The following is a 72,089-nucleotide window of genomic DNA, read 5'->3' on the forward strand; positions in this document are numbered from 1 at the left end:
CCTTGGGGTGTGCATGTGGTGCAGGTGCACAAGGCCTCTGATTTTCGAAGGCCTCCAAATTTCGTAATGCCTTTATGTACATATATATAAATTAAAAGTGTGAAAGTATATGATGAACCATTATAGTTATTTGATTTGACCTGATATGTCTTGGGTTTGAGTCCCTTGAGCCTTTCTATTTTTATGTTTTTTCTTTGGTCTTCTTCTCTGTTCTTTTGTTTGTCTTTCTTCGTTCCATGTTTCTTCTAGTAAGGCCTCTCTATTTTTATTTATCTTTCCTTTTCTGTTATCTTCATCTCGTTCTTTTATTTGTTTTCCTTTTTCATTTTCCTTCTTTGTTTTGTTATGTTTTTATCCCTCCACTCTTTTCTTGTTTTATTTATACTAAATATTCTTTTTAGTTCTTCAACTGAGATCATAATTAATAAAGTTTCACTTAAATTTTCGCACTAGGCCTCTTAATTTTCAGGACCGGCCCTGCTTTAGCACAACTCAAAGGTTTGCCTTTTGATGACGTCCTTCTTCTGTCAACTTTCCCACCTCAACCCAAAGATAAGAGCTGGACTATATATCAAAATTTCCAAATGCACGCAGCGTCTTGAACTGGTCCTGAATCCAAAGAGAGAGTAGAGAGACTCTCTTGTGTTGTACTCTTCAACCCATGATTGATGGAAGCTCACAGGTACTGTGTTGAGTGACAAACAGAGATGAATAGAATGATGAAATTCGAGATGATTTGCGGTGGTTAGGACTTAGGAAACAGGTGGAAGAGACTGCATGTGAATCTCGCATAGCTTCGCGAAACAGGTACATGCAGGTTCCGGTGACAGCTGGGTTATATTTATATCGGATTATGTCAAATGTCGGTTTTACCCGAAACTGAATTGATAATATCAGCTTCTACCCAACCGAATTGGGCTGACCCAAATTCACAAAGCCCAATGTGTTCTTTTGGCCAAAATTTCAAAATCTTAGTAGAATTGAGTAGGCACTAACAGAGTAGCTATATTTAACTATTTTTGAAGCAAAATTCGACTGCAACAAACTAGTTATAGCTAAGATAAATTTAACTTTAGCTAAAATTGACAGCTATATTTAGCTAGAGAATCATGCATAGTTAAAGCAAAAGTTATATTTTTCTCTCCTTTTTTATCCACATGTCAGTTTACAATTCGATGAAACATAATATATCATTTACAAATAGCTACTATTGTTGGAGTAATATTGTTAAATCAATAGCTATATTTCACAATCTTAGCTAAATTTAACTAAAAAATAAATGATACTGTTGGAGCTTATTTTATCTAACTAAATACCAATAACCAAAAACTAATAAGTTACCAAAAATAAGCTGCCATGACTCCCTTCCAAAACGGTAACCCTGACTTGTTGTTATCCGTCATGCATGGTGTGGATATGATGTGTGATGCATCGGTTCTCAACCCCAGGAACTGAGCCCACATAGCACCATCCATCGCCTACTCCCTTGCTACCAACGTCATGCCATAAGACATTGAGACTGTACATTGGTCTAGAAAAGCCTTGCCACATTCATTCATGATGCACCCTTCCTAATCCATCCCAACCCACATCAAACCACCAACTGCAACCACAAAACTTGGTCAAGAACAATCCATCCTCTGAGCATCAACATATACACATCAAACCAAGCCTAGTGTCACGAGCCGCACTTAAGAGTACTGCTATCATGATACTTTGCAAAGGAAATGCCAAGAGGGGCGAGTCTTGGAGCCCAAGGGCGAGCTTGAAGCTAAATGGAGGGCGAGTGACATTGTTGTAATTAAGTGGAAGTTTGGGTTCGAGGTACTTCGGCTTGGAATTTGGAAAAACTCAAAACACGAGAAATGTCCGGGACGTCGAGACGAGTTCAAGGCACTTGACTGCATGTCATTTGGATTTTCTATGAATTAGTTATGGCATATTATTTTCCTTGGCTATTTTGATATTTCCTCCCACCTTGGTCGTTTAAGCAAAATATGCTTTATAGGGGGAGACTTGGTGTCAAGCTCTCCACCACCCTCGGTGTTGGCCTTCATGGGGCACTAGGTGAGTTTCTCCTGGGCACCCATGGGGGCAGGGCACGTGTCGTCAGAAAAGGGCGGCATATGTTTCCACCAGTCAGGATGTCTCGTGGACGATATTGGCCGAAAGGCCGATATTGCGGGTCGGCGTCTAGGACGAGGTTAGTATGAGGGCGATCCTTATGCCATCAGTGTTAGAAAAACATGTGGGCTTAAGGAAGATATGTCGGGACCTCGTGGTGCTCATTGGTTATAGAGCAAGCGACGTGGGCATGTGTTAGGGTTCGACCTTGCCCAAAGCAAAGTGATGCCAGTTAGCTTGGGAGGGACGACTCCGTGCTAGATTGAAGGAAGCTTAAGACGGGCATCGATAATGAGTTGCTCACATGAGCGGCGTGCCAACAAGTAAGACGACATACCCGCTTGAGGATTGGCATACGAGGTAGAATATGCCTTGGAGCCATGACAGTCATCAAGAAGAGAACATGATAGCCTCGTTAGATGGGGAAGGCCACAAGGCCTAGATGGCTTATCAAGGTGACACTCAAGGCTTAAGTATGTGAGTATGTGTTTCCCATGAGCCGAATGGGTTGTAGAAGTGATGCCCACGAGGCGAAGTATGCGGGCATGTCTTGCCCTTGAGCTGAGTGGGTGGTGTAAGGGATGCCCAGGAAGCGACTGAGATGTGCATAACATTAAGGAACAACCCAAGGAGGGAATGTGAATGCTAACTTGGTCTCGGTACATGGTCATGCTACTTGCTATTGACGTGCGGGATGCACCGCTGGTCAGTAAAGGGCTAGGACAAGCCTGGATAACTCGGAAGCCTATCGATTGGGTGAATATCTTGGAAGACAACCATAATACAAGGAAGCGATCGGTTAGTCATAAGATGTAAGACTCATGTGTGAGTAGCTTTCGTTGGTAAACCCCAACAAGTAAGGGAACGATGTCGAAAAGGGTCAAGTTGACAAGAGAAGCACACAAAGAAAAAGAAAAATAGAGTATCAAGGAAGAAAGGAAGTCAGGCTTGCCTCAGTTAAGTGGAACCATGGCGCCCCACGGGCTAATTCCATTGTGTATAAAGTTGGCCTGTGACACCTAGCTTGCTGCCCTACCACTTCAAAGTGTCACGGACCAACTTTATACGCAGCGAAATTAGCCCATGAAGCGCCAAGGTTTCTCTGAATCGAGGCCAGCCTAAGTTCCTTTCTTCCTTGATACTCCATTTTTGTTTTTCTCTATGTGCTTCTCTTGTCAACTTGACCCTTCCCGACATCGCCTCCTTACTTGTTAGGGTTTACCAACGAAAGCTACTCACACTTGAATCTCACATCTTATGACTAAATGATCGCTTCCTTGTGTCATGGTTGTCTTCCAAGATACTCGCCCAACCGATAGGCTTCTATATCATCCTGGCTGACTCGCGTACATCCTACACGTCGATAGCAAGTAGCATGACCGTGTACCCAGACCAAATTGGCATTCACATTCTCTCCTTAGGTCATTCCTTAGTAGCATGCACACCTCAATCGCCTCGTAAGCATCCCTTGAACCACCCACTCAACTCAAGGACAACACATGCCAACATACTCCCCCTCATAGGCATCACTCATATAACCCACTATGCTCATGGACAACACATGCCCGCATACTTCGCCTCGTGAGCATCACTTGCACAACTTACTTAGCTTATAGGCAACACATGCCCACATCCTGCGCCTTGTTAGTGTTCCTTGTACAACCCACTCGACTCATGGGTAACACCTGCCCGCATACTTAAGCCTTGAGTGCCATCCTGACAAGCCATCTTGGCCTTGTGGCCTTTCCCATCTAACGAAGGTACCATGTTCTCTTCTTGATAACTGTCATGGCTCCAAGGCATAATCTAGCCCGTATACAAATCCTCAAGTGAGCATGTCGTCCTATTTATTGGCACACTGCGCAAGTGAGCAACTCATCCACGATGCCCTTCTTAAGCTTCCTTCAGTTTAGCACGGGTCGCCCCTCTCGTGCTTGATGGCATCACTTTGCTTTGGGCAAGGTCAAACCCTAACACATGCCCACGTTGCTTGCTCCGTGGCCAATGAGCATCACGGGGTCCCGACATATCTTCTGTAAGCCCACATGTTTGTCTAACGCTGATGGCATAAAGACCGCCCTAATACAAACCTCGCCCTCAACGCCGACCAGTAATATCGACCTTTCAGCCAATACTGCTCACGAGACATCCTGACTCATGGAAACATATTCTGCCCCTTTCTGACGACACATGCCCAGCCCCCTAGGCCCCCACGAGTGCCCAGGATAAGCTCACTTAGTGCCCCTTGAAGGCCAGCACCAGGGGTGGTGGAGAACTTGACACCAGGTCTCCCCCTATAGAGCATATTTTGCTTGATGACCAAGGTGGGAGGAAACATCAAAATAGCTGAGGAAACTAATATGTCATAACTAATTCATAGAAAATCCAAATGACATGCCATTGACATCAAGTATGTTGAACACGTTTCGACGTCTAGGACATTTCTCGTGTTTTGAGTTTTCCCAAATTCCAAGCCGAAGTACCTCGAACCAGAACTTCTACTTAATTACGACAATGCCACTCGACCTCCCCTCTTGGCATCTCCATCACAAAATGTCACGATATCACTACTCTTAGGTGCGGCTTGTGACATCCTACCCCACTTATAATGTCAATGCCCTCATTGACGTGCACTCCTTCTTTTCTTCAAGATGCTCTATAGGCTTGCAAACGGTTGCTTCATTCACTGACTACTGTCCCTCCATTCTTGGAATCACTTCTCGTGACGACCTTCTCTCACCCACACATGAACTTGGCAGATGGATTCTGTCACAACCTTCTCATGCCCACTCATGAACTTGTCAAATGACACTCTCGTCACAACCTTCTCGCGCCCACTTGTGAACTTGACAAATGATAGTCTTTCCACAACCTTCTCGCGCCTATTTATGAACTTGGATAGAGACAACAAACGCACTGCTTGCGTGCTAGACACCACTTCTACATCAGCCATCTAGAGTATACCATTCCACTACCGTATGTGATCTTACCTTCTTCCCTAATCATGCTGGCTCCCCTCTAGGACTTCTGACTTCCCTTTCTATTACTTACTAAACTCATCTTTGGCGAGACACCCTGCACTCTCGTAGTTGCACCTTTGGGGTTGTCTGCCGGCTTGAACCATCTTTGTTTTCAGACCTCCTCGTACACACTCAGTTGCTCAGAGTTTTCTTCTCTTCCTGTTGCTGTCAAACTTATCTTTGGCGAGACACCCTGCACTCTCACAGTTGCTCATTCTTGGGTCTTCTGCCGTCTTTGAACCATCTTTGTTCTCGGGCCTCCTTGTACACATGCAGTTACTCAGAATCTGCTTCTTCACCTTTGGCCCTTGTGGCCTTGGTGGGCTCCCCCACTTTTCTTCGACATTCTCATTTGAAACTTTGTTTGAACAATGCCCATCAAGCTTGCAACTTGTACAATTTTTCCTTCCAATGTCCATGTGGTATCCTCACAAATTTTGACGGGAGTGTGTCCCTCTTGGACGAGGCTCTTTGGCTTTCTCCACTTCTCCAGCACCTTGCTTACACATTTCTGAGGGGGTGTGCCCTCTCGGACAAAAGCCATCAACCAACTATGCACATGACGCTCCGCTTACACCCTCTTCAATGGAAGTGCACTCCTTTGGGTGAGGTTTTCCCTTTCACTTATCACATACATAGCACACTGCACTACTAGCAAAAGTAACAATGCACACTGATTTTAGACTTACTGACTTTCACACTGATAAGAAATCTGTGGGATTTGCTTTCTAGCAACAGATTTCAGTGTGAATGATCAGCTTGACCCTACATGAGCACATGTTGACAATAATTCTCACTGAAATCTGTGTGATAAAAATTGTTTTACAGATATCTGTGTGCCCCAAATATTTAATAGATACTGACGTCTGTGGGAAACGTTCTACATAGAGATATCCGTGTGTGATAGCAAAATATAAATTATTAGATAATTTTATGCTCACAGACATATGTGACAAATGTTTTTCACATAGATATTTGTGTGTGATAACAAAAATATAAATTATTAGATAACTTTATGACGACAAACATCTGTGACAAATGTTTTACACACAGATATCTGTGTGTGATAGCAAAAAATATAAATTATTAGATAATTTTATGCCCACAGATAACTGTGAAAAATGTTTTACACACAAATATCTGTGTGTGATAGCAAAAATATAAATTATTAGATAATTTTATGCTCACAGATATCTGTGACAAATGTTATACACACAGACATCTGTGTGTGATAGCTAAAAAAAGGTTAACTAAAAATCTCTTTCTTGCCTTCAAAAATTGAAAAACTTTATCTTCTCTCTCTCTCTCAATTTATTCCCATCTGCTGCGCATTTATCTCTAGCTTTCTTACCTTTCAAAACTGACCGTCCCTCCATCTCTCTCTCTCTCTCTCCATCTCTCTCTCTCTCCATCTGCTACGAGACTATGAAAGTCAAAACGAAAAAACTGCATTTATCTCATCTCTTTTCCCACAGCCTATTTCAAATACTCAACTATCCCATTCTCAGTCTCATCTAACTTCTAATTGAAAAACCATTCAGAGTTTATGTCCACACCTGCACGGATAGATCGGGAAGAAGCAGCCCCAGAAATTGAAGGCGGATCGTGTTGCTGGATCAGTTTTGGTGGATCGGAAAGGAGATGACGTCGGTGCTCTGATCGGCGTGATTGATGACATCGTCGGAGTATGCACTTCTTTCTGGTTGGTTCACCTTTCCAATCGTTGTTCTGTTTGAGATCCCGCCTGTGTTAGGCTGGATCTGGTCCGATCTGTTGGATGACTGAAACTGTGATGCTTGGATTGGTATCTATCACCTAGTTTGTTGTTGAGCATAGTGGATCGGCTTTCTTCCTCTCTCTCTATTATCTTCGAACCCAAATCCGATCTCCAATCTAAGAAAAAGATAGTTTGATATCAGGTCTTTACTTGATCCCTTATCTCGATATTATGCTCAAATCGTTTAATTAGGATCTTGAATTGTTTTTAATCTTCTTGGTTCCTGTTGTTTGTTGTGGAATAGATGTGTAGGTTTATGAAAATATCTGCGAAATGAGTTTTTTATGTTCTATGCTATTGTGATAGATGCTTGATTAGTTACTCTCCGTTTGAAGTTTTGCTTCTTATTTCATCTCAGCTTAGAAGGAGCAAGCCAAGAGGACAAGTATTGATGTGTGGACTTGCTTTGATTATCAGCCTCAGTAAAATAGCGTTGAATGTTGGTTTTCCAGGGAGTACAACTTCGAAAAGAAGGAGCAAAACAAAATAGTAGCAGCTACATTTTTCTTTTCTTATTGTGTTGTTGTATTATGTTTTTCGTTGTTCCCTTGTAAATATTTACTGGGATATTGGCGTTCATCCTCCGCTCCCTCCCTGTATCATTTCTCAAATAAATTGGATATTTTGATGATTTCTGGGTATCTTGAATTACTATTATTGTTTTGATTATTAGATAAATGTTTTTAAAAAAAATATTGCAACAAAAGAAAAGAAAAGAAGAAGAAATGTTTATAATTTTGGCCTCAACTCACACTGATATTTTCAGTTGATTTGATTGATATGAAGCAGATGATAGGTGGGTCGGTCCCACTCAAAACTTCACACAGACCTTTTTATCCGTACCGAGAGACTAACACCCACCCACCCAAATGCCACAGACAACGAATCTGTGAATGTAGGGTAGCTAATGGCCTACGCATACAGATTTCAGTATGTATAGAACGTTATACACACTGATCGCAATCAGTGTGTAATGGGTTATTTGCTAGTAGTGCTGCTTACACATCCTTGTGACCGTCCCGCATGTTTCTTCGAGTAAAGACATACGACCACCATGGTCCACAATCTCCAATCTCACTGTGGGATTGGCACCGTCCACATCAACTAGGCTCTCTTTAGCCTTTAGAACATGCGCTTCTCGCATACTTGGCCATCATGGTCTCTGATCTTCACTTGTTCGACCCTCCTTGGTCATTGCATAAGCTTACTTGAAACCAGAAGGACGGTTACTCAATTCACTTTCTCTTAACATGATAGTTGACAACTCATGTCAAATGTTGTGGCTTACATGAACTTGACCATCTCCAGAGCAACAATGAATTGCTTTAACTTCCTTGGCGAAATGCACTTATCTCGCGGCTTACAATCTCAAGGATCCTTCCAGAAACACACTCTTTTGGCGGCTTATAGTCTCCAGGAGAATGACGACTTATAACTTCCTTTGAGAAATGTGCTCCTCTCGCGGCTTATAATCTCAAAGAGAATGCGTCTCTATCAACTGATTTGCTCATTTGACTCTTCATTGGACACTGCAGTAGTCCACCACAACTGTCAACGACTTGATATAAATCTCATTTCCTTCTTCTGACTCCCAGCTTGCTTGTTTTCTCAACATTTGGGCGCTTCTCGGCCCATACTTCAACTTTACACTGATGGAGCAAGGCTGCAACTCATGCCTAGTTGCTCAATGCATCCGCTTCAACTAGCTTGTTTAGCTTACTTCACCGTTGTCTAATTGGTATCCACTTGGTAGCACTCAGGAAAAGATCCTTGTCCACACTCCTGTCAGGGAAGGCCATTCCCCACGAATGAACCAACCCCGCTCTGATACCAATTGTCAAGGGCAACCTTTATATGCAGCGGAATTAGCTCGTGAGGCGCCAAGGTTTCAGGTTTCTCTGAACTGAGGCTAGCCTAACTTCCTTTCTTCCTTGATACTCTATTTTTCTTTTTCTCTATATGCTTCTTTTGTTAACTTGACCCTTCCCGACATCGTCCTCTTACTTGTTAGGGTTTACCAATGAAAGCTACTCACACATGAGTCTCACATCTTGTGACTAACCGATCGCTTCCTTGTGTCATGGTTATCTTCCAAGACACTCGCCCAACCGATAGGCTTCCGTGTCATCCCAGCTTGTGTCAGCCATGGCTGACTCACGTGCATCCCGCACGTTGATAGCAAGTAGCATGACCGTGTACCCAGACCAAGTTGTCATTCACATTCTCTCCTTGGGTCATTCCTTAGTAGCATGCGCACCTTAGTTGCCTCGTGGACATCCCTTACACCACCCACTCAGCTCAAGGGCAACACATGCCCGCATACTCACCTTCGTGGGCATCACTCATATAACCCACTATGCTCATGGGCAACACATGCCCACATACTTCGCCTCATGCATCACTTGCACAACTTACTTAGCTCATAGACAACGCATGCCCGCATCCTGCGCCATGTGAGTGTCCCTTGTACAACTCACTCAGCTCATGGGCAACACCTGCCCGTATACTCAAGCGTTGAGTACCATCCTGACAAGCCATCTTGGCCTTGTGGCCTTTCCCATTTAACGAGGGTACCATGCTCTCTTCTTGATAATTGTCATGGCTCCCAGGCATAATCTAGCCCGTAGGCCAATCCTCAAGCGGGCATGCCGCTCAAGTGAGCAACTCATCCACGATGCCCCTCTTAAGCATCCTTCAGTTTAGCACGGGGTCGCCCCTCCCTTGCTTGCTGGCATCACTTTGCTTTGGGTAAGGTCAAACCCTAACACTTGCCCACGTCGCTTGCTCTGTGGCCAATGAGCACCATGGGGTCCCAACACATCTTCCATAAGCCCACATGTTTATTTAACTCCGATGGCATAAGGACCGCCCTGTTACAAACCTCTCCCTCAATGCCGAACCGCAATATCACCCTTTCGGCCAATACTTTCTACGAGACATCCTGACTCATGAAAACATATGCCGCCCCTTTCTGACGACACATGCTCAGCCCCCTAGGCCCCACGGGTGCTCAGGAGAAGCTCACTTAGTGCCCCATGAAGGCCAGCACTGGGGGTGGTGGAGAGCTTGACACTAGGTTTCCTCCTGTAGAGCATATTTTGCTTAAATGACCAAGGTGAAGGAAACATCAAAATAGCTGAGGAAACTAATATGTCATTACTAATTCCTAGAAAATTCAAATGACATGACGTCAAGTGCGTTGAACTCTTTTCGACGTCCCAGACATTTCTCGTGTTTTGAGTTTTTCCAAATTCCAAGCCGAAGTACCTCGAAGCAGAACTTCTACTTAAATATGACAATGCCACTGGCCCTCCATTAGCTTGAAGCTCGCCCTTGAGCTCTAAGGCTCGCCCCTCTCGGCATCTCCATCACAAAGTGTCACGATAGCACTACTCTTAGGTGCGGGTCGTGATACAGAGCAATTCACCACATGCTAGTTACACAAGCAACATGATCTGTGGTCTGCCACCCCAGTACGTCTAGTAACCAGCCACTTGTGGACAGATCACCTGAATTGAAGCACCATAATAGTTATTGCTACTATTTGAAGAAAAAAAAAATGATTTCGCACGCCATCCCCACCGCTTGAAGACCCAACCCAAAGAAAGAGAACAACGCATGTTTGAGTGCACCAATCATACACCGACATGGTAAGGCGTCGTCACCAACGTTGACACGTTCTACGAAATCCAACCCTAAATGTGAGTGGGTCACATTCTGAAAAATATATTTTTCTCAATTTTCAATGAATTACTTGGCGATGTTTTTAAGATGTCTTTAGCTTTTATTTACGACTTGTAAGCAATCATGTTTCTATATTATTAATAAAAATTAGATCATATTTTAATAGACTATAAAAAAAAATATATATATATATATATCTACTTTTCTTATAAGGTTATAACACACTTCTTGCTCATTCATACATAGTTCTAAGACCCCATTTGATTTCAGCTCAATTAGAGTCTCACTATAGTCCTTCACCGTTTGGAGCAAATGTACCAAATATGTGTCACAAAAATTGATTTGTAACCTTTGTTGGAGATGCATATGGGAGTTATCAAAATGTAGACAGAGAATATAATCATTCTCTTAACAACTTAAGAGGCCCGTGTGAAGGACATTTAGATGCATCCATTATGGGCATTATTGGTATACAAGTCAACTCTAATAGAATGAAAGAAAGCCTAAGCTCATTTGTCCACCTTATAAAGACTCAGAGGGACGGCCGTAGATCCCTTCAAAAATCTCCCTGGAATAGAAGCCTCTATACCACGTGAAATACCTCGAGAAAATCCATTAGGTATTATTTAGGTGTTGCTCCACTTCTATGCATAAAAGCACCCTAGGTAAGACCACAAATCTTCAAGTTGACCTAGAGGCAATATGTGATATGTATGTACGCGTGTACGTATTGCTTGTAAAATTAAAAAGTTCCAGGACCTGCACATGACTCTACAGATCCTCAAAAGACTTTGATTATTGATGAATCATGAATCCAGAATTTTCTTTGTTAGGTCGATTGCATATAACTACAGCAAGATGAGTATTTTCGTTCATTCTTCTGCCTATGTGGCTTCCACTAGCTGGGCTCATGTTCAAGATTCCCATACTCGTCGAAGTCGATCGACCGTCAAGGTTGACTTTTTCTGTAAAGCTAGGGTTTAGCTGTTTAGGGTTTTGACCTTGGAATTGGATTAATATTAATGCTAAAATGGCATGTGTCAGTAACTGGAATGGTGCGATATAGTATAAAGCTTCTCGATCTCTTTAGGTTAAGATAGATCTGATCTATAGAGTCCCATGCACTTGTGTCAGATCCTTATTTCTGTACAAGAAATAATTACGTACTGAAACTACAGGAAATAACTATATTTATGTAATTAGTTATGGGAGTGAATATATATATATATATATATATATATATATATATATATCGATCAAATCATGTTATAAACTTGTAAATATGTGGTTTCGATCTATCAGCACATGACCCTTACCGGCCACCATTCATGTGGGACTCGAGCTATGAGGCATTTTGAAAGCATTATTGTTATCATTTTTGTTTTTTTCTGGTCGTGCATTTTGAAAGCATTATGAGAGGGAGAAAAATTAGTTATTAAACTTGCGCAAATTTTAATAATGTTGGCTTAGATTAACTTATTGTATGTATATATATATATATATATATGTATATATATATATATATATGCAAGTGGAGAATGATACGTAGACTATTATATAGATTAACTAGATGTGTTTTTATAATAAAGTACATGTTGTACAACAAGAGAATGAAGGATGAGTTCAGATTCATCAGGCCGCGCTGATATTTTACAATGTTTTAAATGAAAACAATGAAATTTCATAGACAATCACTTATAAAATAAGAAAAGTTCAAAAAATGTTCGGTTAAAGTAAAGGCCAAAAAGAAGAACATGATAGAAGTCCATTTCTGTTTTCATATATATCTGAATTGAAGATGAGGATAGGGAATTAAGAAAATAAAAGAGATTCTAAAAAATGATGTAACCTCAATAATTTCTTTTTCTTCTTCTTCTTCTTCTTCTTTTTATTTTTAATATTAGGCAACGACCTTTTAATGGAAGTTGCAAATACTTGGGTATACAAGCTTTTTTTTTTTTTTTTTAATTTCTATTATTTGGCATATAACTGTTGTCCATGATTCATTCATATTGTTGAAGCAACTTTGACTCTTTGAGTCTAAGAAGTGCTACAGAATTGCTCCATGATGATGCGCGATCCATCTGTAGAAAGGACCCACGGAATTCTAATGGTAGTGCATACACTTTTGTGGACTTCTTGGTTGGTCAGTTTAGGATTTATACCAAGCTATGACATCATTTCATAATCAACATCTGTGATTATTCCATATGGATGAAATCATGAGATTTTTTCTTTTTCTTTAATTACAGGAAGAACAACAGTGTTTTATTATTTACTTATATCTTGAAAGTATTGCTCAAATATTAAAAAAAAGGAAGTGACATCAACGAAGTTATAGTTAAAAACTTAAAACATACAAAATGATTCACCCAAGTTACAAACAATTTCCCTACATAATGAAGTATCAATTATTGCGATTACACAAACAAATACTATCAGGTTAGACAAGCATTTCTTCTACCAAAAGAGGTACTCATTACTAATGTTTATGAACGAGCACAATAGACTCGAGATGTACGTAGCATACATCCGAGGCACCAAGGTGAGTTTTTGGTTCAAGTTTCAAAATTGATTCAACTGGATATTTAAAGTTTGAAACTCTTAAATAAAATTCACCAAGATTTCAGACCAAACCTAAGTAATTGTAATCCCAACTAGCGGCAGAGGGACTACGGAACTAGCTGAGTCTCATGCTCCACCAAGTTTCCAAAAAATATATATATACTATTAAATAAATATATCACACTTTCTTCTTCTTTGTTGTGCCGCACGAACAAAAGAAAAAACCTTCTTTGGATTCCTCGATCTTCCAAGAAGAAGATTTGAGGCCTGAGATTATTGTGAGATTTGAGTTAGGCAGCAAAAGGGATCTGCACACACTTGATTCAAGAAAGGGTTCCGATTTGAGGCCTGAGATTGCACTAATTATGGAATTGGTAGGGAAGATGGTATGAAGAGGGTTTTAAGTTGTTCAATGTTGAGAAATTAAATATAGGGTCCTTGACCAAAAGCACCAAAATGAGCTAAAATTGTCTCACTTACCCCAGCAACATATTTTTATTCCCACTTACCCGATTTGGAGCAAAATGACATTTTTGCCCTTGAATTAGTTATTTAATTACATTTTAGGTCACTCCTCATTTCTCTCTCTCTCTCTCTCTCTCTCTCTCTCTCTCTCTCTCTCTCTTCGAGCGTACAGAGCGTGGGCCTGAGAAAGTTTCACGGCGACCATGGCCGGCTAATTTTCTAGCTGCGTCGAGTCTGAGGAAGCACTAAGGTTCGGATCGCTGCCGGAATTCTCTTTCAGATTCCCAGCACCGCTGCCAAGCGAAGGAGAAGCAAGAAGAAGAGGATCGCCGTAATTGCAGTATCCGTCGGCGATGTCGAGGTCATCGTCTCAGTCAACTCCGTCTGTGATGCCCGGCCTTTGGAAGGACCTTCCGGTCAAGCTCCACCACAAGGTCTACAGATTCTCAATGTCGCCGGCGTGTACCTCAATCTCGCTTCGAACACTTTCTCCTGTGAGATTCCGAGAAGCAGCGCCAGCCTTGGTGACAGATTTCAATCTAGAAAGGATTGGCGAAGGTGAGGACCATGGAGTTGGAGCCGACATCGTTGTTAGTGGCGCCGGAGACGAGTTTGCTGGTAGAAATGCGCCGACGTCGTTGTTGGATGGCTGCTTGGGTGCCCAAATCAGATTATTATTATTATTATTATTTTTTAAGAAATGGGGCAAAAGGAAATGGGGGAAAAAATGTTTTGAATGTCTGTTGGGGTTCAATAGACGTTTTGAATTGATGTAATCTCCTTTCTTTTCTTTTTTTTTCTGTAATTAAAGTTTTATTTGTCTAAATTTAGGGAGATTAGTTCCCATTTTGGCGACTGAAAGTCCTATTGGGCGGCAATAGATGTCTATTAGTGGGCAATACATGGCTGATAGTCGTCTATTGAGGGGCAATAGACGTCTATTAGGGGGTAATAGACTATTGGGGCAATAGACGTCTATTGGGAGGCAATAGACCTCTATTGGGAGGCAATAGACCTCTATTGCCCCTCTATTAGGGGGCAATAGATGTCTATTGGGGGCAAAAACATAATTCCGGTGAGATTTTCAACAAATTCCTGTGGGTGGCAGCTGATGGCCTGATTCCGGCAGTCGGTGATCGGAATCCGGCTAAAGTTGGCTAGATTCTGGCGGCCGGTGATCTGAATCCAGCAAAAGTTGGCCGGATTCCTGCGGCCAGTGACCGAACTCCGGCGGCGGGTGATCGAGCTCCGGCGAAGTCTCCTATGGTCTCTCTCTCTCTCTCTCTCTCTAAGTAACAAAGGGGTGAGGGTAAAATTGTATTAAAAAAATTTAAAAACAAAAAAAAATCTTAATGAGGTATTAGGGAAGACCTCCTTAGAGTGTTTTGGGTAAGAGAGAATTAAAAAAACTTAATAGGGTAAGTGGGAAAAAAATCTCTAAAAATGGTGTAAATGAACAAAAACCCTTATATATATATATATATATATATATATATATATATATATATATATATATATATATATATATATATACAGATCCTATCCAGAGCGGAGTTCCACTCTAAAATTAAGGTGTGAACTTCGAGTTTTTGGTCGCTTTTCTGTCGCATATCCACATCTCGACCGTTCAGTTTTAGGTACTAGTGTATAGATCATCTCTGCAAATTTTCAGCAAAATTGATGATCGTTAAGGTATCTAACTCGCTTAAACGAATCGACGGACTGAATTTGTCAACTTGAACCGTACTAGCTTTAAGGAAGTAATCAATGTCTTAACGATCATCAATTTGGCTGAAAATTTGTAGAGATGATCTATACACTAATACCTAAAAACTGAACGGTCGAGATGTGGATCTGCGACCGAAAAGCCACCCAAAACTCAAAATTCACACTTTAATTTCAAAGCGGACCTCCTCTCTGAATAAAATCTGTATATATATATAATCTTGCTCTACTAAGGAGGTCCTTAACTTAGCTTAAGGAATGGATTTCCATATTTTGACCACTTTTCAATCACATATTTACATGTTAACCGTTCAGTTTTTGGGTATATATGAATAAATCATCTTTGCAAATTTTTAGTATGATCATTAAGGCATCTAAAAATGCAATTTACATGAATAAACCGAATCTATCCAACCTGAACCATTCGTGTAAATTACAGTTTTGGATGCCTTAACGATCATCAATTTAGCTGAAAAATTGCATAAGTGATCTACTCATATATACCTAAAAACTGAATGGCTAAGATGTGAATATGCGATCAAAAAGTGGTCAAAATATGGAAATCTGTTCCTTAAACTAAGTTAAGGATCTCCTTAGCATAGAAGGCTTGTATATAAATATATATATATATATATATATATATATATCTATCTATCCATCTATCTATCTATGAGAAAATTTTATAAATAATACCCCAAATAAAGTTCTTTCATTATTGTGATACATCACATTTCAAAACTATCATATTGATACCTCAACATTTAAACCCAACACAATTTTAATACATTCTGTTTATAACGGTGTCAATTCTATGGGTATTTTCGTCTTTTCATTTACTCTTTTTTTTTTTCAATTCTTACCCTCGTAATCATTAAACTCTCTCTCCACCATATGCTACTCTCATTACTCATTAGTCTCTTCAAATGGTACGCATCACTCACTCACTCTCTCTCATTCATTCAGGTTTTGATTGTTATGGGTTTGTTTATTTTTGGATGATTACTGCTCATATATGCATCCCTATCTCTGCTCCTAATTCACAAAAGTTTCAAAGATCAAAACCCATAAACCATTACTGGGTTTTGTCTCCTATGTGTTCATCTCTGTGGTCATTTTTGTTTATCTTGCTCAAAGCCAGAGTTCGAATCGTTTTGACTAACAAAGAAACAACATTGACCACCTTTAATTTCAGAACTTGGGGCTATTTGGCTATTTTCCAACCATAGCAAACTGATCTTGTCACCTTGTAGAAGGGTTTGCGAAATAGATCCATGCCAGCTCTGTCATTCTTGTAGAGATGCTGGCTCTTTCATTGGCCTTGGAAAAAAGATGGGACAAGATTGAAATTGAATGATAATCAAGTGATGCTATTGATGCAATTAGGGGAAAGAAACATTCAAAATGGGAAGTTTACCCAATTCTCAGTCAAATCAAACGAAAACAAGACAATTTTTTTCAAATTCGATAGAGTTGGTTAACCGAGAGGCAGCTAATTGCTTGGCCTCACTTGCCAGCGCAGGTTGTGCGCTGATGAGGCATGGGTCATCAGACCCCCAACCTCCCTCATCCCCATTCTTTCGCGGCGACAAGGACTATATTGTCGCCGACAGAGGTTGAAGATAGAGGCAATGACTTTGGATTCAAATAGCTATAAACATGGGGAGACCAGTTCGGGTTCAGATTCTACTTTGGAATTTATGGGGGGGGGGGGGGGGAGAGAGAGAGAGAGAGTATTCTATGATTAGAAGGGGGGGAAAAACACAGAAAATGAAAAGACAAAATTGCCAATGAAATAGCTTACATGGCAATGAATTTAATGTCGTTATAGGCAAAGGGTATGAAAATTGTGTTGACTTTAAATGTTGAGGTACCAATGTGATAGTTTTTAAATGTGATGTACCAAAGTGATGAATGAGCTTTATTTGGGGTACTGTTTGTAAAATTTTCTCTATATCTATACTACTATTAAGAGAAGAGGGTTTGTTAGCCAGAATTTATAATTTTGACAGAAATGAGCCCATAAAATTAATAAACTTTGAGAATTAATTAAATCATAAGGTCAATTATGACATTTACAAAATATATTTTTATTAAAAGAATAAACAAAAAAAGAACCCACAACCCACTCTTCTCTCCCATTATCTCTTCTCTGCAATAACCGTTTTCTTTTTTTATTGCACATGCAGAGCATGTGTGGAGAAAAGCTAGTATATATAAATTAAAGTGGACATATGTTGCATTTATGGGATGACTTTATGAGACTTATTATCATTTTTTAGGTTACTGTAGCAATGCTAGCTATTCTTTAGTCAAGTTTTAGCCAAAGTAGCTAAAAAATTATTTTGGCTAGCCAATTTTAAAATATGTTTGCATTAATTCTCTCTATGTTAGCTAGTTTTGAATTTCTATTATTTATTGAATAAAGAAAAAATAGTTTAAATGTATTTAGAAATTACATAAAACAACTTAAAAATTAAAATAAATGTCTTAAATTAACAAAAATAATAGAAAGCCTCATCTCACTCTCTATATTTAGAAATGAGATACCTAAAAGTAAAATAGAGAGCCACTTAAAATTGAAAAAAAGGTAGACACGCTCTCTAGAATAGCTAAGGAGCCAAGAAAGAGAATCTACTAAAGATATTTTACTAGTATAGATGGTGAGGCTGTTGTGAAACAATTTTAAAATATGAATTCTCGTCGAGGACAATTACCATTATAATAGATAGAAATTTCATTTAGAGATTTTTTATGGTTTGATATTTTTTTTGTGTCCCAATAAGCTTAAGATTTTGGCTCCGCCACTGGTCCCAATAGTCCTACTTGACAAGAAACTATCCAATCACCACTACGAAGACAGTAACATTTCTAGACGTACCTTAACATACCGGCCTCTATAATTAGGGATGGCAAAAATCCCCACGGGGTAGGGTACCCATCGAGTATTCGTCCAAATTTTACTTTGTCAATGCAGTCAAAGTTAACGTTCAAATTGGACGGAACAGTAAAATTTGGGCACGGCTGATTGAAATTGAAAGCACAGGGGTGTTGCTGATCAAATTGAAAGAGCAGGGACTGGCATGATATTACCCCCAAACCACAGGGTACTAAACTGAAATTTATCCTATATATATATATATATATATATTTTTGACATTATTCTGTCAATAAATATGTTCAAAAAAATGAAAGATTCTTTTAATAAAAAATCTTTATCAACATGTCAATTTTCCTTGATTGAAATAAGAAATTTATTTTATTTTGATGTTTGATTTTAACTTCATATTTTACAATCCATAATTATTTGTATAAATTTTTATATAATAAATTAGTAATATTGTTAACGGGGATTGGTGGGGGGGGGGGGGGGGGGGGGTACGGGGACCTAATCCCCAATAGGGACGGAGACGGGGAATCCCTATAATATTGATGATTTTAACTTCATAGTTTACAATCCATAATTATTTGTATAGTAATATTGTTAACGGGGATTGGGGCGGGTAAGGGGATGGAGAATGAAGTCGGGTATGTGAATGATAATTTAATCCCCTTACCCTAACCTCCCCATTGCCATCCCTACTACAATCAGGGTAATTGTTTAATCACCAAATAATAGTTATTATTATTATTTTTTCAATTTCATGCAAGCTTCATGTCCATACTCCATACTAATTTTCTTAATAGAACTAAATGATAAAGTAATGTGAGGTTCGCATCCAAAACCAATTGCCAATGAATTGAATGTCCCAAATCCTTATAAACTCTTAGGCAATGTCCCATATTTTTCCCATGTGAGATGTTTATATTCTCAACACACCCCTGCATGTGTGGTGGATTTTCAAGTCATACACGTGAACAAATTTTGGGTGACGTGGAGCCCGTGTGGCCGTTAGGCATGCACACGTGGAATAACCCGCTCTGATACCGTGATAAAGTAATCTATGATTCACATCCAAAACCAATTGGCAATGGATAGAGTGACCCAAATCCTTATAAACTCATAGGCAATATCCCATATTTTTCTCATGTGAGATGTTTATATTCTCAACACTAAACGCATCTTAAAACCCACTCATACATTTTACTTAAACCGAAATATCTCTAATTAATTAGAAGCAATGACTCTGTTTGTTCCACAGAGGTGTTCACACTAAAACAACCTGGTCCGACTGAATGTGATCGTAATGGGATCATTTGTTCAAAAATGATAACAAACCTAATGTTCCGTTCTTCTTTTCTTAGCTTCTGTAACTCTAATGGCAACTCACCTACAAAAATACGACTTGACCAATTTAGGTTAATAACAGCGAGTGTTCCATATATACTTCCATTCATACTTTGCTTCCTTTAATTTTTCTAGCTGTTTTCCCATGGATAAAATAATTCCAAACCTATTTTTGGTACTGCTAGCTACAAGCAAATCTATTCAGCCTACAGGTTTCTTGCAACGATGAACTCGTCAAAGTTTGGCAAAAACCCATAAACTTATAAGCTTGCTGCAACGTTCAATTAGGCATCTTTATGCAAAAGGTCAAACTATATATTCAATATATAGTTTCACATTATTCTCTACTAATTATCTCTTCCCTAGCTACTCAATCTTTATGCCCTAATGTATATGCTTCCATTCCCTGTAACCTCGACGTGGCCTCTTCATTGACATAAGTTGTGGTGGTGGTGGTGGTGTGAAATTCAGGTTTAGCTTTAAGCTTGCTTAGTTGAAGCAGGAAGAAGCTGGAGATCCCTTGGTTCATTTGATTCATTTTTACTTGATCCTCCCGTGGTTCTTTCTTTGATTCATTTTTACTTGATCCTCAAGGTAGTGTGTGTAACATATCTGTCTTTCCCTTGAGTCCATATATGGTCTTTTCATGGTACATGTACTGAACTTATTAGGCAAAATTAATACTATTTTTCTTGGAAATTGGGTTTTGTCAATTTTGATCCCATTAGCTAAACTGTTTAATTTTCGTTAAACAATGATTATAAACCTTCCTAAGGTTCAGAAACTTAGACCTTGATTGGTCAATTTATGAATCCAGTACGTAATTAGTAAATTTGAGTCAGAGAGTTGTGTTAAACACACCAGTGCCGAAAACGCAGGGGAAGCCCTTTTCTAAGGCGTCAAAGCCGGCTTTAAAGTGGTGACTTAAGGGTGGAAATGTGAGAGTTGTAGTGAAGGGAACGCGTTAATTATCAAACCATTCTCACATTTTGTTTCTCATTTTGTTTTAATATAGGCGTTAACCCCATGTGAGCTTTGATGCATTTTCCATGGGCTGCTTCCCCTGCACTTCTTGTGACCCTTTCTTTTATGTATATAAAAACCACTCGATCCGTTAGCTCGTCAACAAAATCAGGACCTGCTTAGTTTTAAAGCCCTTCTTGGCTTTTGCTATCTCTCCTCCTCCTTTTCATCGTGAACTTGACCCTCCAAAGGCTTTTCCTAAACGTGGTTCTACATTCTTGTGCTGCGTAGTTGGTGGTGAACTCCAATTGTTCTACGAAATTCCTCCGAGACAGTTCTATACATATCATCTTCTACTTTGTTTCAAAGAGATATCACTACTCCTAAAAGTTTATAGCATTTTCCAATTTGGTTTGTGTCTTGCATCTTTTGGTAAGCATCAAGCTTGGCTATGCATGTATACAATTTTGAGGTTTAGTGGGAGTTCTAAACTGATGGATTGTAAATGTTTCTTGCAGGTGTAACACGATTCTGTATACTTAAACATCATATGATGGGACTTGATCGAAATACGAATACGAGAAGTAGGGATTACTTGGAAGGAATGCTGAGTGATTATGTTGGAGGAAAAGCCAAGGGGAAACCTCAGAAGAGCACTTCTGCTAGGCTTGTCACAGCTCTCACTTGTCTCCAGTTTGCCTTTGCAGTTTATGCAACATTCCTTCTCTACTACATGAGCCCTTCCATCGATTTACGAACCAAACCAGACTTCACATGGGCTACCAAGATTGCACAGCAATGGAAACAGTACATAATCCCACCCCACATCATTGGTCACTATCAAGATTCTGTTTCTCTTGTGAGATTGGCCGACATCCAACCCATCACTCCCTCTGAAATTTGCGAGCACGAAAAGATTGATTTCGAGCAGAAGAAGTCCAATGATGCTCAGATGATCAAGCTGAAGACAGAGCTTTACAATGAGGTGTTGGACTTCCAAAGCAAGAACATTGGTACACAAACTCTTGCTCAGCTGATGGCAATGAAGTCCAAGTGGGATTTGAAAGGTCCCAACAGACCAAAAGTCACAGTGATCTTGAACCACTTCAAGAGGAAAACACTTTGTGCTCAGCTTGATACCTTGCTCCAACAAACCCTTCCTTTCCACCATGTTTGGGTTCTTTCATTTGGGAGTCCAAATGAGCTCTCTTTGAAGAGAATCGTCGACAGCTACAACGATTCAAGAATAAGCTTCATAAGTTCAAGCTATGACTTCAAGTACTATGGAAGGTTCCAAATGGCTTTGCAAACCGAAGCCGATCTTGTGTACATTGTTGATGATGACATGATTCCTGGGAAGAAAATGCTGCAGATTTTGTCTCATGTAGCAGGGACAGAGAAGTACAAGAACTCGGTTTTGGGCAGCATAGGAAGGATTTTGCCATTTAGGCAAAAGGACTTCACTTTTCCAAGCTATAGAAAGTTCAGGTCTAAGGAGGCAGGACTCTATTTACCTGACCCTGCATATGATATCACTCTTGATAAAATTGTGCAGGTGGACTTCCTTTCCAGCTCTTGGTTCTTATCTGCAGAGCTGATTAAGACACTTTTCATTGAGACACCCTTCACATTTTCGACCGGCGAAGATCTGCACCTTAGGTATGTGTTAATTATGATTACAACCCTTTAACTTCTGCGTTTTTGGTTATTTTTATCTGCGTTGAAGTTTTTACCTTGAGCACAAACCTACATAGTAAATTGGAGTTACCTTGAGTCAACAATATCAAGTATATATATCAGAGGGTTATTGATTCTCAATATCTATTGGGTACACTAAAACCATGATTTGAATGCCTTGGTTGGATTAATTTAACTGATGCCTTGGTTGGATTAATTCAACTGTCTAGGGATTAAACTTGATCCTATTTACTGGGAAACTCTTTAGACTTAATTTGAAGTTCTAATTCTGTACTTAATCAGGTTTCTTTTCTTAATTGATAAATTGGGTTGAAGGAATCTTAAACTTACACTAATAATGGAGTCAACTTGTCTTTTATACAGCTGAATAGAATACCTTCTATTTAAAATAGGTATTCTATGCCCTGTTTCCACTATTTTGATTTTCTGCCTCCACTTGTTTGTCTTATGTATATAATTTACTCCACATTATACATGTTCATCTTGCTCGATTAAGCAACAACCTTCTTGGAAAGATGGTTCTCCTTTTGAGATTCCCTAATAAAGCATTAGGGGCTTGTTATTGCACTCCATTGGCCAAAAGAACATTTTGGCCAACACCATTAGGGATATACACTAAAAGGACTTCACCAACCACTGAAAAAGGATTTATTTATTTATTTTAGATTATTAAATAGCAGTTCCAAAAACAAAATTTCAAGTATATCTTGCAAACATTGGAAAATAGATCACATAAAGAGGGAACTAAAGTTTAATGATGTCAAAAATATATTGAGAAGACTTCTTGTCAATAAGGTACTATATCATTTATATGCTTCTAGGTCTCTAATGATGTTCCTTTCTTGATAAAAATGCAGTTATCAGCTTCAAAAGTACAGAAATGCTGGCTCATTTGTTCTTCCAGTTGACCCAAAGGATAAGGAAACTTGGGGCGACAGTGAACATAGACTTGCTTATGTATCCGAAACCACTGTAATTTTCAAAGACATTGTTCAAGTCCGAGACGATCAATGGTGGAAAGCACTATCTACTGGTTATATCACGCAGTGGGCTGCAATGCATCCTCAAAAAATTGATGCCCTTTTCTATGCTCATTCTATTGATGAAGTTAAAGCACTTGCACCTCTTATTGAGAAATTCAGGTCCACTGTTGGAAAGAAAGCTTACATCGCCGTCTCTGGAGGCAATTTCTGCCCTTGTGAAGATGCAGCTACTGCACTCAAGTGGCCTAAGTTGGTATGCAAAGAGCGGAGGTTTAAGATCTTCGATTTGGCAGTGGGGGCTCTTTCAGGGATATCAAACTCGGAGGTGGTAGTGCTGCAAGGAGTATATGCTAGCATGAAGGGGTTGATCAAGATTCATAACCCGAGTGTGGTGATTGCAGTGGCTGACATTGATCCTAATGTGAAAAAAATTTTGAAAATGGCAACAGAGACTAATAGGAATGGTACAACATTGGTCCTTTTACCACGGCCTTCAATATCAAAAGTTCTTTGGATGGCTGATCTTCGAACAACAGCATTGCCAAGTAAGAATCCCAACTTTTCTCTTATTCAAATTCCCTGTAACTTAAGCTAACTCAATTATATGTTCTACAAAATATTTAATAAGCATTAATTTGTTAACCAACAAAATTTATGCTTTGCAGATTGGAACAGAATGCGGATTTCTATCAACATTATCACCCAAAACCGGGTGCATTCCCTTACAAGGCTTCTTAAATCTCTCAGTGATGCATACTATCTTGGGGATGAGGTACCTATCAGCTTCAACATGGACAGCAAAGTTGATGAAGCAACTATTAGATTAGTAAGCTCATTTGACTGGCCTCATGGCCCTAAAACTCTCAAGAGGAGGATCATACAAGGAGGGCTTATTCGAGCTGTCAGTGAGAGTTGGTACCCTTCATCTGATGATGATTTTGGTCTGCTACTCGAAGATGATATCGAAGTCTCACCTTACTACTACCTATGGATCAAATACGCCCTCTTAGCCTACCACTATGATCCTCAAGTGTCTCTCCCCGAGTTGTCCTCAATCTCTCTCTACACCCCTAGGATAGTTGAGGTGGTGAAAGAAAGGCCTAAATGGAACCCAACACAGTTTTTTAAGAACATTCATCCAAACACACCTTATTTCCACCAGTTACCTTGCAGTTGGGGAGCAGTCTTCTTCCCCAAGCAATGGAGAGAGTTCTATGTCTATATGAACATGAGGTTCACCGAAGATGCCAAGAAAAACCCGGTTCAAATTCCAAAGTCCAGGACTAATGGTTGGCAAGCGTCATGGAAAAAGTTTCTTATAGACATGATGTACCTCAGAGGATATGTGAGTCTTTATCCAAACTTTCCAAACCAGGCAAGCTTTTCCACTAACCATATGGAACCCGGGGCTCATATCAGCGCCAAGGACAATGTTGTGAAGCATGACAAGTCAGATTTTGAAGTGCCATTGTTGAAGGAAGATTTCCGAAATTTCTTGCCAGGTGGCAAATTGCCTCCGGCCTCAAGATTGCCATCTTTGAACCTCTTCAACATGCCGGTTTCTCTTAAAGGCTTAAAGGCAGCTGGAGCCAAGTTGGGGCAGGATGTGATTGGATGCAACAATGCCACTGAGATAGTCATGGTTGATCATCAAACCGGTCTACCAGCACGCTGTGCCAGGTTCTGATAAATCGAATTGTTATTGATCATTCTTTAATTTTATAAACAAATATAGTTCTGTTTCTTCATTTTTTATGTGGGAGGACAAAAAACAGAGTTGGATAGGATGGGATGGATAGGATTTTAGCAAAGAAATTTGGGATCATGTTGCTCACTAATGTTGTAGTGCAGCCTAAAGGGGTTTGCAGAACTACATAAGCAACCAAAATGGTTCATGTAACTTTGTAAGCAAAAGGAAAGGATTGTTCAATGAATGAAAATCTCTCTGAAATGGTTCAATCTGGCAAATTTTCTTTTTAATTATCATATACTACACTTCTTCACTTTGTATTCAATATCTCAATTTCTCTGAATGTTATTAAACTTGTTTCTTCAATAGAAAAGCAAGAGCAGCACAGCATTTCTACAGCACTATTAACAGAGCAATATGTAATAACTCCGGTCCAATACGAGACAATGGATCCCAAATGTGTTGGGAAACGTAAACATGATCTATAAGGCGCCCAACACATAATTGGGCTTGTGATTCCCCATCGGGCTGGCCGAATGTGAGAAAACTTGTAGAAATACTCTTTCTCAATATTCTAACCATAAGCGATTTACTTGACCTCCAGGAATCCTAGGTCAATCTGGCATAAGAATTTCTACCTTGTAAGGACCTTAACCAACCCTATGTAAACCACATTTCACACGGTAAGGAGGTAAAGTCATTCATACAAATTTAAGCAATTCACTTTAATCAAATGCACCCCTAACTTGATCGTCGGAGAGTTCTTGACCGACATCACCCCAACGTTATAACCATCCGAAGAATTTCTCTCTCTTGTTACAGGTCATCTTCGTTCGAGTTACTATGGTAGAGAAAACGAGCAACACAATATCCTAATTGAGCAACATGGTAATTGAAGAAGAAAAAATCACCTTCCTCCCAACGGAAGAAAAGAGTGAGATTTTGAGCAGATGCCAAGAGGCAACTTCCACCGCCAATACATGCAATTATGATACGACTGAAAATTCTTTGGTTAAATGATTAAAACAAAAATTTTGTATATGCACGCTCAGAAAAACCCGAGCATTAGAAAAACAATAAGAGGAGGCAGATCACCCTCCTCATAAACCCCAAGTTGTCCCGTCAGTGTCCTTATGACCAAGACCATATAAGGGGTCGGGCCCATAAGCTTCCAAATCCCCCACCACCGGCACCTCCACAAGAAGATTTGGGGAGAATTGATGTGTTCATATTCTCCTATATTCTATGCCTCTTTATCTTGATATTTATGTTTAGTTCTCCTTAATTATGATTCATTTGCATCTTTTAGTGTTTTTGTAGGTTTGTTCCATAGAAAGAAGAAAAGAAGCCAAATGAGCTAAATAGGATTGAAGGCAATCTGCAATCCCAAGTCTCAGAATCTGCCAGTGCAGAACATCCAAATTCTCCGAATTACTGGGAAAGTAGCAGATCGAATTATACAATGTATATCATTGGAAAGCTACGAATGTCTACTTTCTGTAGAATTTTACGAATCTCGATTTCAATACTTCTGGAGAAAGTTATGATTGTTTGATTGAAGATAGGTCAGAGCAGAAAATCTGCTTGGGAATTTACAAACGTTTGTGGAGGACTCAAGTTTTGTGGCACAAGATCATCAATCCTAATGTTTCAAAGAAGTTAATTCAGATGAGAATTCAATGATGAACTTATTTATACTTTTATTGAAGATATTTCAAGGTTTTCCCATTCCAAATGAAGAAAAGAATATGATCCCAAGTCTAACAAGGAAACTTGAAGCCAAAGATGAGTGGGAATCTTCCCTATAAATAAGAGAACGAGGTTCACATAGAAGGAAGTCTCGAAAGCACAATGTAGACGCCTACGGAGCAGAGACGACTCATCCATCTTCTTCTTCTTTTCCTTTCTTCTTTTTATGTTGTTCCTATGTTTTATTTAGTTATCTTTTGCTAAACCTTTTTCTAGGGTTAGGATCATGCCCTAGCATGATTATTTATGTATGTTAATGTTTTATTGATGGATTTATAGTTTCGTTATGATGAATGCTTAATCACTATTTGAATTTATGCTTTATGTTTAAATTCTTTGATTGATCACCTTAGGACTTTGCATTTAGTAATTGGAAGACAAATTTGAAGCAAAGATGCAATATAATTTGATTAGCTTCTTGTGATAAAGTGTGGTAAATTACATTATTACTTGAGAGAGATAATGGTTTGCTTGATTCTCTTGTTTTCTAAAACGTAATGAATCCTTTGCATGTTAAATTTATACCTGAGAAAGATAGACTACATAGCTAGGGTATACGATCTTTACTCGAGAGGGAGAGCATCATACACTTAAGGAAAACTATGGTCTAAGTGCCGTACTTGAACTTAGATACGGGAATTGTCATCTAAAGAAACAAAAGAATCTGTTAATTGCATTGAAACATAAATAAGATTGTTGGTGGTTGATTCTAAAACCCTAGGTTCTATCATCTTTGCTATTTAACTTTTTTATTTTTTTTTTATTGGGGGAGGTTAGCGTTAGATAGTTAGCAACACATACACCCTTCAGAGGGTATCCCAGCAGAGCCGGACTAATCCCTTTCAAACGTCACGAGGCATTAAGCACCCATTAGCTAGTCACCAAGGCCTCATAGGGATTCGAAAGTCAGACTTGGGGGTTCCAGACTAGGACCTTCTCCTGTTTGTTTGTTTCTTTCTTTAATTTTCACATTTTCTTTATTAAAAAATCTAAAAACAATATCTTTTATCTCTGGATTGTTCATTGTCTTTTTGTGATTTTGTGTTTGGATTAATTGAGTTAGAATTTAAATTGATTATCAATTCTCAGTTGGAACGACCTCGTACTTGCACACTATACTAACGATGATTCGTGCGAGTTTTAATTAAAATTTCACAACAAGAATCATATCAAAGGAGAAAGCTCCTCAACCAAGCCGCGCTCCAGATACACACTACCGGCTATGGTCCTACATTTGGAGTCTTCTTGAACCACCACCATAATTAAAGAAAACGATTGAACGGTTGAACCAGAATTGGCTAATTCAAGCCAATTGCCATATGTAGTCAAAATTACATTGAGAGAAGCAATCGTTAATGGAGACTTGTTCCTCTCCAACAGAAGCCACCAAAAGGTAGTTGAATCTGTAGCAAAAGGGTCTAAGACATCGCTCCCAATACGTGAGGAAACCCACAAACCATCATAGAGGAAAACTTGGATTCGCCATTGATTCCTTCGCATAACAATCATCCTTGGAGCGAGATGCCATCAGAGGTCGATTGAAGTCGACATTGAGAGAAAAATGCCTCTGAAAGACAACACTGAAAACCTAGACTAGGTCGATAAAAAGAGAGTTGCGCTCTCATTTTTTTTCAACCTAGCTATCATAGGACCTTTAATGAGTTACTTGGCAAATCTAAAGTCAGAATATAATAAGTTCAAATTCGAAGTTATATCTAGTCAAGCTAATAATGAAAACTTTTTCATTGCAGAGTGTGTCCAATACTTTTATACACCTTTGGAAATGCAAACTTTCTCTTAACATATGTTACATAGCCCTCAATATTTTTGACACACGATCTAACATGTGCATGAATGCCACATGAAATAACCACAATGACAACCAACATTTTACAAAAACGTTTTTTTGTTCTATACACCTCCCTCGCATTCTGATAGTAAGAACCAAACCCCCTCCCCCAAAAAAAGAAAAAAAAATCTTCTTTTAACTTGTAAGGTTTATCTTTCTAGATGGTACATTCTAGTTTGCAACCGTTTCTTCAAAATTGACCAGATTTTAAAACAGCAATACAAGAAAATTTTCAGTTTTGTTGGGTGAAGGAATTGAAGTACCATTCCGTTGTTTGTTTTATGGAATTTCACTCCAGTCAAATCATTTATTTCAGTTTTCTTTTCAACCTTACGTAGCCTAAATAATGTAATCTCTCTCTCTCTCTCTCTCTCTCTCTCTCTCTCTCTCTCCTGCTCCTCGTCCTCCTACTCCTACCCCCTGCAAAAAGATCCCCAAATTTTCCCCCCTCCTCAATCCTTCTCTCCCATGATGTTCATTTCAAGAACTGATAGAGATATATATAGTGTCTAGTTATCTAGAAAGTGTTATGCTGATGCAGAACGGATGGCAGCCCAATTCGAATAGCAGTTTGATCGTGCAAAAGGAGGAAAATGAAAGTTACTAGTAGCTACGACATAGCTTGGTTTCCGATTGAAGCGCGTCATAGCTTTCCGGAAAGGGAATCGCTCCAGGAACAAAACTCGTTGCTATGCCACGATGTGTGGGTTTTGTCAGGCTTTCGGGGTCGTTTAGGGCCTCAAAACTGCAATTTACTGTTTTTTCGAATATTTGGTTTCCTAGTTTTTTTGGGGTTTGTTTTATTTTTACCCATGGGCTTTAAGGTTTCATTGTTAGTCGCCCTAGGGTTTCTTTTCTCATATATAAGCAACCTTAAACGACTGCAGAACTATTTTTTTATCATATTATCAATCAAATTGAGATTTATCTCTTTTATCTCTGGTGGACTCCAGAACCTTTGTTTTAGGTTTATTACTTGTAAACCTAGGTGATATTTTTCGACTGCGTCATATGCCTTGATAGGGCAGTGTTTGTTTCTTCACAGTACAATACTATTGAAGGTTTTTGTGTTCAACTCGTTTGTTTCATTGATTAATTGATGTACTATTCTTTTGTGTTGTAAGTGTTTTGTTTTGTTGGTGGTTGTGGTGAGAGTCAAAAGGGAAGGATAACGTCTAGTGGTGTTCTGTCTCGTTTGCTTAATAATTATTTCTAGATTTCATGTTTTGTTCTATCAGTTTTTCCTATTTTCTCTATTGCTTTTGCAGATTAGATTCATTGTTCTCCTATCCACACGTTGTGAAGAACTTGAGGAATAAGAACTTGTGTACCATCGCTTCTCTTTGTCATTGGAACAAGTAGATACATGATCTTCTCATTGTTGGGTTGATATCTGAACAAGTTTCTAAATAGGCCTTGATGCCTAGAGAAAGAAGCACCTTTAACGAAGCTGTACCAAATTCCGGTGAACAACCAGCTATTGTTGAAACGGTTGTCTTTGCAACTGCTACGGTTGGTTCATCTGAGCAATTACATGCGGATGGTTGTGGCCCAACGGTTGTTTGTGCTTTAAAATTTGGAACATCAGTTACATGACTATTATGGGCCACATGTCCACTACACTCACGTGACTATTTTGAGCCTCACATGCCTACTACAAGACAGACGATGGATGATTCTACATGTCATCATTTGGCCCGCAGGCCCAACAGCTCATGGGCGCTCGCCTGGCTCGGCCCACAGTAAAGCCCATCTTAGCCTTGCTCATTGGGTACGAGGCAGGGCTAGGGCGGAGGGTTAAAAGCCTAGGCCTGGCCCATTAAAGCCCGCCCAGCTCAGCTTTATAATCCTAGCCCGAAAGCCCATTTAATTCTAGTATTAGTATTTTTTTATGTAGTTATATTGAACTAATTATTGCATTGGGCTATATTTTCCTTTAATTTTGTATTTTATTTTGTTCAATCATTAACATATCATAATTTTTTCATAGCTTTTTGTATTTTTTTTATTAACAAAAGAACATGACAAATAAATATAATGGGCTCGGCCCTCCTCACTCAAAAAGCTCGTAAGGCCCTGGGCCCATGGGCAGCCCTGGACCTTGATTTTTAAGAAAAGCCTAGCCTTGCCTGGCTCGAAAAATAAAATAAAAATGTTGTGGCCCGGCCTAAGCCCATTAATTTTGGGTAGGGCCGACCCTGTCATGCCCATTGACAACACCTAGATGATTCACCATCCAAAGGGAGAGGATCCTCTCCTGAGCAAAGTTTTCACCTGAGCTTCCTGACCTTTTAATCAGATGAAGACACGTGTTATTGTTTAATCCAATGGTCTACAATTACTCTGCCACTCCTACCACTCCTCACGTGTCCTTTTCCTCCTCAACTTTCTTTTCCTTCCCTTCCTCTCTCCAGTTCTTCTTTTCCTTATGTTCTTTGCTCTTACAAACCAAAATTGCATTCGATCCCACTATTTGTAACATCGAATTGCAAAAGGTTTTTTATGACTTGACTTGACAAATAAAGGGGATAGGAAGAAAATTTGAGATCATTCAATTCTCTTTGTTTTGAGGAAAATAATCTGGGATTCCTTTTTCAGTAAAGCTTTAATTATCTGTGGTTTAGATGTTTTCAGCTCCTAATTTGAGATTTCAACTTCACCCAAAAAAAAAAAAAATTCAAAGAGTTCATTGGGAAAAAGAATTTTAGCAATTGCTCTACACGTTCTTCATCCCTCGAATTTGGGGTCAGTATTTTGGATTGATTCAGTCCTTATCTGGGTCAATCGCTGATGGCTTTCAATGAAGAGGAATTGGAAGAGGGTGCCATCCAAGGGAGTGCATCCCTTACCCGTGTAGATGGTGGTGAGAGCAAAGAACAGAAGGAAAAGAAGAACAAGAGAGAGGAAGGGAAGGAAAAGAAAGTTGAGGAGGAAAAGGACACGTGAGGAGTGGTAGGAGTGGCAGAGTAATTGTAGACCATTGGATTAAACAATAACACGTGTCTTCATCTGATTAAAAGGTCAGGAAGCTCAGGTGAAAACTTTGCTCAGGAGAGGATCCTCTCCCCCATCCAAATTGCTTCTTCATGTGATGCAACTGGAAGCTTACTAGTGGCTATTTCAAAAAGAGTGAAGGGCTCTTTTTTGGCAAAGCAAAAGAGTTGTACATGATAAGGGATTGCAAGTGGCAAGACAACGTGGTTTTACGCATGTCATTTTGGAATCTGTTGCAAAAGAAATTGTCTCAGATTTCCAATGTAGGAAAAATTTTTTTGTTTCTTTTGTTCAGTTCTTATAATTTTGTCCCGCGTGATTGTAATCAGGCAGCGCACCTTCTAGGAAGGAATGTACACTCATGTATGTTAACTATTTGTTTCAATGATAATTCCACGTTCTAAAAAAAAAAAAATAATAATAATAGTAACTGCTCAGGGGAAATGAATCTCAATAAAGATCGAGCGTTTTAATGTCCTCCTTTTTTTTTTCCTTATCGAATTTTTTTTTTCCTATTCATACCCCTTACCAATCCCTTCTAAATCAAACAACATTTATTATTCTCGGATCTCTAATACGTGAACCACAGGAAACCCTCTAAGTCTTTAAAATTTTCAATTTATTCTTCACCAGTTGATTTAGATTCGAACGGAATCACTGAACACTACACTTTTCAAATTTATCAATAAATAGCATTAAGTAATAGCATAAAACTGCAATTTTCCTAAGTTTACAATGTTCATCTTTTGCAATTTTCCGTAAAAATCCTCTTGTGGGTGATCAGTACGTGGCGCGCATTGAAGAAAAAGACAAAGGAGAAACCGATACGTTTCAAAGTGCAGCGGGGCAATTTCGTCACACAAAAAAATTGGAGCCAAAAGCCCAGAAAATCCAGAGACCAGAAAAAAAAATGTTTAGAATTCCATTCTAAAGTAAACTCTTATAGCCGTGTGTAGGGTGTGTAGCAGCACATTGTCTCCCTCCTCCTCCCCCACCACGATACGATCGTCCACGCGCGCGTAAGTTTCAAACCCTCGAAACCTCTCTGTTCTGCAATGCCATTCAATTTCGTGGGTTTTCTTGCTTTCTTTGATTTCCATTGCGGTTCGTTTTCAATCATATGTTGTGATTGAATGTGATATGGGAATTGGGATGAAATCGTTGATGTTGATTCTGGGTTGTGATTTTCATGTCGAAATAGGAGTGAAAGTTGACGGCTTTGATTGGGAGGAGATTGAAGAATGCAATATTGGGTTAAGCAGTTGCTGAATGAGCTTTTGAGTTAAGAGTGTCAGGGACAACAAGAATAATGGGCACTGTAAACCGCAGGTCTCAATTTGATAGACAAAGACGATTGACATATTACTCTCTGTTCTGTTCTGTTCTGTTCTGTTTCTTTGGTGTTTTTGTTAATTGTTAATTTTGATTTTACAGTGGGGTTAGAAAAACAAATGACAGTGCCAGGGTCATTTTCTATACAAGTGTTGGACTTCTCTTTGGATTTTTCATTGGTGTATCATTGCAGGCAGCTTTTCTAACAAAGGTATTATATATTGGGCCAACCCTCTACCAGAATTGGTTTTGTTGAATTAGGATGCATATATGTATTTGATGTGTTCGGAATTTTGCAGGTTAGGTTTTCACTTCCATCTTTTGATGTATACTTTCCCGGAACAACTAACACAAACAAAAGTCTTGAGGATGAAGGATCAGAGGGTGTTCCTAAGGTACTTATTATGGTTACTGCCTGAATATTTTGTTCATTGTTGACTTTTCATTTTGTTCAACTTTGAAGAGCAATGACTCATTGTATAGTTGTAAAAGGATGTAATTATAAAGATTCAATGTTCTTGTAATTTTAACAAAAAAATATATGATGTAATCATTTGGGAGAACATTAAAATTCCTGCAAAAAGTTCCTGTTTTTAGTAGGTGGTATGGGCTGATATTCCCTTTATATATTATGCCCAATTTTTCATGGCTCTGTGTTTAGGAAATTTTCTAATCTTTCTCTATCTTGAACGTATCCTCACGTTTGTCTGTCAATGCATGGTTCATATATACAGCTGTCTGATCAAATATGCTTCCTTCTCATTTTCTTCTTAGCACTTATCATTAAGTTGAGTGGTGACATAGAATTTTTTTCAAGTGTTAGTGCCAGCCATAATTTATGTTCATTGTATGATTATTGTTGTTTTGTTCATTTGATTACAGATATATGTTCCAACAAATCCTTCTGGTGCTGAAACGCTACCACCAGGAATTGTTGTTTCACAAACTGATTTGTATATGCGCAGATTATGGGGTGAACCCAGTGAGGTATGATATATGTTATTGATAGTGAAAATAGCAGCTTTCCTTATATTTCAAAAGGTATTATCTGGAATGTCAGAATAAATTAGGTTTCATTTGTTTTAAACTTTTGAAGTGGATAAGGGTCATTGGAAGGAAATATCAGTTTGAAAATATGGTTGTAGGTGATGGTGGTAATTTTAGCCAAACGGTGTCTCTGTGCACATATATTGCATGTGTGACCTGCTGACAATGACCGAATAACAGTTACTCTCTAGCTTTTGAGGGTTTTAGTTATTGTCCATGCTCCTTTATTATTTAGGTTTCTGAAAATGTCTTACTACAATACCTTTGAATCTGCAGGATCTAAAAACAAAGCCAAAGTACTTGGTAACATTTACCGTTGGTATTAATCAGAAGAAAAATATTGATGCAGCAGTTAAAAAGGTTTTATGATGTGCCATTCTTTGTGTTTGTTTTATTTATTTTTTATTTCCTATTCTACAATGCTGAGGTTAAATCTTACATATTGGTAGTTCTCTGAGGATTTCACTATCTTGCTTTTTCACTATGATGGCCGGACTAGTGAATGGGATGAATTTGAGTGGTCAAAGAGAGCAATTCATGTTAGTGCAAAGAGACAAGCAAAGTGGTAAGTATCGGTGCCTTTGATAGTGTAAAAGCTATCATATGAGTAGCTTTAACTGATGAGCGACATAGTTGAAGTCTTTATTCTTTTCTTGCATTCTAATGTAGAGTGGAACTTTCTGCAGCCTGTTTCATTAGATATTTTTCAATGTATCACAGGTGGTATGCAAAAAGATTTCTGCATCCTGATGTTGTGTCAGCTTATGATTATATATTCATTTGGGATGAAGATTTGGGGGTAGAACACTTCAATGCAGAGAAGTAAGTTTCTTTTTCATTGATCATATTTTCTGGTCTTTTCTTTGGTTTTTATTATTCAAGTTTTAGTAATCATGTCTCTTGTACCTTATTCTCCCATTGATCCATGTGATTTTGCAGGTATATTCAGTTGGTTAAGAAATATGGTTTGGAAATCTCTCAACCTGGTCTTGAGCCCAATAATGGTTTGACATGGGAGATGACAAAGAGGAGAGGTGACAGAGAAGTCCACAAGTACTCTCTCTACTTCCACGCTCAACCCGTTCCTCTAATACACAGACACTTGTCTCATTATATAGCTAGAAATGTGCCATGTTGTGAAAATTGATTGTCACCTTTTCTTATGTCTGGATTGATAAACAGGGATACAGAAGAAAAACCGGGCTGGTGTAGTGACCCACATCTTCCCCCTTGTGCAGCGTATGCTCTCTCTCTCTCTCTCTCTCACTCTCACTTAGAGCATTTTTTGTGTGTACTTCTGCGTGCACATTACTGTTGATACTCATGCTTTTATGATGATTGAAGTTTCCTGCTTAAACAATGTGGGTATAACTCACCTGACACAATGTGTCCATTTATTAGCTTCAGTTGAAGTTTTTAAATTGAGCTTTATTCAGTTACCAAGGTGTTTGGACTTTGGAGAGTAGGGATTGTTAATGTGGGTATACTTATAAATATTGCAAGAGTAAATTAAAATTGAGCTTGAAGGAAGATTTATTATATGACCAGGCAGAAATTTCGTTCTTCTGCTTAATTCTGAATTTCTGATGTCAAACTATGGTTGAAATTAGTCTAACAAATAACACTTCCATCTGAGCATCTTTCAGGTTTGTGGAAATAATGGCCCCTGTCTTTTCTCGGGAAGCTTGGCGTTGTGTATGGCATATGATTCAGGTATACTGTGTTGTGAGGATTTTCTGGCTAGGCTATTCATACTTGAGGACTTTAAATTAACTGATATTTTATTTTGAATGATTTTTGCTACTTCTTTCGTAACATTTGAACACTTGGTAATGAAATTCTTTTATGATACTTGTAGAATGATTTGGTGCATGGATGGGGATTGGATTTTGCTCTCCGAAGATGTGTAGAGGTTAGCAGTTTTTTTTCGAGTCATTGTTGATATCTGTCTTCAGTAGGATTTTTGCTTCTGTTATGCCCTATATTGTTGGTTATCTTTCAATTGCATACTTTCAAGCCTCCACTGGAAGATTCATGCTGGCACAGTAGTAAAGGCTTGGCAAAATGCAATGTTTCATTCAATTGTCCCATTTATTGGTTACTGGCATCACCTGTTATTGGCCCCTCCAGTTGCTGCGTAATTATTTAAAACAAGGAAATATTAAAGCAAAAAATGAAGGTTTACCCTTTGAAGAGATAACCTTGCATGAAATTTACTTTATTTAATATTTGCAGAGTAGTTTTCTAAAACCCATGAAACAATGTGTTGACAGTAGGGCAGCAATAACTAACTGCACCTGTCAATACCAAGGAACTTGAAAGCAAGCGACCCAGTTCTAGTTTAAATGATAAAAACTTAATATCTTTGAATTCAGTTTTAATGCAATTCTTGATTAGTTTTCCATACTTGAATTCGAAGAGATATCCCATGTTTAGCTAGTTCAGGTAAGAGTGCAGTAATGTTTTTGGTTCATAAGAATACCTATCACCTATGGACGTTTTGGCATTAATTTATTTACGAAATGCACTAGTTCTGAGTGTGGATAAATGTTACAATGTTTAACTATCAGCATTAATTTGTCTGTGTTGCTCCATACTGTTCATTTGTTGCAATGCAACTACTAAATGAGGTAGGCCTTTGAGAAAGCCCTAATACTGTTGTTTTCCATTCCTATTGTCTCACTAGCCTGCACATGAAAAGATTGGCGTGGTTGATTCACAGTGGATTGTTCATCAAGTGATTCCTTCCCTTGGGAGCCAGGTCAGTCATCATTTCTGTGTTCTCTAGTTTTGCATTGTTTCCAAGTTTTAATCTCCTGTTGGGTATATTGTAAGAGGGTGGAAAAGTAGGTTACGAAAAGAAAAGGTCCAGGTTTTGATCCCTTCTGATGTAGCCGAAAAATGTATTGGTTTCTCTCTCGTGTAGTAATACACCTCATCATTATATGCTTATGGTACATAGAGAAGTTTGTCTAATGCATCTTCCCTTGGTTAGCATTAGAATATCCCAAGAACATAAAAGGGTCAATGTATGTGATATAGGTGTGATTTGGGTTGGCTAAGTCCTCTTCTTCTAATTTTGCATTTAGGCCATAAAAACGGATGCCTCTGTCTAGGTGAACATATCATGTGATGAAAGTTAGTTAATACCACATCTTATAGCAACTTTGTTGTTATCTTGATTAATGGAAATGCATATTATTTGATTTAATAAGGTAAACACCTTGTCTTTCTATAATAAGCCTGCGAATTTTAACAATTTTCAAACCATCATCAATTTTCAGGGAGAGTCTGAAGATGGAAAATCGCCCTGGGAATCGGTACGTGACACGGTATCAAGATCTTATTTCTCCTCCACTTTTTTTGAATTTGATATATTGTCATACATGGTTGGATTGAATATTTTCTGTTCTTGCACGGTTCCCCTCATGCAGGTGAGATCAAGGTGCAAAAACGAATGGGCTGAATTCCAGTCTCGCATACTCGGTGCAGACAAGGCATACCTTGCTAAGAGGGGAAGGGGATAGAGTATGAATTACTTCCTTTTAAACAAATAGCATCCACCCCCCATCCCATCCCTTTTCCAGCATCTTGTACATGTTTTCCATCGACCATGAAGGGGGTGTCAAAAGAATCCAATTCCTACTGTATTATTTTTCACTTTTCTGAGCCAGATTTATGTATCTACACACTGATAGTTTTATAAGAGAAGAGAATTTTACACCCACCAATGATCCTGTTTTGAGTATCTTGCTTGTGCATGCGGTTTCTCCAAGGGTACCAGAAATTATCTTACCAGCAAAGTCAGAAGGAAGTTGGATTCAAATTTTGCCTGGATTTTTGAACAAATTCACATTTGTATCATGTTCAGAACACGTTACTCAAATTCTTTATTTTACAAAGTACGGAAAGATTGCAATGAAGTTGAATTTGTTCATGTTGTTGAGTTTGGTGGATTGTTTTTTTTTTTTTGTTGCAGCATGTTTCTAAATTTACATATTGTATACTGAGTTGTGACAAGTTTTTTTTTCTTTTTTATTAGAACTGTTTAAGGAAAACTGAATTGGGAGAGAATTGAGTCGTACTTTCATTGATAATAGGGGCCTCTTTAAATAGAGGATTACAAGCATAGAGATAGAGTTGTACATGGAAACATAATCGTACATTGATTGGATATCTCCTAAGATTCTCCGAGAATATCTCTAATATAAACCCTATTTCAACTAGAGCAAGTAACCTCGAGTTTGGGCCAGACATATATTCTGGATTTACTTGAACACTCCCCCTTGTGTCGCCCAAACGTGGTGCTCCTCTCGTTGCCTCATTAAAAACCTTGCCGAATAACAAAAACTCAATGGGGCAAAAATAACTTCAGTCGAAGGGGAAAAAGAGCACAACACACCCTTCACGTTTTGAGACCATACATGTAGACACCTCCCCCTGATGTCTGCATCTCCCCCAGACGACTACGGTCATTGGAATTCGGATAACTTCCGCAAACGATGCTACCAACATGTTTCTCGAAAGTGGAATTTAGGCAATGACTTAGTGAGCAAGCTTGCCGCACTGTCCTCAGATTGAACCTAGTTCACTTTGATCTTGAGGAGAGTTTGTTGTTGCTGATTATACTTGGTGTGGTCGCTTTTGATGTAGCCTTGCTTCAAAACAAGTAGCATTATCCTATATGCCCGTAGGCTCATCTATGGTAAACTTCAAACCACAATTGTTCGAACATGCGTAATTATGGATCCAATCCATATACATTCACAAACCACTTCGTGAAGAGCAAGAATCTTTGCATTATTCGAAGATATAGCGACTAAAGTCTATTCTGTAGACCTCCAAGATATCACGGTCTTTACCCATGGTGAACACTTAACCAGTTTGGGAATGACCTTTGTATGGGTCAGAGAGATACCCAACATCAGCAAAATCTTCCAAAACACATGTCGTTTTGGGATGGGGATAGTGGACGCAGGCCAGTGTTGGCAGCGTTCCTGGTGTGTGATAGGTCCGAATCCATCATCTCTTTGTAAGGATAGAACAAGCTCATATCAATCATACATCTCAAGTATCGAAAGATATCTTTTACACCAATCCAATGGCGTCGCGTTGACGCAGAGCTATATCTAGCTAACAAATTCATGGCAAATAAGATGTCTGGTCTTGTGCATTGAGCTAAGTATAATAATGCGCCTATTGTACTCAAGTAAGGCACTTCTGCCTCTAGCACATCTTCATTATCTTCCTTTCAATGAAGAGGATCCTTTTCAAGATCAAGACTACAGACGATCATGGGAGTGCTTGAAGGCTTAACCTTGTCAAATTGCCTAAGCATCTATCGACACTATGCTCAAGTTCCAAACCGAGACATAATCGTGTTCTCCCATAATCCTTCATCTCAAAATCGGATTTCAAGTGTTTAGCGGTTTCCTTTAACTCTTTAAGGGCTTCTAATGAAGTTCATGTCCAACATGAACCGCGATAGAATCTGAAACTTGTTATGGAAACGCGTGGGCATATCCCTTCCCAATCAAGTAGTCACTTTATTGAGTGTTCCAACCTTATTGTAAACGCGCTCCGTGGTCTAGAGCCACTTGACTTGGGTAAATGAAGTTCACCATGAACCTTCATGTATATTCCATATCTAGATCCCCATATAGATACGTAGTGACCACATTTGTAAGCTGCATGTTCAGTTCTTTGGAAACTACCAAACTGACAGGGTAGTGGAGTGCAATGACATCCATTACTAAAGAATATGTCTCATCGTAGTCATTTCCAGGGCGTTTTATGAGAAGCCTTACGCCATAAGGCTAGATTGCCATCTCTTTTTCTCATCACGCTTTCTAACAAAGACCCATTAGTCAACAGATTTTATGTTAGGAGGTGTTGGCATCACTAGCTCGAAAACCTTTCTCTTCGTTAGAGAATCCATCTTAACCTAGATCGCATCTTTTGATATCATCGGACTCAACAGACTCTTGCGCAACGAAATGAGCAACTACAACAACAATTATGATGGAGTTCTCATGTACACTAGTGTAATTTTCATAGAGCTCTATATTCTCAGGAATAGGTTCTGACGTTAAGGCATTCCCCAACGATAACCATAATCCGGAAGATTCTCATGAGAAGGATTTTGAGCCTTAATGATCAAAGGATTGGAATGTGCCAAAGTATCCTTCAAACTCATAGGCCTCCCACGCATCCTAGTTGGGGCCATAGCCTGTAACGCTAAAGTGCCACTCTCTATGGCGTTGGGCCATGCCTACCTCTGTGTAGGGGTGGTGCTACGTCCTCTCGTAGGGACGTCCATTCTTGCAGGCATGTTTACAACATATTTGTGTGATCTTGTCACTTTAACAGGGATCGAGATGAGACATAGTGGGAACAGACTATGACAATTCTTGTCGTTCCTGTTGAACATTCGTGTTCTTATCTCCCTCTAACGACGGGAAGACTGTCTCATCAAAGTGACATCTGCAAATCTAGTGGTAAGGAGATCGCCTAGCAAGGGCATTAAGTGGCGGATGATTGTTGGAATCTCAAATCCAACTTAGTTGGCCATTCGTTTGTAAGGACCCATCATAGAGTGATGTGGCGGCGCAATTGGCACATAAGTGGCACACTCAAAGATGCGCAAGTACGATACTTGTACCCAGTCACTAGCTGTAACGCAGAGGTAGATTGAGTGTGGGTCGTTGACGAATTAACATAGTTGCATGCGATATTGCATTACCCCAAGCGGATATAAGGATATTAGTGCGCATTACCAATGTCCTGACTACCATCGTAGTCGTTTTCGTGAGACCATTTGGGTGTGTCCATGAGAATATAATGTCCAACATTAATCCCATTGCAATATCCATCGAAAATCTTCGATGTAAACTCTCTAGCATCGTCAAGTCCAATTGACGGAATAGGATGATCCGAGGAGTCAGCCCATTGTCATATGATATTTGCTAGGAGTGTAGCATAAGCAACATTACAAGTGGACAATGGCAAAACACATGACCAGCGTGTTTGCGTATCAACCAATATCATGAGATATTAAACGTCCGGAAGTTGGTTGAATCAGTCCATAGAATCCCCATGGATTCTATGTAAGAACATAATGAGTATTTTCATATCCTTTGCATAGGACGGTCTCAGTCCTAATTTCCCTAAGGAACGGGCTTTGTAAAACGAGCAAGAGGCTTTAGAAGCAACCAATGAGAATTTTGGTTGGGCCTGAGCATCTGAAACGCTATTTTAAGCAAGTTGGTGATTGCAACATCACCTGGGGCGCCATCACCATGATGGACGCTATCCATGGTGTCATAGATAGGGACTGTGCTAGCCCTAGGCTGGTGGTGGACGGAAGCGGTGCCCTAGGCAGCTGCGTCGGTCACACTTAGTCCATAAATCAACTTTTGATTCATGCTTCATTTCGCTCAAAAGAAATGATGTCCATGTGAAGTCTTTAGCAGACGGATCATCATATCATGACTAGGATGATCCATCCTGTCGTGACAAAGCCAATATGTGTCTAAATCCAAGTGATCTTCTCTCATAACTTTATTGGATTAATAGCTCGAATAGTGACATAGAATCCACTAGAGAGACACATAAACTTCTCTAAGATGCGTCTTCATTCGCAATCATTAGAGGTATTGCAAAGGAACTCATTTTTGTTCTCTACATGCGATTTCGCATGGAATCCGTTGGCTATTCATAGGGGCGCTAGGAGCGTAGAGAGTTTCTGTGACAGTAATTGAGGTGCCATTTGGCAAGTGGAACTTGGGCTATTCCATGTCCTTGAATTAATACTGATGGACCAGCCATTGTAGTCACAAAAGTCATATGCTCAGAATCAAAATGGAGTCATAAAGAACTCGAAATTTTATTCATAAGCCAACGGAGTTACATCATTGTCTCTTTGACTAAACAAAATCTAATCCAAAATGAAAGCTAATGCAAAACAATGGTAGTCGTCTAACTTCTTTCGGTAATTCCAAAATAAATGTGACTAGGTGAGTAGAGAGATGTCGGTGGAGCAAGGCTCACTTAAGTACCACTAATCTCAGAACCTTCCTAGACATCACACTTACTTTGAATAAGCCTACTTTGAAGAAAAACTAAACCATTATCATTTACTACAAAAATATATGGCAATTGCCTATTACAACTCTTGAAAAAATAAAGACTTAAACAGAATTGGCGATCTATTGATCCCAGCCAGATTTGTAGTCTTCAACCCTTCACTCTAGATCATCTTCTTGATCTTCTTGTTCCATATAGTGAGCTTCTCTTTCTACACAATATGCTTTGTAAGCGGTGACAATTTCTTCACAAGCTCTACAAATGTGTGCCCAATGATCAGACACTCCACATCGAGAACATACATCTCTTTGCTAAAACTCCATTGATTGAGGTGCTTTGAAAGCGTCATTTAGATGGCTCTTAGTGTTGGTGGCGCCACCAACATGGCCAGAGGCGTTGCCTCCCTCTCTCTTTCCACGTTGACCTCTTCGGTTCCGTGTTCGCCTATTTTAGCGATTACCTTCCCAAGTAGAGCGATTATATGGACCAGAACGTCCAAATGTATTCCTAAGATTAGGGTTTCGCTCTTGGCGCCCTCTCTTTGGGGCGTGACTATAATTGGATTCCAGAATATGCTCTGTTTCCACGGATCTCAAATTATAGTTCTTCACAAGGATGTTCTCAATCAACATTGCATTTGTGATCTCTTTACCACAGAATTCCATTAAGGATTTAATGCGAAGTACTTCTGAGTTGTAGTCAAGAACTAACTTGAAATCACAGAAGCGGAGGCTATGCCATCTCACTTCTAGGTCAGGAAGCAGGGAGTCACGGACGTTGCCAAATCTTTCATCGAGTGAAACCCACAGCCTTCTAGGGTCTTCTTCATTCATACACTCGTACTGGAGCGGATCATCCATATGACGAGTCATTAGGATAATGGCTTTCGTCTTATTTGTCTCTAAGGCTGCTATATTGGCTTCCAAAGCTTGAGCTTGCTCAACAATTAGCACATCCTGGCTAGGCTCGAGGATCGTATCTAGGATTCTACCGGCCTGGAGATGCTGACGAACATCACGAACCTACCTGTGATATCCAGAGCCAGTTGTTCCCAATGGAGCAAAGTCCAATTTATTCAGGTTACTCATCCTGAAAGAGGACAAGAAATTAGGGTTAATTTCGGAGCGTAAAAGGCTACCACGAAAATAAATAAAATTTCTGAGCGTAGTCGCTTCTAAGAAATTCGATTCCAAGAGGGGTTGGATTAGATTGAAACAATGATTTAAGTGGTCGATCATAAATTCTCTACAAACTCTAAGTTTGGAGATCTCAACAAGCTCCAAGCTTGGAGTGAGCACGAACCCCCACAGTTCGGCTTAATTAGGTCTCCCCTATGATGAAGAAAGGGGGGTAGATGAAGGGAGGTTGCAAGTCCCAAAAAAAGAAGAGAAATTGAATTTAAAAACTCTAAAAAAAAAAGGAACGTTTAGTAAAAAATACCTCGAAGAAAAAGTGGCCGGAAAAAGTCGCCTGAAAATTAGTCGGAAAGTGGCCGGAAAAATCGCCGGAAAATTCGTTGACCGGGAGTTGACCGGAAGGCTGACGTGGCAGTGATGATGTGCCAGTGTTGACTTGGCAATAGGTCCCTGTGCTGACGTGGCTGTGGGTCCTCCTTCTAAAGTGGTAGTGGGCCTGCGTCAGTGGGCCTCTGCCTTGGGCTTGGTCTTGGGCTTCTGGGCTTTTTAACCTTTCCCTTTTTTTTCTTTTCTTTTCTTCTTCTTTCTTTTCTGCCGGTTCAAGGTGCAACTGCTCAGGTGGCTGGTTCATGTATTTTTAGGCCAGTTTTTGGACTTTTTCTTCCGATTCCTGAAATTTCTGATCAAGAGGCTTCTGCTACCAAAATTTGGTGGAAATTGAAGGTCCGGAAGATGGTGAACCAGTGGAATATTTCCTGCAAGTTGTTTGGAGCTTTCAGTGGCCGGTTCGGTGGGTTTCTGGCCTGTTCTTGGGGTGGGGCCGCCAGTTCTGGACTCCTGGGATTGAGTTCTTCAATGTGTGAGGTGGAGGCAGAAAATGCTTCAAGGTTTTGTATTCAGATTCAAGATTTTTAGCTTCTTGAATCAGGGTTTGGCTATTTGTTTCAGGGTTAAGGATTCGTGCTGATAACGTGTTTAAGGAAAACTGAATTGGGAGAGAATTGAGTAGTACTTTCATTGATAATAGGGGCCTCTTTATATAGAGGATTACAAGCATAGAGATAGAGTTGTACATGGAAACATAATCGTACATTAATTGGATATCTCCTAAGATTCTCCGAGAATATCTCTAATATAAACCCTATTTCAACTAGAGCAAGTAACCTCGAGTTTGCGCCAGACACATATTCTGGATTTACTTGAACAAGAACAACTTTTTCCTTAGTTGAACTCAAAGCCTTCTATTTACAAAAGAGGGACCAATATTACTACACCAAATGGTATTGGGCTTATTGACCAAGTTTATGAACCATTATGGATTGTCCAAACTACTCTCTAGTCTAAAAAATGAAAACTCATAATGAAATCAAAATATTATTATTTTTGGTGTAGTTAGTGATAGGAAGAGTATTTTTCAGAGCTAGGGTTTCTCTCTGCCTCCATCGTCTCTCAGCATCCTCGAAGTTTCTCACCATGGTCGATGAAGTATCAGCATGTTTGGCGGCTACACTAGCTATCTCGGAGGACAGAAGGACTTCTTTCGGTCTGGGGCTTCCATAATCACTTCTTGATCTGGAAGCACCGCGAGCGGTATATCTTTCAATTCCCATCAACGGATGACTGATTGAAGGTGGTGGATGGATGACCGTTGTTTTTTGGGAAGTTTGTGTTGGCCATGTCTGAGTTCAATGGCTTGTGTGATGTGGCAATGGTGCCTAATCACTTTGTTTCCAGTTTGGTTGAGATCCTTAGCCTCCTACCAGCCTTGATGACAGAGGGAGTTGTTGCTTTGGTTAGTTCAACATTGGGTTCAGTGGTATAGCTTGATAAGTCGGGTCTACGGCGCAGAGTTGGGCCTGGGCATAGGTCCAATAGGCGCAGGCCTAAGGCCTCTAATTTCATGGGCCCCCAAAAAATTTACATCTCCTTTTATATATATGTAAAAAAAAAAAAATGAATATGTTTGGAGACTCACTGCTGTCGTGCTTCTGACTCTACATGACTTTTGTTCTTTCTCAAACCTCCCGGCTCCCACCTCCAGAATCGGAGATTCTCAATTCTAAGCAACAAGACTTTTTTTTTCCAATCAACAATACTTTTTTTTTTAAAGGAGAGGAACGATGGATTTAGTTTAAATTTATAAATTTCTCTTTGACTAAAAAGGATGAACATATGAAAGAAACTCTTCAGGTTCTTATTATCGATCAATATATGCAAATTTTGTAAATATATTTTCCTGAATCCATGCCTTTGGTTCATCATGATTTTTTAACTGAAATTGCTTTATTTAAATCTTAATCTTGAATTGTTGGGTTTGTCCTTACTAGGTTAGTTGCGTTTCTCTTTTTGATCACTTTTGTTCATCACTTACCAGTCTTGGCTAGCTAGATTGGTGCCTTTATGAGTTGATTCTGATTTTGTTTTTCATTCTTTCTGGGACTTTCTTTCATACACTCTATCTAAACCTTGAGCTATCAACAAATGATTTGCACATGTCTTTCCTGTATTGAAAAAAAAATTAGATGCTTTGCATACTGTGGTGGACTCGTATCTCATCGCCTGGTTAAGCCTCACGCAGCTAAGCTTCAAGCTAAAACTCTAAAAGAATTTCAAGGAGCCCCATTTTTTTAGTTCGCCTAGAGCCCCGAAAATCTCAAGGCCGGCATCTGCTACAACGCAGGTGGCGATTAGGGTTAGGATTCAGCGTGTAATTGCCTCCTCAATCAAACAGGCCTATCCGCAGATGACCTACGAATTTACCTCTGGCACCTCTGCAATAGTTCGCTTCACGTATGAACAACTAGTAGGTTTTGCAAGGTGTGTGGGATGATGGAATACCCATCTGCAGACTGTTCAAGGCTGCCAGTGGCCATTTGTGGTGTCACTGAACCCTAGACCAAACCCTAGCCCGATTGTGGTTTTTGAGGTGCCTAAAACGCAGGCTATTTCTGCTTGCATTTCTAGGCTGGTTGCTTAAGCCTAAGCGATAAACCTATTCACCCTCCACCCCGAGATCATTGCCTTCCATTCCCAGTGTCCCTACTGAGTTATTGGCCGCTTAATTAGCACAGTTCAAGTTTTGAAGGCTACTCCTACTCTTGTGGTATCTCCAGCGCCCCTGGCTCCTATAACAAGTACTAAGAGGGTGGCATCGTTAGCTCGGGTTCCGTACACAGAGCATACAAAGATGGAGCCAATCTACTCTAATGCAGCTTGATTTTGAACCATCAATGGCATTAAAGAACAAGATATAGGGTTATTCTAGTTTCTCCTACAAAGAAGTCCAAATTTGGGCATTCTCCTGGCCGAAGAATAATCCCAAACCTATTGAAGCTTAAGAAACTCAAGCTATCGGCTAAACGAAAATTGAGGAAGAAGCGCGCCTTTAAGCAGGCTGTTAAGGTGCCTCTAGAAGTTATGGAGGGCATGGATGTGAGCAAAAGTCAGCCTGTGATTGTCGACAGTGCCTTTGAGTAGGGTACTTTGCGAGAACATGAATAAATTAGGGTTAGTTATTGTGTTGTTTCAGAACTTTTTTCCTAGTAGTGTCAGGAAACTATTTTCCCCATGCTGATGTTGCTTTGAAGTTACTTTAGGGTTGTCTAAGAATAGCTCAATCTTGTCGTAACTTAACATTTGGGTGAGCTATCTTTGTGATGCTACCTACAGTTTACTGTACATTAATGAATTGACACCCACATGCATTATCTCAAAAAAAGTTTATGAACCATTTTGAGTAGCAAACATTCCAACATATTGAGGTTTAACATTCCTCTACAAAAATGTTTAATATAATGAGTAATGTTTACACAGTCACCCGTGATAAAGGATTTTCTAAGCATCCACTCTTATTAAGTGTTGAGATGATTTTATATATATCCAGGGTTGAAATTCAAGGATAAAACAAAATCAACGAAAGAAACCTGAACCAAAATTAAGGTATGTTTTCTGTTAAGACAGCTTGTTGAATAGAGTAATCTTTCGATCAGGTGGCTGTTCGGGTAACATCAAGTACTGGCCGGCATCCCAAGAGTGTTTGACAGTCGATAATACCTAGTGGATAACTCTGTCGCCGTATACTAATACCTACAATGGACAGGTTAACTTGAAGACGAGTTGAGATGGAGTCGCAAACATGCCCAAAAGCTGATGAGAGTAATGTTCACTTAGGTCATGCTTGTAGCTTTACCCGAGAAGTCTCGAGTACAGACCCTGCTTTCTTGCAAGTTTGCTTTACCACTGAAGCGGAAGAGTAGGAGGTCAAGGAGTGGTTTTAGCTATGTTGGCAGCGTCTACCAAAGGAGCTCGATCTTCTGCTCGTTTAATGCGACTACTTGTAAAAAACGAAATGGAAATCCCAAATGGAACGCTCCCCCGGAAGGTTGGCTGAAAGTGGATGTGGATGGAACTTTTGATATTCATACAAAGAAGGGTGGCTAGGGTTTCATACTTCGAGATTCAGTTCGCACATGAACATGCCGAGTTACTGGCATGTCAAACTGCCGGTTGATTATCGATAGAGGTGGCAAACGGGCCACAAAGCACGAGCACGGCACGGGCCCGGCACGGCCCAAGCCAGTTAGTGGCCCGGCACGACCCAAGCACGTTAAAATAACGGGTCGGGCTGGGCCTAAGAATATTGGCCCATTGGCCCAGCCCGGCCCGAGCCCGTAATGGGTCCGGCACGGCCCGAGCACGACATATTGTGGGCCGGCCCGTTACAAACACAAAATTTCATTTTGTTTTTAAAAATATTAAAAAACTACAATGATGAGATTTGAATAGGAGACCTTTTTATTTAAAATCTCATGACAATTCCACCAATGCTTTCTTTTATATTGTCAAAATAATGAAACAAAACATTATATCCTTGTTTTGACATAAGTATTTTTTAAGTATTTTTTTCTAAATATTAAATATATGTTTATTAATAAAGACTAATTTCATAATAATACAACTATAGAATGAAGGAAAAAATAATAGATACTAAATCTTCATTATATTAATAAAGATTAATCTCACAATAATATACCAAAAACAATATATTTTGAGTTTTTTCTTTCTTTCTTTCTTATAGTGGAATATAAAAAATTATTAGAAATCTAATCTTAAAAAGCTAAGATTAAGAAAAACGTTGTAGAACTTAATTTATTTTAATTTTCTAAATAGTTAAATAAATTTTATTTTTATTTGTTCAAATTAAGATTTTAAAATCGTGCTTTATAGTGGGTAGGCACAAGCACGGCCCGTTATTGACCCGGCACGAGCACGGCCCAGAACGATATGGACTCGGGCCATGGGCCGGGCCGGGCTTAATGTTTAAGTAAATGGACCGGCACGAGCCCGGCACTATAATAAATTGGCCGGCCCAAACACGGCACGAAGCACGACTAGGCCCGTTTGCCACCTCTAATTATCGAGTGTTCTCTCTCTCACCGGTGATTATCGAGACAGACTCTTCATTGGTCAAGCTGCAACTTTCACAGTTGACTGTTCTAAATACTCTACTATCCTTGGGGATCATGTATTAATTAGGCCCTGCCTTGCATCGGACTTTGCCATATTAAAAGACTGCTAACACTACTGCATGTACACATGTTAGCTAGACAATCTTTTCTTTCTGCCCGATCTTTTGCTTATTGGTCTATTAATAATGACCCGCTTTTGTTTGTTTTGATGACCAACGACCCGCTTGAATTATTTCGGAACATTCCTCTTCGTAAATTCAATAAAGTCGACCCTTTATTAGTTCTTTTGTAAAAAAATGAAAAAAAATAAAAAAAATCAACGAAAAGACAATGATGTCTAACAAAGAGAAAGTGATGAATGGAAAAGAGTAAATATATTCTACCTTTTAAGTCTATTCTTAGTTTAGGCCAAACAAACTCAAAAGCTCATGTAGCTTAAATGCCTTTTTTTTTTGCATGAGCCCAACAAACAGTGAATACGATTATAGACCTTTTCTTTTCTTTTTCAATTGGAGTGAGACTAAAGTCGAGTCTTCACCAAACATTAATTGAACTTGAGGAAGGTGCCAAACCATATGCTTGCATTTGCAGATACCTCACCCTCCTAAAAGAAACGTTTCACCTATCACCTTCCCCCCCTGCTTGTGCGCTAAGACTGATTGATATTTCCAACGTTAGTCTCATGGTTAGTATGTCCAAGTTTGTTCTTTTGGTTAGTATTTTCAGCTTAGTTGAAACAAAGTTAGCCTCCTAATATGTAAAGATTCAATTCATGGTCTAAAAAGCCCTTCTCCTAACCTTATAGGATTACTAGCATTAAATCTTGTTTACCACATTCAACTGTTGTATTTGTTGAAAAACTCTGTTTGAAAGCGGTTTAAAAACAAGAGCCAAATTTAAGTATTATCTAGCATCATGTCTGTGCTTATCTATTTGCTTAATTTGCATTATCTATTAACTTAATGTGCTTATCATATACATACCACTTCCAACTTCGAATTTGCTATCAAATTTTTGGACTTGAACACTAGAGGATATATAAACGTAATTTTCTCTATTATCTGTTAAACCAAGTAAGAGGATAAATGTAAGCAAAAGATGGCCATTTTCCATTACATGAAGTGCGGAAAGGGTGTTTTTGGCAATCAAAGCAAAATCCCTCAATACGGTCATTTGAATTTGTCAGTTGTAACTCTAGTTGCTTAGATCGGCCGTTAACCTGCTTCTGGAATCTTAATGGGAGCCACGCGATGAAAACAGGACCCAGCAGTCTATAAAACTAAACTCCGTCTGGCACCAACCACAAAATTAGCTAGAGGCCTAGAGCAAACCTACATAATATAAAGCCTCCGAAACCTTGTAATTACATGCATACATTCTCATACAAGCCACGACCACCTCTCTCTCTATCTGAGGTTCGTTATACCAATACAATCCCACCTCCAGTTTCTGAAACCTGGGTTTTGTAGCTCAAACTTGCTGCACTGGTGATTTAGCTTCATGGAGTTTTAGCTAGAAGCCGTACGTATTGATACATGCATTAGGTCATCGAGGTTCATTGAGGGATTTCATCTCTCTCTCTCTCTCTCTGCGATCATAAACAGCGAAGATTTTGCAGAGTTGCAGAGCTTGTAAACTGCCGGTAGAGATTTCTGGTATCTCTGAAAGGTTCGTACTCGGCCGTCCTCTTCTTTATCTTTTAATTATTATGTGTTCATCATCGTGGAGCACATAAAGCTACCTCAACATGGGTAGTATAAAATTGAGCTAGCCAGCTAGGGAAATGGGTGTAGCAACAAATTGAACTGAAGCCTTGACAAAGTCTTTGTTGAGCAAGGACATTCTCTTTGTCCCTGACCAACTTGCATTGACATTCAATCCTCGTAAAACATACATCTTTTAGGTTCTTTTTTTCAGTTTTTGCTAATGACCTTTGGAATAAACAGCTCAATTGGAAAACCATTTAGCCATTATATCTTTAAAGAACATCATAGTTGGATAAACGATTAATATTATAGTCATGCCATAGTCACTAAGCAACTTAATTAACATTTTTTATGTAATGCATTTTTCCCACAAAAAGTTTTAAAATTTTCTCATAAATAGTATATTAAGTTTTATCAAGTCACCAGCACCCTTTCCTTTGTTATCCAAGTATTATTTGGAAGTAGCATTTGGCATGGCTTCTCACAAAATATCAATTAATTAGCTAGTGTACGAGTACATGCACCAACCTATAAAAACTTGTTTTCTTTTTCAGATAGCAATACATATCAGTAAGATGGGAGAAATGACTGGCTTCCAATTGGGCGTTATTGGTGCACTGTTCCTTTCAGTGGCATCATCTGTGTCCATTGTTATATGCAACAAAGCCTTGATGAGCAACCTTGGCTTCCCATTTGGTAACCAATATTTTCCTTTTTGTCTATTTTGGTTAGTAAAATGTTGAGCTTTAATTCTCAGACTTAACTAGACCTTTATTTTAATAACAAATTCACCAATGCATATATTAGTGTATAAATTTACATATTTATCTTCTTCTTTTTTGGAGCAGCAACAACACTTACCAGTTGGCATCTCATGGTAACTTTCTGCACACTTCATGTGGCAAATCGTCTCAATTTCTTCGAGAGCAAGTCAATTGACATGAAGACTGTCATTCTCTTTGGCATTCTAAATGGTGTTTCCATTGGACTACTCAATTTGAGTCTGGGATTCAATTCTGTTGGGTTCTACCAGGTATACACTGATTTCATCTCATTCATTAATTTTGGTATGACGACTTTGCCACTATACCTATTATTCCTTAATCAACGCAGTTATAATCACAAATGTGATGAATAAGAATGATACATAGTAGTGCACTTCGATCTAATATGCTCATTTTTCTAATGTGGTTATCTTAATTAAAAGAGAATCATATTCGAAGTTATAAGAATTTCAGATATGTTAGGCTTTTCTGTGTTTGTTATAACTTTTTTTTATACTCAATTTTCAGATGACCAAGCTTGCAATCATACCATTTACTGTGTTAGTGGAGACTCTTTTCCTGAAAAAGCAATTCAGGTAATGCATTTTCAATTTGTTCCCTGCCTTTTATTCAAAACATATATATATTCACTATTCCCATTTCAATTCTTACAGTAACCCTTTTCTTTAATCTACTTTTTGCAGCCAGCAAATAAAGTTCTCTCTCTTCCTATTACTTGTTGGAGTTGGCATTGCCTCTGTGACAGACCTCCAGCTCAATTTTGTTGGAACCATTCTCTCGCTTCTAGCCATCATAACAACCTGTGTTGGACAAATTGTATCCTTTCTAATTTTATTTTGTATTTTATGTTTTCTTTTTCCAACTACTTTCTGTTGTCACGTCTTTTTCCAGTAGGTTTGACTCCATAGATGGTTTTTAAAAGAGGTTGATTCTTAACTAAGCGTTCAATTTCAGCTAACAAACACAATACAGAAGAGGCTCAATGTTTCTTCTACTCAGCTACTCTACCAGTCAGCACCTTTTCAAGCAGCTATTCTTTTCGTCTCCGGACCTGTGGTGGATCAGTTCCTCACCAAGCAAAGCGTCTTTTCCCACAAATACTCCCCCATAGTCTTGGTATAGTCTCCTTTACATATTTAATTGCAACTATAGGACACTAATGCATAATTAATAATCACAAATGCAGATATTTATGTAGGATAATATTCCCTTATAGGTAACTAAAATCACGATTAATGCATATATACTTGATGCTATTTTCAGGAGGCTAATTCCCTACATGGTAATTAAAATTTTTCAATGATTATGTGTGTAGGTATTCATCATACTCTCATGCCTGATAGCTGTCTCTGTGAACTTTAGCACCTTTTTGGTGATTGGCAAGACATCACCAGTGACATATCAAGTGCTAGGGCACCTCAAGACATGCCTTGTTCTAGGATTCGGCTATACATTACTACATGACCCTTTCACTGAGAGGAACATAATCGGAATTCTGGTGGCCATTTTTGGGATGGGATTGTATTCATATTTCTGTGCACAAGAGAACAAAAAGAAACAAGCAGCTGACGTTAAGGATGGTGCTCCACTTTTGAGTCAGGATAAAGATAGCCATGAGGTTAAGAAATTAACCAAGAACTCTCTTGTTTGAGTGATTGATAGGATTTTCTTTTACACACTGAGTTTTAAGTCTCCTAAGACATTTTGATGGGTGTAAATGTTTTTTATTCTTTCTTTCGTTGACAACTTGGGTGTGGGGTTTAAATGCTTCATCATTAGAGCTACAATATCCCACAAAATTTTCACACACATTGAATTAATAAATTTGTTATTTTCTTGTATTTGAATCCTAAAACTGGTAACTTTTACCAAATTATATGTGTACACTACACCAATATCATAATCAGACGACAGCAACAATTTTAACTATCATCCTAAATCATCAAACAACAACAAAAAAATTTCTGTCGTCTAAATTTTCAAATCAGACAACAGTTGTTACATTGCTGTTATGCGACTGTAATTCCGACAATGGTTATTTTTTTTGATATTGTCTGAATCAATCAATTCAGACAACAGTTATTACATTGGTGTTATCCAAAGTTGGTTAACACAATGGTTGACAAAAGATGTTGTCTGATTGTTTTTAATCACACAACAGTTATTTTTTCTCTGTTGTGCAATTTATATTAATACAATGGTTGAAAAAGATGTTGTCTGATTGTTTTGATTCACACAACAGTTTTTAGTTGTCTATTGTGCCACTCTCTTTCAAACAATATACTTGAATTGATGTTGTTTGAGTTTAGGGTTCAATATGCTGGCGCCCTAGAATTGGCTTTAACACTTGCCAAATTTTCAATTTTCACTTCCCTCCATTCGACCAAATTTTACATTTCACCTGGAGTAGTATATAAAGGAAAGGGAACCCTAGCCTTTCCTCTTTTTCCCCTTCTTCCTCAGTTCCTCTCTCGAGCCACATACGCCTCTCTCTCTCTCTCTCTATGGGAACAATTATACATGTATAAATTGACTACTTGTTCATGGACTGCAGAAGGAAAAGACCATTGAGACAACCTACATTACAAATCCCAGATCAATGATGCAAGTAAGTATCCCCAAGTACTGAAGCTTTCCCTTTTTTTTTTCCTTTGTTTGTCCCTAACTGGATATGAGCCTGACATTTTACACTTACGCATATTTGGTTGCGCAGTATATGTGCCTATTGCGCCCCCATAGCGCACCAAAATAGGTCCTCAGAGACGATTAATGACAGGACCCGCCCCGAATTTCACCCTGAAATTCGAGGTGACCCTGTGCGGCCCACCTTAGGAATAACTCTACCGAAAATTCAGCAGAGTCACCCCTAAAAAATGGACTACCCAAAACCTGTAGAAAATACATTCACACTTTTAACAAATCATTCATAATCTCCTGGAGCCACCATGCTCCCCAAAACCCAACAACTCCACAAATTACAACTAAAATCCAAACAATACAACATAATCCAAACTTACAATATTTGTCCCACAAGTTATCAGAGCAATCTAAAGGAGGAAAAGAATTCAAGATACAAGTGGGTTCAATAAATAACCTACAATATAGAAAACAACACCAGCAGATGCTATGCCCCGAATCCTACTATGCCGAACCAGCTACTCTGCAGACTGGGCTTTTGAAAACGAAGGGCCCAGGGGAGGGAAATCGGACTAGCCCCGCTAGTCAAAAATAATATAATATATGGGGAAGAAGTATCACCATACGAAAGAAGGGAGCCTCCCAGGCTCTGCTCTACTCACCCACGAACACATAGTAAGCAGGGAGGAGTACTAATAGGCTAGCTAGCAATAAAAATAAATCGACCCAGGTATGGTGGGTAAAAATCATATGAAAATCGAAAATCAGTAAGGCTTCCCCAATATCTCACAAGAAGAAAGTAATATTCCAATGACGTGGCCCCGCACGCCAAAACATTCTCGAAATAGAAATACATTATTTAATTTCGGAAATCACCTCAGAAAATAATTAGTCGAAGTTCAATATAAATCACAAATTCAAATCGAGCATAACAAACTTAAATTCGAATTTCCAATCGATATGGTAATGAATACTTAAATCCAAATAATATGCTCGATAATCTAAAACAATAATTTAAATCACTAATCCTTTTCCCAAAATAAAATCAATATAAATCAATATCAATTTCCCGAAAGTGAATTATAATAGTATGATCATTAATTAAATAAATACTTATGTCAGAAAAACAATTGCATGCATCAATATTTAGAAAACAAAAGTCCACTCACAGTATACGGCTAACGTGGTATCCAAGCGTAAGGATCCTCGTCGAGTGATGAGTCGGTATCTCGTCCTGTACACAATCATTCGTACATAATTAATTACCGGACCGAAATTGAATTACGAAAATTAGGTATTGAAACTCTAAACACCTCCTTAAACCCAACTCCTTCAATCCACTTCGGATTCCCTCCAAACTACACCATAGAATCCAATTTGTCGATTTATAAATTCTAGGTATTATTCAAGAGAAATCCGATCATTGGATCCTCGATATTCGATAACCGGTATTTTAGTTTGTTCAACAATTCGAAATCCAATTCCAACTCTTCCAATTTTCACCAACATCACAATTACAACCTCTATAACTCATGTACATTTTAATTAATTAAAAACAGAAACCAAAACTCTGCCCTACGCACCACCACGCGCTACCCACAGTGGCGGAGCGTGGGGCCCACGCGCCACCGGTAACAACCTCCACAACTGGCTACCAAATTCCATGTACAACATCAATTCAACCCACTGATCAATTCTCTCAACTACAACACACCCGAATTATGCCTTAAAACAATCGAACCCGACCGGTGAAGAACAACCCAAAAAAACTTCAAGAACCCTAGAAATTGCAATCATCAATTTGACTCCTACACTGCAAATTGAAATGAAAGACCTTAGGGGAAATGACCTATGGAAAAAACCGAACCTTCAACGCCAGTTTGGTGGCCGGAGATGGCCGGAATCGACGAAAATCCCAAACTGCTATAGTAGACTTTGAGGCTCAATTCCGAGCTCCTCTGGTCAAGTGACCGCAAAACACCACCGCAGGCATGACAAGGAGGAGGAGGCGAGCTTGCTGGTGCCCGGATTCTGTCGTGGGTCGGCCGGAGAAGGGAGAAATCGGAGGAAGAAGAAACCGGACCGAAGAGGAAGAAAAGGTCGGGGGAGAAGAGAGAGAAAAAATGGGTAGGTTTCCAAAAATGGAAACTTACCACAGTAACTCGGCTATTTAAAGAAAGTTACCATGAACAGTAACTTTAAACTTTCGCTTACGAACTCCGATTTTTACGAATCACATATGCACGCGCTTGGTTTAACGTCCTCTACAACTTTCATGAAGAACATTTTCCCAAATTCTGACCCGAACAAAAAGTCAACTTTTAGGGCCACTAAAAGTACTGAAACGACAGTAAAAGTGAAAGTGAAAGTCATTTACCGTCCAAATGACTAGTAAACCGGTGAATTCAGGTTCGGGATGTTACAATTAAATATTTATGTTGGATACGAATCCCCAATAATTATCCGCTATTTAGAACCCTTGACAAGCGATCTTTTTACCTCTAGATTTGTGGATTGTCACTTTGATAAGATAGTCTTCCAGTCATTAGGGGGAGATAGGAAAAAGTATTTTCCAAGGGAACGACATGAATTGTCGTGGTTTGTCCCCACTCTGTCTCATTTTGATCCCCGCACTTCACAATGTGAAAGTGAAGTGAAAAGAATAATCGATCTTCAGAACGTAGCAGATTCGATGCCTGATGCGTTTACTGATATCGCAAAAGTGACGAGATCACATATACCAGTTGCAAATGTGCCTGCAAGGTTAGAAGTCCCCAACAAGGGGCACGGCGCAGCAGATAGAGGCACTGCAACCACACTTAGTGGAGGTGTGGTTGAGGCCGTGGCTCCCCAAAGGAAGAGGGGGAGGCCGCTTGGTTCGATTGGCACTCACCCAAGGAAGAAGAGGGTGAGTAAGGCACAAACCGATCCATTAATCATCAATGTAGAGAATCCCTTTCATGAGATTGTCTCTGATTATAGTTATGTCCATGAGTCAATACTGGAGGACGCTCCAATGATTAAAATGACTCCAGAGAACAAAGAAATCTCAATGGATTATGAGAGTGGGTATGTGTTGATGGAAAGATCTTCCATACACATTGATGATATATTTGCATACACTGTTGCTCAAGAAATCATAGAGCACAATGATATCGAACTACGCTCTGTTGCAGAATGTCAACAAAGAGCAGATTGGCCTAAATGGAAAGAAGCAATCCAGGCAGAATTAGATTCTATGGCAAAGAGACAGGTATTTGGCCCGGTAGTGCTAACCCCGCCAAGTGTAAAGCCTGTAGGACATAAATGAATCTTTGTTAGAAAGTGTAATGAGAATAATGAAGTACTGAGGTACAAGGCTCGCCTTGTGGCGCAAGGTTTCTCACAACGCCCTTGAATTGACTACGAGGAGACATACTCTCCCGTAATGGACGTTATAACGTTCCGCTACTTAGTTAGCTTGGTAGTTTCCGAAGGACTAGAAATACAGCTCATGGATGTGGTTACTGCATATCTCTATGGGGATCTTGATTCAGAGATATATATGAAAGTGCCTGATGGCCTTACATTACCCTAGTCAAGTGACTCTAAACCACGGAGTGCGTTTGCAATTAGGTTGAAACGCTCACTTTACGGATTGAAACAATCCGGGCGGATGTGGTATACCAGTCTAAGTGACTTCTTGATTGGGAAGGGATATAAGAATGATAAATTATGCCCTGCGTATTGATAAAGAAAACAAGTTCCGGATTTGCAATTGTAGCTGTATATGTCGATGATATGAACATAATAGGTACTCTTGATGAAATAAGAGAAACCGCGAGCTACTTGAAATCCGAATTTGAGATGAAGGATCTTGGGAAAACTCGATTATGTCTAGGCCTTGAACTTGAACACCAAGTTTGTGGAATACTAATCCACCAGTCTGCGTATGTCCAAAAGATGCTCAGGCGATTTAACATGGACAAAGCGCATCCTGCTAGCACTCCCATGATTGGTCGAAGTTTGGATGCAAAGAAAGATCAATTTCGTCCAAAGGAAGATGACGAAGAGGTGTTGGGAGCTGAAATTCCCTATCTAAGTGCAATAGGCGCATTATTGTACTTAGCCCAATGTACTCGACCAGACATTTCATTCTCAGTGAACTTGTTAGCTAGATTTAGCTCAAGGCCAACGCAGCGTTACTGGAATGGTATCAAGAACATCTTCTGATACCTAAAAGGAGCCATTGACTTGGGACTGTTCTTTTTCTACAGAGAGACCAGATGGACCGCAGATGGAACTGCAATCCCTAAAGGAAGTGTTGATGGCGAAAGCGCCACTCACTACACCGAAACGCCCAATGATGTTTTGGTTGGTTTTGCTGATGTTGGGTACCTCTCTGACCGACATAAAGGTCGTTCTCAAACTGGTTATGTATTTACCATTGGGAACACGGCGATATCTTGGAGATCAACCAAGCAAACCCTTGTGGCTACCTCCTCGAAACACTCAGAGATCATTTCTCTATATGAGACGGTTCGTGAGTGTATATGGTTAAGAGCTATCATTACACATATTCGAGGGACTAATGGTTTGAGTTCTACCACTGAAGAGCCTACTTGCATTTATGAAGATAATGCAGCTTGCATCGAACAGATGAAGCTAGATTATATCAAGGGTAATAACAAAAAACACATATCGCCAAAGTATTCTACAATCAGCAACAACAGAGGGAGTCTAATACACAACAGAGGAGAATGTGGCAGATTTGTTCACCAAATCATTGCCTAAAGCCATATTTGAGAAACATGTGAAAAGCATAGGAATGCGAAGACTTTCCAAGCTCCCTTGATTAATGTAAGGATCAGGGGGAGATGTAGACGTCAGGGGGAATCTAACACACACATGTCATTCTCAAATGTAAAAGGTGCGTTGTGCTCTTTTCCTTCGACCAAGGTGTCTTTTTTGTCCCACAGGGTTTTTATTGTTACTTGGCAAGGTTTTTAGTGAGGCAACAACTCATGCACCATTTCGTCTTTGACTTGGCACAATGGGGAGTGTTAAAGGAAAAGCACATTATGTGCCTTCGTCAAAGTGACTGACGGAGAGGGAATGAAGGAATTAGCGATTACCATCAATCAACATCAATTACAGATCAATCAGCATTTAATGTCATCATTGTAATTGATATTTCCGTTGTAATTCTCTCCCTATATAAAGGCACTATGAAATGAAATGAGTAGACCAATTCCGATTCCATTTTACTTTTACAGTAGGATTTTATTAGCCTAGTTTTCTAAGTGTTGGAATTTTGTGTTGAGAATTTTGGTGATTGTTGTTGTGTAATTTTGGCCAAAAGAGAAAGAAAAGGAAGAAAAAGGAAAAGAGTTATTTTGATTAATTGGAAAAAGGGGAAAGTGGAGAAAAGAGATATTGGAAATTTATTGGTATTAAATCCCATTTAAAGGAGGGTTTAATTAGTGGGAATTTATTTGGTCTTGTAACGTCCCGAACCTGAATTCACCGGTTTACTAGTCATTCGGACGGTAAACGACAACTATTTCCACGTTTTACTTTGTTTCGATACTTTTAGTGGCCCTAAAAGTTGACTTTTTGTTCGGGTCAGAATTTGGGAAAATTTCCTTCATGAAAGTTGTTGAGGACGTTAAACCGAGAGCGTGCATATGCGGTACGTAAAAATCAGAGCTCATATGCGAAAGTTATAAGCGAAAAAGGAAAGTTACTGTTTACAGTAATTAGTATATATATATAGGAATTTACTGTGGGTAGATCAGATTTCTACCCAGCCATTTCCTCTCTCCTCTCCCCCCGATCTCTCTCTCCCTCACGTCGCTCTCCCTTCTTCTTTTTTCGATTTCTTAGCCGTTTGGCGTCCGATCGACGTGATTCTTGTTGTCCTTGGACCGTCTCTTCCTTCTCTACACGGTGGTGCCAGTGGGTATCGGCGATTCGGCCGGAAAATCCCGAATTTATGCAATCATTGTTAGTGTAGCAGTTTGCTTGTCCGGCGAAATTCTCCAGTTTCCGGCTATCTCCGGCGGTGAAATTGGTTCTATTAGGAGCGCTTCGAGTCACTGATCATCTTCCCTCAAGACTTCTAGCTGAAATTTCCACGTTTGGAAGGTGAATTTGAAAGATTTCCAAATAGGTGGGTTTGGAGATTTCCAGGTTTGTGTTCATTGGCAAAATTGGAGCACTTCAAGGTATTTTTGCACTTGGTCACAGTTATAAAAAATGCTTAGAATGTTGAGATGATGATACTGGTAAAATTTGGTAGCCAGATATGGTGGTTGACCGGCGGTGCGTGAATAGTGGCGGCGCGGAACAGTGCGGTGCGTGAACAGTGATTTATTTCTGTTTTAAGCCCATTAAATCCTATAAATATTGTAGAGCTTATTTATGAGGTTATGTGAAGTTTGGTGATTTTTGGAGGAGTTTGGAATTGTTTGTGATTTTCCGAAGTTCGGAGTTTTGTGATTGAATTGTGGGAAATCCGGCCGTCAGATTTCCCTCGTTTTCGTTATGAAATATGTAAATCAAGGAATTGGTGTTATGGGTGTGATTTGGGTTGAATCCGAAAAGTAATGGAGATAGGGATTTTCGGGTTTCGCTTAGGTTCATAATTATTGATTCGAATTGTCGTTTATGGAAGTGTACTTGTGTACAGGACGATATATTGAGCTACCGCTTGACGAAAGAACTCGTTTGCGTGGTCGCCAACCAGTACTGTGAGTGGACGTTTGATTTTGAATATTGATGCATGCATTTATTTCTCTAAAGTAATGCTTTATTTAATTATCATCTTTTATATTTTGAGCATATGATGATTTGCTATCGGTAGTGATTTTGGTCTTCGGATTATGAAGTGATTTCGGATTTGTTTGGGTTTTGAGATTTATGAAATATTATAAAGTGATTTCGAGAATGAATTATTTTCAGATTTTAAATGGAATTTTGGCGAGGAAACGATTGATCTAAATATTCTTTTAGCGTGTGGGACATGCTGTTGATTTATGTGACTTTTTACAAGAATTTCCGGGTACGGTTGGGAATCGTACTCGTGTTTTTTTTTTATGTTATTCGCGGTACTTATGGGGAAGCCTTATAGATTTACTGGATTTGAATGGTTTTTACCCACCATACCTGGGTCGTCATTTAGTTCTCCTCCTCACGTGGGTGTAGTCGAGCCTTATTAGTACTCCTCCCCGCTTACTATGTGTTTGCGGGTGAGTCGAGCAAAGCATGGGATGCTCCAGAGTGTGGGACACTCCGACCCGAGCCTGGGAGGCTCCCTTCTTTCGTATGGTGATATTTCTTCCCCATATCTTATCGTTGCTTGACTAGCGGGGCTAGTCCGATTTTCACTGTAGCCAGCGGGGCTGGTCTTATCTTCTTGAGAAACGAGATTTCAGTTTTACGATATATTTTTCGAATGTTGTGACTAGCGAGGCTAGTCGGTTTATCGTTTTGAAATTCTTGGATTTAAAGCTAAATGTGTTTTCTAATTGTTGCATGCATCGGGTTTTTAATGAAATAAATGTGGGAAAGTATGAAATCCTTTTTCTTTTAAATTGTTTATTTTTGTCCACTCACGCTAACGTTTTTCGTCTACTTTCCCCTAGGCCTTTCAGTTTCTAATGCCCAGTTTGCAGGCGTTATTAGTTGAGGTCGGGCGTAAATGGTTCGAGGCATAGTTGATGAATAGCTTCCGCATTTCTTCGTTTGGCTCTGATCAATTGTGGGTTAATGTTTTGGGTAATCCACTTTAGGGGTGACTCGGCCAATTCTCGGTAGAGTTATTTCTAAGGTGGGCCCCACAGGGCCACCTCGGATTTCAAGGTGAAATTCGAGGCCGGTCCTGTCAGGTCTAATTTTCAAAATATTGGAAATTGGTGTCGAAGATTTTGGTAGTTTTGATGTGTAATTTAGACCAAAGAAAAAGAAAAGGGAAGAAGAAAGAAAGTCTTTATTCTTGGAAGAAAAAGAAAATGAAGAAAGGAGTAAAAGTTGAATTAATTGAGTTTTACCGTGGAAAAGTGTTAAAAAGTGAAGAAGATAAATTTGGTAATAAGGTAAAGGTGAAAGTGAGGAGGTACAAATGGTAAAAGGTAAAAAGGTGAAAAGGGATGAGTAAATGGGTAAAAGTAAAAGTAAAACTTTATTTATAATTATTTACTTATTTATTTTTAATAAATAAGAAATAATGGGAAATAAGGGATATTTGGTCAAAAGTCAGAAGTCAAAGTCAAAAGTCAAAAGTCAACCCCAAAGTTGACCAGGGTTGACCGACCTTGTAAAACATGAGAATCGACTCGACTTTGGTCGCTCGGATTGGCGATAGTTTAGCGGAGCGATAATGATGTTTTTCCTTTTTAAGAAAGAAGTTAGTTTCCCAAATTTGTAAAGGTTAAAAGAAGTAATTAATGGCCTCATTGAAATAAAAAGGATTTAGTGTGCGCGATTACTTAGAGTTGATCATGACGTTTACCTGGATAATTACTTACAAACTAAGTAATGTTTCAGGAAACACGATCGTTAAGGAAGCTTAAGCGGAAAGCATCAGAGTGTGGAATACGCCGATATTTCCAGGTAGGGTGGGCTGTCCCTTCCTTGTTACAGGCATTTCTATATACGTGGAATGCTCTAGTATATTAATATGTTGTCTGCAAGTATGTTTTTGGCTGTTCATTAGTCGATGCCTCGTGATACCTGTGTTTTCATAACTGATAATTGTTGATTGTGAAAACCGAGGCTAGACTTGCATGTTAAGATATTGGACCCAATATATGTATGTACTTATGACTTGAAAGTGAATGGGACCTACACGCGTAGATTCCTAGGGATCCCACGGTGTCGATAATCGTGAACCTCCGGAGGGGGCTGTGCTTCTATGTTTGTCGAGGAAGAGTGAGTACCGACAGTGAACCAGTCATAGGAGACTCAGGGCCAGGAAATGGACACTTTCGCTACTTGTAGTCACAAGGACTACAGAGTAGTTGGCCGGTTCTCGAAAGATGACTAACCGGGTCGGTCACCGATTTGTTTTAGTTTAGCCGGCAGGTAAGTATCTCGGAGCTCCAAGTGTGTGAAGCATGCTGCATATGATTTCTCGAAAAAGAACAAACATGAATGTTTTTGTTTGCATTTGTTTTATTTGATTTTACAAATGCGCTCAATCTATATTCTAGTAGCTATGTTTTACCTATTAGTTTTCAAACCTAACTAGGGTTGGGTCGGCCCCTATTGGGCTAGCGAGGACGAAATGCTCACCCCTACAATTTCGGTTACGACGAGGTCACTCCGGAAGATCTGGACTAGAAGTGGATCGTTGGCCGAGTCCGTGTGTTTCTGTCCCTGTTGCTTGAAGTCTTTCACTTTTGGTACTCTATCAATTCACTCGTTTTTCTTTCAATGTTGACCTCTGTGAGGTCCGCCTACCTGGGAGCGCGCCTCACCCTTTGGCTTATTGTTGTTGTTGAACTCTTTTCATTTCGGTTATGATGTAAGCCCTAAGGCATCACAGTGCACTTGCCACTTTATTTTGAAGCATTTTCAGACTTGTTATTTTGAGTATTGGGTTGTTGATTTAAAGTCCTTTCTTAAAAGTCTTTCTTGGTCTCCTATTTTCTAAAAGTTGAAAATAAAGGCCTTGTAGTATTAAGTTGGTACGTCTACGGTACGTCTACGACGTATCGAGCTCCTATTGGCTTAATATTACAGCGCTGTGGTATACCCATTCGAGTCGCCACAGACACAAGGGGGAGTGTTCAAGGAAATCTAAAATATGTGTCTGGCCCAAACTCTAGGTTACTTGACTTAGTGGTAATAGGGTTTTAATTAGAGATAATCTCGGGGAATCTTAGAGATATCTATTCAATGTACGATTACCTTTCCTTGTATAACTCTGATTCTATGTCTTGTAGTCCTCTATATAAAGAGGCTCCTATTATCAATAAAAGCATGAATCATTCTCTCCCAATTTCTGTTTTCCTTAAACAAAATTATATTTTGAGACTTCCATTATTTCTTAAACCACATTAATATTTTTTTTTTTTTTTGGAAATAGGGTTTGGAAGTTGGCACCCGACCTAATAACCCCACGCCTTTTATTTATATTGATATTAATAGAATGCATCGGTGTATGAAATGGTTGAAGGAAGACATGAAAAACGTTCAGAGTGAGGACATGGTCTATATATTGATACGTGCAAAAGCATTCGCCAATTTAAACCCTGAAAAGAAACATAGTTAGTATAGAGCAAGTAGGGTATCGTTCTAAACCGGGGATTGAGGGTGCTAATTTGTGATACACAAAATTAAGAAAAGAATATACAAATATACATCACACATAATCACTAGAAACTCTAAACACAAAATCATACAAGTTCATACAAAATTACAAGTACAAGCATGCTTTAAAACTTAAAACAACAAAGAACTAGAGAGAGACATAGACTTTCACACGAAATAGAGAGCAAACAATGAAAGAGAGAACGAAACAACAACATATATATACATCAATGCCGAATTTAGAGAGAAAGACAAGTTAGAATAGGTTTTGGAAGTCTTAATCCTACTTATATACAATTTACAAGTCATATTCACATTAGGAAAACCATATACAATAAGGATTACTAGTTCTACACTAATTAGGAGTCCATATGCAAGTAGGAAATAAAATCCCTAAAAAACACAAACTAAATTCCTAAAAACCACCAAAACAATTCCTAGAAAACACCAAGAGTATATTTCGGCCAAAACAAATTCAAGAACCAATATTTACGATTTAACTACATTATTTTCAGATTATAAACTTGGTATTTAAGGTTTCATGCTACCTAAAAAACCTAAATCGATTTTATATATGTACACGAACAAGAAAACGTTAAAGAAATGAGGTTTTGAAGATCAAAAGATACATTTTCAGAAAACAAATAGAGAAAGAAAAAAAAACGTTTTTATATACATAGGTGGGAAAAGAAGAATTCTCAAGAACAATTTATCAAGAACTAATCAAGATCAATTCATTCATGCAATCTTTAATCTCTTTTGTTACCATGGAACGTTATCAACCCAAGAAATAAAGATAAAAGCAACCAATGTCCCTTATTTGACTTCCCTTTACACAATTGATTAAGCAAAGCACCTAACCAATATATTTCGAAGACAAGTATCACACAATCAAAGCAACTTGTAATCTCATGTTTCCGAATCATTACGAGCAAGTGAAAGTTTAGTCAATAAACATGCAAATTCAAATACTCAAAGCAAGTCTTTTCATCACATACATAATCCAATTTCGACTTATGTCCTAAGCCTTTACTACCATAGTGAATTAGGGTCACAAAGCATTAACCTAATTGCTAGCTCCAATTACATGCAATCATTCTATGTTTCGAACCAAAGAACAAGAACATATAAAAGATATCATTCAAACAAAATCAGATTATCATTCCATATTTCGGCAACCAACCAAGATCAAAGACACATAAACAAACCAAACATTGAAAAGAACATCAAAATTGCACTTAAAAATCAGTTTACATACTCATGGTTTTGATACACTCAGAATGAGTGCCAATTTAAACCTTGAAAAATGTAGTTGTTAGTATAGAATAAGCAGGGATCGTTCAAACCGGGGATTGAGGGTACTCACATGTAACACGAAAATAAGAAGAAGAATTTACAAGTATGCAACAAAAATAATAAGTATATATAGACAACAATTCGAAATATACAAAGAATCCAAGTTAGCGTTAAATTAGAAATCCTACTCCTACTAGAATACATTTTATAAGTAATAGTCAAATTAGAAATCCATTTACAACAAGGAATACGATTCATACACTAATTAGGAATACAATTACAAGTAGGAAATCAAATCCCTAAAGAACACCACCAAAAATCCCTAAAAAACACCAACCATGTTCCTAAAATACACCAAGCTAATTCCTAAGAAACACTATTCACAAAAACACTATTCTCGAAATTAAAGTATATTTTCATATTATTAACATATTATTTACGATTACATGCATACTAAAAACCTAAATCGATTTATTAACATATTATTTACGATTACATGCATACTAAAAACCTAAATCGATTTACACATGTACAAGAACACAAAAACGTAAAAGAAAGGGGGGTTTTAAAGATCAAAAACATAAATTTTCAGAAAACAAATAAAAGAATAAAAACATTTTATTTACAAAGGTGGGAAAAGAAGAATTTTCGAAAACAGTTTATCAAGAACAATTCAAGATCAACATATTCATGCATCCCTTAATCTTTCTTAGTCACCATGGAACAATATCAACCAAGACACAAAGATCAAAGCAACCAATGTCCCTTTTAACTTTCTTTCTTAAGTCAATTGAATTAGCAAAGAACCAAGACAATTTATTTCGAAAAGTCGACATCACACAATCAAAGCAACTGCGTCGAAAATCCGTTTTCAAATCATTAAGTTCAAGAAAGAATTGATAAACATGTAAATCCAAGCACTCAAAGCAAGTCAATTCATCACATGCATAATCTGATTTCAACTCAAAGCAAGCCTTTACTACTTATTCGAATTAGGGTTACAAAGCATAAACCTAATTACTAGCTCATGACATGCAAGTATTCCTATGTTGGCCACCAAGACAATAGTTACATGCGTTTACCACAAAATCAGATTATTATTCCATTAATTCGGCAACTAATCAAGATCAAGAACACATAAACACATCAAACATTGAAAAGAACATCAAAATTGAATCCAAAAATAGGTTTGTCACATCATAGTTTCGGTTTACATAACAGAAATTCCAAAGAAATTCTAACTACAAAAAAGACTAAACCGTGAAAATACATGAGAAGATGGTGGTACGAACAACCCTTGACTACGTCCCAAGGTCCAAAGCAGCTCCAAAATAGTGTACAAGTGATGATCACAGCTAGGAAGGTGGATGGTCACGGCAAAGCTCCTTGAAGATTATGAAAAACCTGAAAACTAGAGAGAACAAGTGAGAAACGAAATTGTGGAGAAAGTATGGTCAACCTTTGAACGTCAAATACACTAGGTATATATAGGGAGACGTCCAAAGTACTCCCAATTCATTCCTACTTGAGATAGGAGCATTTTAATGCGACGTTTTAAGTGTTATTTCCTCATATTTACTTAGTTATTTCCTTAAATGAATCCTTCTTGTTTAGGAAAGTTACTATTTTTAGGAAGTTTCTATTTTAAGTAATAATTTCTATTTTCAGGTCCTATGGAGCAAACGAAGCTGAAATGAGCTCAAAAGAGAAAGAAAAGCTAGAGAACGTTGGAGAAGGCTAAGACAAGGCACAAGGGCTGCAAAGATGAGCTGAAACGAAGAAATGAAGTTTTCCTGGTCCAGCCAGGAAATCTTGTTTCAACCAGGAAACCCTGTTCAGAAAAGGAAACTTTGACAAAGTAAGACTCCTAAGCCAACCAGGAAGTATGGTTGAAATAATGAAGGAAAATGATGATGAGAGAAGAGTCCTGGAGGCACTAGGAGACTATATGGCTTGAAGTGGACACATAGAGGCCCAAGAACCTTCTAGGTTAATGTGGATTTCGGCAAAATGGTGAAAGCCCAATTAATTTTGGGTTGTTGGAAGTAAGGAAGATATTTTTGGGAATTAAATCTGATTTTGCAATGGGAAATCATGAAGATAAAGTGAAAAATCAAGAGGAAATCAAGGAAAAACGTTGAGAAAATCTTGGGAGAGTTTCAAGGGATTGTGCAACAAGATAAGGCTCAAAACAAGTCCAGATTCATTCCTCAATTCCCTCAAGATATGTTGGCCGAAATTAAGGAATTAAAATCTGCAGTATTAATGTGAAAATCAAGAGAAAATCAAGGGGAGGACATTAAGGATAAAGCCATGAGAGATTTAAGGGAGAAAAGGTCCAAAATGCCTCCAGATACATTGTCTAGGTTCATGCCTAGATATTTGGCCGAAATTTATGAATAAAATCAGAAATAATCCTTGGAAATTCGGCAACAATATATTAGGGATTGATTTTGGAGCTTTTTGATTTGTTGGATGACACAAGAGAGCTGACATGGCGCTATGTGATTGGTCGAAGCTGTGTGGCATTATCAGATTAATTCCTTGGGAAAATAAAAGAAGGATCATGAAGCTTGGCTGTCCCCCTATATAAACCCCCTATGCTAGACGTTTTAACACACACTTTCATTCAGAAAATCCTCCATAACGTCATAAGCTCTCCCTTCCTCTCCACTCTCTAGTTGCAAGTTCCGCGTTTTCAAGCAAGGAGAGGAAGAAGAAGAAGGAGCCGTGAAGATCTACCTCCATCATCCACCTTGAAGACTTGCTTCTAAGATTCAAGATTCCAACGTTCAAGCTCTCCATCTCCATCTCCAACTCACGATGTAATTCATTCTTTTTCCTTGTAATCTTTTGATTTCCTTGTTTGATTTCGTAGGAATTTGTTTCTAGTTAACAATAACGTTTAGGGAAAAGTTTAAGCCCAATTTCTATGTTTAAATAAAGTGTTCGAATTCTATAATTGTGATTCTAAGTTGCTTATTTGAGTTTGTTCGATTGAATTTGCATGGGAGGCAACCCATTTCAACCGTAGCTATGGAGGAGCCATCAACGCAGAGATGCTTTCTTGAACTCTTCCTCTTTTCTTTTAATTTCGTAAATTTCAATTTTTTTTAGGATTTCTTGCGTTAACTATTCTTCTATGCTTGTTTTGTGCTTTGCATGCTTTATACTTGTTATACATTGAGGACAATGCATGATTTAAGTGTGGGTGAAGGGTTTAACATTTCACTTTGTTTGTAGAAACTAGTTTTGTGGTTATAAAAAGAAAACCAAATACAAAATCAAAAAATCAGAAAAATAAAAAACAGATTTCGTTAACTTTTGTTTTAGATTTTGCTTTTGTCTTGTGTTTTAATTTGTTTGTTTGTTTATGTAAGAGTCAAAATGAATTTTGGGTAATATCTTCTTCATCGTAGGCTCATCCAATGGGATGTGATGTCTAAGGTCTAGTTTGGATCCGAGAAGTGCATTACAAGTGAGCCTAAACCACAATGTGGAAGTAGCTCCGCCAAAATCGGTCCCCTCTTCACCTGGTCATGTTCCAAAGGAGTTACCAAAAGGAGAAGAGAAATATCCCTAAGTCCAAAACTCTTTTTGCTTGTTTGTTGAGTCACTATTGTTTTTGTTTTGTGATTGAGTCTTAGGATGCCATTTTAACTGTCTAGGATGAGCTTATATCTCTGAAATTAAGGCTAAAAGAGGATCACAAGATTGAGATAATGTTTGATGATATTCGTTGGTTAATTATGATTTATGAAAAGCATATGAATGTGTAGTAGATATGGTGTATACGTAACCTTGGTACAGAATACGAACATGTGGAAGATAAGTTATGATTCATAAAAAACCCTTGTGAGAATTTGAGCCATGTGCCCTTTCTTTGTTGAGTGATTAATGAAAAAATGAACTATACTCTTATTTTCTTGGCGATGATTTGTTGATCCCATTATTCTTTCATCTTGATTGGTTACATGCCATAGCTCTTTAATGGACTAGAGAATGCTAGAATTCACTTTTGTGCTTGTTGAAACTTTTATCAATACATGTCTCTAATTTCGGAAATGATAAAGGCAACTTAGGATTTTACCACCAAAGCCAAATAAGCCTGTGTCCCCAATTGTGCCCCTCGTGGGACCCCTCTAGTTTAACCATTTTGAGCCTATATTAAGCCTTTTTATTTCATCACCTTCAAAATTCCTTAACCCTTAACCCTAGTATAGTTATATCCTTACCCTTAGTTCTAAAGACTTAGTGGAGCTATATTTTTTAGACTTTGCTTGGAATTTTGGCGTCAAGGAAGATTTTTGAAGACATGAAGTAGTTCAAGTGTGGGGGTAGACTTGTCCATGAAAGAAAAATGTATGTTTTGCTGTGAGAAAAGAAAGAAAAAAATATTGAAATCGTAAAAAAAAATATATATATATATATATATATAAGTGTACGGCAAAATAAAATGAAGAAAAAATTTTATGTGCTATGGATTTTAGTCCCCTATACTTTGTGGATTTGGAGTTTGATTTGAAGTGAAGGCCCATTATTGAAGAAATTTGGTCTTTGTCCAATTCACACTTGTTCAAAAGAAGGTTAGAATGAAGCTTGGGCCCAACATGATGACATTTGGCCCTTTTAAAAGTTCATATGGAGAACATGACGTTTGCTAAGCTTGGTGGATTCAAAATTTAGTCTCTCTACATCAACAAGTGCTCTACTAGGTTTTTAGGATACTTTGTGATTTTCCTATCCCTTCGTTTCTTTTAACTTTAAGCCTTGGCCCCATTACAACCTTTTTATAAGACCTCTTTGATCCTTAAGATGGGACAACCTTTGATTTGTGGAGATGAGTTATAACTGTTGAACTTATGGCTTGGGTTCATTTGTGCATGTGATTGATATCATTCATGAGATCTTTGAAAAAAAAATATATATGTGCTTTCGTTTCTTATACATATGTGATACACTAGCTAATCTTTCACATATACTTGAGTGAATAAGCTTTTAAGCATGAACCTTGAATCTGAGAGAAGAAAGAGTGATATATCCATGTGAGGTTTGAATCACGACTTGTTTGATACATGTTGAGCTCCAACCATCACCGTTGTTACCCCCAAGTCTTACATGCTTATATGTGGATTATGTTTTATAATTAGCTCTTGAATATCTTAAAGATGTGATTCTTAGTTAAGTGCTAATCTTGGTGACTTGAAAGTATGAGATTTATGAGACAATATGTTAAAGGGCATAGAAGTCATTTTGTGTGTTAACGTTTTTAGAGTCTTTGTCTTTGACGTCTTTGGTTTTTCAAAACTTAGTCTTTGTTTTTGCTTTGAGTCTTTGTATTTTTGTTTGTCATATTAGTCTTTTTCTTTAGTCTTTTGGTTATTGTTTTTGTTATGTCGATTTTGCTAAGGGACTAGAAAAAGCTAAGTGTGGGGGAATTTGATAGGAGCATGAAATGTGACGTTATCAGTATCTAAACCCTATATTTCGCTAAGTTATTTCCTTTATCTTTATCAATTTAATTTAGTTAGTGCTTTACATGTAAAATGGAGTCTCAAAGTCCAAAAGTGACTAAGGAAGGCACAAGTGACGTGAAAATGGAAAGAAATGAAGAAATGGAAGTTCTCCCAGTTTGACTAGGAAAAGGAATCCCAGTTGGAGTAGGAGTCTGAAGCTGATTTGGACTAGGAGTCCTATTTGAATAAGGAAACCCAATTCTACTCAAATAAGGAATCTTAGTGTGATAAGAAGTCCCTGGGGATAAGGATTACTCAAGAAGGTTCCGGAAGAGTGTAGAAGCATCTCGGGAAAGAAAGCAGTATTTAACTAGGAAACCTGATTGCATATGGAGTTCTACTTGCACTAGGAGACCTGTGGAAGCTAGGAGAAGCCATGGAATATTCATGAGGCATCTAGAATGGCGTGGAAGACATGTGCAAGGCATGTGATGGCAAGGAAATTCTAAATGGACATAAGTTGTGCTTTGAAAGTCAAATCCATTACAGATTCGGAAATCTGCCTGTTCAGATCAGTCAACTTCAACGGAGTTTCAAAAAACTCAGAGCTCATAAAATTATGATATTTATATGGTTGGAATGTCACGCCCCGAATTTCGAATAAAGATATTCGAATCCGAAACGCGATAATTAAACCAACACTTAAAATTTCAAGAATCCTTTTCAAATAAATCAGAGTAATCAACAACAAGTGTTTACAAAAAAAAATCCAACGAATGGATAACAAATGTAAACGCCCACTAGGAGCATACCAAAAAATGGCAGTACGCTAACAAAAACGGTTATGAACCTAGCGCTGCCCGTACTCCTCGCCTCGATCTCAGCCCTGGTGATCCTGACCTGCAGGAACAACCGCTACAGCATGGAATAGTGCACCGGGATAGCAAACAACATCCCGGTAAGCTTGTGAAGCTCGTATGAGTAAACTAAAATAAAGTGACTCACATCACGCATGCTTATAACTTCTCAATTCGTGAGATAAATTAAAGCAACAATATTCAACTCCACACACAACCAAACATAAAATCACACTAGGTAACAATTAGTAATCCCTGCATCGAAAATTTAGTTCAGGAGATCACCAATGTCACCTAAATCAATTATAGTAATCCCTGCGTCGAAAGTTTAGTTCAGGAGATTACATTTAAAATCAACCATTAGAATGAAACGGAAAATCAATAAGGAAGTCAAACAACTCACACTAAAATCGATGATCACCCATCAACTCCAAACTAAAGTCAATGATCACCCATCAACACCCAATAAATCATATTATC

At 38.7% G+C, this 72,089-nt stretch overlaps 3 protein-coding genes across 6 annotated transcripts; all 3 read left to right on the forward strand.

Annotated features, from left to right (window-relative positions):
* Nucleotides 1-19,955: 19,955 nt before the first annotated feature.
* On the forward strand, nucleotides 19,956-25,013 carry LOC112201753. 2 transcript variants are annotated; one of them, XM_024342672.2, is made up of 4 exons: nucleotides 19,956-20,980; nucleotides 21,067-22,207; nucleotides 23,104-23,774; nucleotides 23,895-25,013. In XM_024342672.2, the coding sequence occupies exons 2-4, from the start codon at nucleotides 21,099-21,101 to the stop codon at nucleotides 24,914-24,916; spliced, it is 2,802 nt and encodes a 933-aa protein (XP_024198440.1). In that variant the 5' UTR covers nucleotides 19,956-20,980; nucleotides 21,067-21,098; the 3' UTR covers nucleotides 24,917-25,013. The 2 variants fall into 2 exon arrangements, with proteins under 2 accessions (XP_024198440.1, XP_024198441.1); XM_024342673.2 differs by having other exon boundaries at nucleotides 19,956-20,179.
* A 7,260-nt stretch (nucleotides 25,014-32,273) lies between these two features.
* Nucleotides 32,274-37,827, forward strand: LOC112166752. Of its 3 annotated transcripts, none has more exons than XM_040506762.1 (15): nucleotides 32,274-32,581; nucleotides 32,713-32,840; nucleotides 32,946-33,054; nucleotides 33,143-33,238; nucleotides 33,726-33,830; nucleotides 34,167-34,250; nucleotides 34,340-34,455; nucleotides 34,611-34,712; nucleotides 34,830-34,943; nucleotides 35,073-35,129; nucleotides 35,537-35,603; nucleotides 35,749-35,802; nucleotides 36,577-36,651; nucleotides 37,175-37,222; nucleotides 37,325-37,827. In XM_040506762.1, exons 2-15 carry the CDS (start codon nucleotides 32,821-32,823, stop codon nucleotides 37,415-37,417), a joined length of 1,140 nt encoding a protein of 379 aa, XP_040362696.1. In that variant the 5' UTR covers nucleotides 32,274-32,581; nucleotides 32,713-32,820; the 3' UTR covers nucleotides 37,418-37,827. The 3 variants fall into 3 exon arrangements, with proteins under 3 accessions (XP_040362696.1, XP_024159420.1, XP_024159421.1); XM_024303652.2 differs by having other exon boundaries at nucleotides 32,275-32,530; XM_024303653.2 differs by having other exon boundaries at nucleotides 32,282-32,530; nucleotides 37,175-37,210; nucleotides 37,325-37,440.
* A 12,049-nt stretch (nucleotides 37,828-49,876) lies between these two features.
* LOC112166274 (UDP-xylose transporter 1) lies at nucleotides 49,877-52,911 on the forward strand. The gene is made up of 7 exons (XM_024303070.2): nucleotides 49,877-50,247; nucleotides 50,840-50,981; nucleotides 51,134-51,318; nucleotides 51,578-51,645; nucleotides 51,754-51,886; nucleotides 52,025-52,186; nucleotides 52,386-52,911. Exons 2-7 carry the CDS (start codon nucleotides 50,861-50,863, stop codon nucleotides 52,719-52,721), a joined length of 1,005 nt encoding a protein of 334 aa, XP_024158838.1. The 5' UTR covers nucleotides 49,877-50,247; nucleotides 50,840-50,860; the 3' UTR covers nucleotides 52,722-52,911.
* The last annotated feature ends 19,178 nt before the right edge of the window (nucleotides 52,912-72,089 follow it).

This window comes from Rosa chinensis, chromosome 5, assembly GCF_002994745.2.
Source record: "Rosa chinensis cultivar Old Blush chromosome 5, RchiOBHm-V2, whole genome shotgun sequence".
Lineage (NCBI taxonomy): Eukaryota > Viridiplantae > Streptophyta > Magnoliopsida > Rosales > Rosaceae > Rosa > Rosa chinensis.

Coding starts and splice junctions, on each gene's coding strand:
- LOC112201753 (XM_024342672.2), top strand. CDS start 21,099: ATGATGGGACTTGATCGAAATACGAATACGAGAAGTAGGGATTACTTG. Junction 22,208..23,103: donor GGCGAAGATCTGCACCTTAG/GTATGTGTTAAT, acceptor ATAAAAATGCAG/TTATCAGCTTCAAAAGTACA. Junction 23,775..23,894: donor TCGAACAACAGCATTGCCAA/GTAAGAATCCCA, acceptor TATGCTTTGCAG/ATTGGAACAGAATGCGGATT.
- LOC112166752 (XM_040506762.1), top strand. CDS start 32,821: ATGGGCACTGTAAACCGCAG. Junction 35,604..35,748: donor GTGTATGGCATATGATTCAG/GTATACTGTGTT, acceptor TGATACTTGTAG/AATGATTTGGTGCATGGATG. Junction 36,652..37,174: donor TTCCTTCCCTTGGGAGCCAG/GTCAGTCATCAT, acceptor ATCAATTTTCAG/GGAGAGTCTGAAGATGGAAA.
- LOC112166274 (XM_024303070.2), top strand. CDS start 50,861: ATGGGAGAAATGACTGGCTTCCAATTGGGCGTTATTGGTGCACTGTTC. Junction 50,982..51,133: donor CAACCTTGGCTTCCCATTTG/GTAACCAATATT, acceptor TTTTTGGAGCAG/CAACAACACTTACCAGTTGG. Junction 51,887..52,024: donor CAACCTGTGTTGGACAAATT/GTATCCTTTCTA, acceptor GTTCAATTTCAG/CTAACAAACACAATACAGAA.